The sequence below is a fragment of the Dipteris shenzhenensis genome, chromosome 22, assembly GCF_047967505.1.
Source record: "Dipteris shenzhenensis isolate YYH24624 ecotype China chromosome 22, Dip_SZ_1.0, whole genome shotgun sequence".
Taxonomy (NCBI): Eukaryota; Viridiplantae; Streptophyta; class Polypodiopsida; order Gleicheniales; family Dipteridaceae; genus Dipteris; species Dipteris shenzhenensis.
The window spans coordinates 41,618,210-41,680,564 of record NC_141617.1 but is presented as its reverse complement, the minus strand read 5'-3'; the positions used below and the strand labels follow the sequence as shown (position 1 = coordinate 41,680,564).

At 43.1% G+C, this 62,355-nt stretch overlaps 1 protein-coding gene across 3 annotated transcripts; it reads left to right on the top strand.

Annotated features, from left to right (window-relative positions):
* The first annotated feature begins 2,232 nt into the window (after positions 1 to 2,232).
* On the top strand, positions 2,233 to 55,570 carry RSH1 (RELA/SPOT homolog 1). Of its 3 annotated transcripts, XM_087393155.1 has the most exons (25): positions 2,233 to 2,375; positions 2,709 to 2,839; positions 15,280 to 15,453; positions 34,361 to 34,426; positions 36,698 to 36,790; positions 37,077 to 37,208; positions 37,293 to 37,394; positions 38,215 to 38,292; positions 38,545 to 38,616; positions 47,064 to 47,171; positions 47,358 to 47,455; positions 49,014 to 49,074; positions 49,190 to 49,252; positions 49,389 to 49,445; positions 49,545 to 49,646; positions 49,728 to 49,874; positions 49,986 to 50,117; positions 50,266 to 50,352; positions 50,452 to 50,523; positions 53,497 to 53,583; positions 53,716 to 54,223; positions 54,402 to 54,463; positions 54,827 to 54,895; positions 54,978 to 55,103; positions 55,211 to 55,570. In XM_087393155.1, exons 1-24 carry the CDS (start codon positions 2,351 to 2,353, stop codon positions 55,074 to 55,076), a joined length of 2,625 nt encoding a protein of 874 aa, XP_087249281.1. In that variant the 5' UTR covers positions 2,233 to 2,350; the 3' UTR covers positions 55,077 to 55,103; positions 55,211 to 55,570. The 3 variants fall into 3 exon arrangements, with proteins under 3 accessions (XP_087249281.1, XP_087249282.1, XP_087249280.1); XM_087393156.1 differs by having other exon boundaries at positions 53,716 to 53,815; positions 54,978 to 55,570; XM_087393154.1 differs by having other exon boundaries at positions 54,978 to 55,570.
* Positions 55,571 to 62,355: the final 6,785 nt, after the last annotated feature.

The window sequence follows — 62,355 nt, the reverse complement described above, 5'->3', positions numbered from 1 at the left end:
TCTCACTACATTATTTGCATAGAGATAAAAAAGGGTGGGATTGGCCTCAATGCAATACCTACATGGATCTAAAATTTATCGCCCATAATCTGTTTTTTATATATGTGTGCATTGAGAAAGTGAATAACATGTATGTTGAGTCATGCACCATACTTACATGTTCTAATTTTGGTTTACCCATAGGTACATGGGAAGTTCCAATGTTGGTAATTTAGTAAGGAATGAACATCACAAAAGGGATGATATTATGATAACATGAATGTATCGGGGAAAAAATCCCGTGTGCTAGTTTGAGATAAGCTAGCCAATGCAATGCAATATAGAAGAGATAATGATAACAAAGGCATTGCATCTACACACACTATACACTGTGTTATAAGTGATGGAAAGTGAATGCACGTTAGGCACATGTGCTACAACCCTCTACACACACTATACACCGTGCTATAAGTGATGGAAAGATGAATGCACTTTAGGCACATGTGCTACAACACTCCTCCTCATGAATTGTGGGCTGATTGAAACTAAGAAGTCGTGTAGAATGAAAGGCACAACTCATGAGTAAAGTATGTGTACTAGAAATTGGAATTTACCGTTATACACTGTCGATTCTCTCCCTTTCTACGTCTCCAACATCCTTACTTTTTTTTATTGAAAAGCTTATTCTCCATTCTTTCTTTGTAAAAATATTTATATAGTCATTCTCCATCTTCCTCGACCCCTTCTTTCATTTATGGTAGATGAAAAAAGTACTTTGGGATATTCTTTGTCATTTTGGGATCTAGCTTTTAACCTTCAATTCTTAATTCCTTGTCCTTTCAACTTACGCATTCTAAGGTTCTTATTTATTGATGTTTCCACCTTTGAAGTGTATGCCAAAGAATGCTCTACCATGCACTTTTTGTTGACGTTTCCACATTCACAATGTATTTATGTTATACTAGGCATGGGAAAGCTGTCTTTGATGGTTCAATTTAAAGAGAACCCTCATATCATCTTGTTGAAGATACAATTAAAAATTGAGTAGCTCATCCTATCTTAGCATACAAATAGATATGAAAGGGATTGAGCATTAGTGAATGGAAGTGTGACGAGGGTATGGTAAGGGATGAGGATTTTCTGCTAGAAAGATACTCATATAGGTCGAAGTTGATTAAGTTGTCAACACTAAACACTGAAAGAACTCCCTTGTATATCAAAAGGCTTCCCTTAAAACACATGGAAGGAAGTGATTGGATAAGTGAGCTGACAAAGATTTGAAAAAAGGGTAAGACTCTACATTGAGGTTCTTCTTTGAAATTGGCTACTATGCCATGATTGAAAATGTAATAAGAGGTGACGATGGTACATAGCAGGTCACTCATGCACTTTTAAAGTCCCAATGAAGATTTGGTTAAAATTTGAACGAGCAGGGGTGGTTGGTAGAAAAGGGTGAGAGTACTAGTTATGGGGCGGGTTAGCACGAATGCATGCAGTCGGCCTAGAGAGGGTGAGCAGTGTACGTGTGAGATAAGCTAGGTAATTGTGATAGAGCAAAGGATGGCTAGAGTTATGTTGGACCTCTGGTGAATGCAGTTGGGCCAGTGCATGCGGTGGGAGTGCGGTGCGGAGCACGAGACGACAAAGGAGCGTGTCGGGGGGGAACACAAAAGGCAATCGACTAGGACAAAGGAAAAAGAAAGGGGGGAAAAAAAAAAGGGAGAGGGGGGAGGGGATATTCAGGGGGATCCGACGTGGAGGGGTGACGTGGAGTTTCGGAAAAAGGAGAAAATGGGGGAAAAAAGAAAAAAGAGAGGTACTAAGGATATCCGAGCCTTTCTTCTTCCATTCTCAAACAAAAAGCTTGCAATCGCCATAGCCATAGCCACACCCTCAATCCCTCCATCCCCTCCATTCTTCCTGCCATTTTTCCTCCTCCCCTCCCCCCATCGCGCCCCCCCCTCCACCGCCTCCCTCCCTTCCCCCTCTTTCCAACGACCTCTCTCACTCCCGATTCTCTCCAGCACAGCTCCAGCTCTCTGCGGATCCTTTCCCAACCCTCCTTTCTCGCCTTCTTGAACCGTCCCCTCCCTCATCCTCTCCCCTTTCCGTAGCTTCGGAACGCTCCCCCTGCAGCCACTTATCCCCTCCTCGCAGCTTCGGATTGTCTCTCTTCCAGGGCATTGCTTCCATGTTCGGTCCATTTTTGTGGAGATTTTGATCGCACGGATTCAGCTTGCATGCCAGCGAGTATATGCGCGCCCGAGCAATGTGGATTAGCAATAGCTGTGGCTGCCGTTTCTGCTCCTATCGTCCTATTCCTCCCGATCTTTGAAGTCCGTTTGCAACGCTCGGGCCTCTGTCTTGCGGCATGGCATGCACAAATTTGTTTCCAGGTGAGTATGAGTATTTTGACTCATTTATCTCAGTAGTCGTTTTATCTCCAAATTTTGAAGTATGAAATGAACCTTCGTTCCCGTTCTGGATAGAATAGCCTGATGATGTTAGATTCCCTTAACGCTTTGAGTTATTCGATTCTGCACGATCGTCGCTTTGATAGAAAGTATCGCACTATGGCTGTTTGTTTGAATTATGGTGAAGACATTGCTTCGGTTCAAACTTTCAAGATCTTATTCCCATGGCTGTTTGTAGCTCGATCATCTCTCATATTGAGTTTTATGTACCTTGGAACCGTCAATTGACCCTGAATTTATTCTAAATTGATCCAGAGTGTACCTTTTTGTCCTGTGCGGGAAAGGCACCTCGAGTCCTTAGCGGCTGTCACGCAAGCACGACTGAACCCCAATGTCTTTTGGATGATCAAAGGTGGAAGAGAGGTTCTGGCTCTTTTCGTTCCTGGGTATGTAACACTTGGCAGTTGAGTTTGCTGTTATTTCACTAGATATACAATACGAGTTATAGGAGATCTTATGAGGGGTACCAAATCACGTACACCTCTAACCTGGGGATCAATTGATGATATCTTACTGGTTATCACGAAAGGGTTTGGGCTCTTACATGGGCTATATTGCATTTGGTCATGTTTCCTTTCGTGTTTTAAATGCTATGTGTGAACTGAGAGCGAATGTCTCTATGCGGGAACTGAGAGCGAATGTCTCCTCAAAGTCAATGCCATGTTGCTGGGCATAGTCTTTCACAACAAGGTGGGCTTTCTAGCGGTCAACACTGATATCAGCTTTCCACTTAATTTGTAGTGTCTATGGCACGCTTGCCTATTGACAAGTCACACAACTCCCATGTGCCATTTGAATGAATGGAATCAAGTTCATCTTTCATTGCATCCATCCATCCTTATGACAGAGAAGTTCCTCATTGTAGGCACTAGCAATCAAAGTGACATGAAGGAAATTGGCATCCATTTGTTTTTGACCAGCTCTAGTGCGGGCAGCCTAGGGCTCAGCTTGCTTGTTGGCTTGTAGAGTATCCAAGAGCCACCTGAACTCATTTTTGCTGTCTGATAATAGCCCGTTCCTTTGTAACTACATGTTCAATAGCATGATCATCATGTGGTTGCAAATCAGGCTGAACAATGGGCAACAGGAGGTGGCTGTGAGCTGCTAGAAGCATTTGGAGTCGGACCCTGTAGAGTGTCTGTAACCCAAACTAGATAATATTTGCAATTCACTTCGGCACCGTGGGACAGTCGCAATCAACGCGGGACTCTTCTGAAGCAAATTGCGGTACCCGGGGCAAGGATACCTGGTGTTGGAAATCTCGTACACTTCTCGAGATACGTATTGGAGCTGTGGAAACTGCATCGCCAATAAGATAGAGTGCTGGGAGAGAAGGATAAGGAGCAAAACACAGCACTAGGGCCCAGAAATAAGGGCTAGACCCCCCGAAGGTCTTTATTGCAATAGAATAATCTTTGTACAACTGGCTCTTGAAAGAGCATAGAAATGAGTACAATTTTGAATGAATTCGGGAGGCTAGAGGACTTTCTTTTATAGACGAGGCCTAGCAAAAAGCTAGGGGCTTGCTTTCTAAAAGCTACTTTTACAAAAAGCCAAGCTTTTAGTCTTTTTCCTTCTAAATCTAGTGCTCTGGAGCTTTTGGGTGCCTATTTAGTCTGTGGACCCTCTTTTAAAGAGCCCCCCCCCCCCCCCCCCCCCCCCCCTTTGTTCTTGTTTGAGTCTTGTGGGACCTGCTTTTTATGCTTTTCTCCTCAATCTTGGGTCTTTTTTGCACTCTCTTGGGTCCTCACATTGCACAAAAAAATTCCAACACTTTAACCCATTAGAGGTTAGCGAAATGCATGCATTCCTAGTTCTTGGACTATTTCTAGTCCCTTGTGGGTGTCCCCACAGCTCTCTTTTTACCAATGCAAGGCAAAAGTAAAAAAAACTTATTCTTGGTTAACCAACTTCACCATTCTTTGACCGAAGTCAATTCTAATCAAGTTTACCCTTTATTTTCTTAGGAGAAGTCCCAAATGGTGACATCCCCTCTGCTTCTAAACAAATTGTCCTCAACTGAAAAGCTTCTTGATACAACTGTAGAACTTAAGGACACTCTGAGAAGAATTCCTCATCTACCCGATTGGCATCAAGTGTCGAATAATTCTTAAACTTGACAAGGTATCTACGAATAACCTTGCCTTTGGGTCCTTTCTTCTCTGTATGATATTCTGGTTGGAGGATCTCCTCCATCTCTTCCACGTTAAGTGGCTCTTCTTGAACTTGTTTCTGTGGGTTTTGGTCTTTGATACTTCTTTAGAAGACTCACATGAAAAGCGTTGTGAATCTTCCAAGTCTTGGGCAGGTCTAGTCGAAAAGCAACTTCATTTATGGCCTTACTAACTCTGAATGGTCCATAATACCTGTGAGACAACTTTGGGTGTACTTTCTCTTTTCCTTTCATCTTTTCGGGTCGTGCTTTTTCAAACTTTAGTAAGACCTAGTCTTGTTCTTGGAGATTCATCTCCCTCCGGTGCTTGTTTGTTGCCTTCTTTTGCTTTTGTTGAGATCTTTCAATTGCTGTCCATACTTGAGAGAAAGTTGTGTCTTAAGTCTCCGAAATATTGGTCGGCTGCAAATATCTCATCCTTTGTTCTGAGGATAGGTGGTAGAATCACCTTTCCATAATTAACTTCGAATGGGGCTTTTCCTGTGGAGCTATGAACAGTGTTATTGTATGCAAATTCCATGAGAGGAAGATATTTTTCCCATTCGACCTTCTGCTCGGATGTATATCACTTGAGAAGATCCTATACTGTGGAATTGGCATTCTCACCTTGTCCGTCAGACTAAGGATGAAAAGTCCAGGTTCGTCCCCATATTATCAAATAATGCTCTCCAGAATAAACTAGTCATCTTGGGGTCTCGATCACTAACAATCGACTTAGGCATCCCATGGGCTTGAAGATTTGTGCCAAAAACAGTCTAGCCATGTGGTTTGCCATTATAATTTTTCTTACTGGAATGAAATGGGCCTGCTTGTTGAACCTGTCAATGATGGTCCATATCCCATCATTCCCGTATCTGGATCTAGGAAGATCAAAGATGAAATCCATGGCGATGCTTTCCCATGTCCCCTGTGGTCTGGGCAGCGGCGTGAGGAGTCCTGGGGTCTTGTGCCTATCATACTTTACCTTTTGCCTCGTAAGACATTCAGTTACAAACTTGTGAATGTCTTTCCACATCCCTAGCCAAAAGAAATCTCTCTCAATGGCCTGTGTAGTAGACAGAATACACATTTTTCTTGGTCAAGTCATGTAAGGGGGCTGCTATATCAGGAAAGTGTCGGATGAAATGTCTGTAATAGGAACAAAGCCCAAGAAAGCTGCGTACTTTATGTATCGAGGTGAGCTTTGGCCATTCTTGTATAGCTTTAATCTTGGTTGGATCCATCCGAATCCCTTCCTTGGAAATAATGTGTCCAAGATAATGAATCTCGTCAAGAAGTAGCATTCTTAAAGACTTTCAATACTTGAACATGGCTCACCATAGGATTACAACTCCTTTTGACTTTGGCTGTAATATTGACGTCATGTCCACGATGCCGAAGTGTCACCATCTTCTCTCGATAATCATAGATTGGCTGAGCTTGATAATGCCATGCCTGTCTGAAAATGACACCCACATCAGTCAATGGACCTCCGAGAGATCCAAATGATCCAAGTACCCCTATAAATGAACTCTCAGTTTGCTCCCAATCGGAAACAAGTGAAGAACTTGAAATTGTCATGACAAGAGAAATCACTAATCCGTGATTAGTATACATTAAAACATTATTATATATTATACGCCAATGGTGTAACATGTATTTGTATTTATGATGGACATCGACCGATTTGTTGGATCATCTGAGTAGATAGGACTAGTCGAGTTGGAGCCGTTGCTTGAGACGGCATCGAATTTCGACATGTGTCACTTATTCTATTAATAATAATGTGAGCCCACATGTCTAGGTCCTAGGGGCAATAGGAAGGGAAGGGTGCATTAAGGTGCATTGAATGGTAGATTCATGGGTCATAGGCTAAGGGTAGGTGTAAATGGGAAGATGGAACTTGAGTGATCTCAAGGGACATTAATGAAAGGGTATCACCCTTTCATTGTGAATCTCACGTAGCATTCTTCATTCATCTGGCATTCATCCGCCGTCTCTCACACACCTTGCACATAGGTCGAAATAGAAACAAGTACTTTCACGAGGGCGCTCTTCCTCATTGGAGGGCCAATTGGCATTCAAATTCTGCATGCATTGCACACATTTGGAGTCTCGAAAAGTCTGGTTCTTCACATTTGGTATTAGAGCAGTGACGATCCATGACCGGGGTAGCAAGAGCGCACACGGGACAGAGGGCGGGAGCGCATGAGAAGATTGCGTGGAAGAGAGCCGCGGAAGGAAGGCTGCACGGAAGGCACAAGAAGAGAGAGTAGCGCAAAGGTTGCGCGCGAGCGGAGGGGCAGGCAAAAGGAAGGGCGCGGGATACCGAACGGCAGTTTGCAGGTTCTTGCGCGCAACAACCCCTTGGTTGGCGTGTGTGCAAACTGAAGTCCGATGCGACAGCCCAGAAGAGGTTTGCCCACAGAAGGTTGCCAGCAAGGGTGCGTGTTTTGGAGGAAAATATTTATGATTCATGCAAATCTTGGGATTTGGAGGTCCTGAGGCAAGGGATTTCTCTGAATTTTCTGGTCTTTGGACGGAGAACGGAGTGTCCTAACGGGGTGACCTCCCCCCATTGCAAATAGACCCTTAAAACCCTTAAATCGTGAGGAAAAGAGACCCCCCCCGTTCTCCCCAACAGAAAGTTGGAGCGGAACAAGATTTTACAGGGTGATCCACCCACCAAGTACCCCCTATAACGATATCTACAGCTCCAATCCACTAGTTTACAGCAGAAATAGAAGAAGAAAAGCCTAAAAGAGAAGGAAGAAGAAGTGGTTTTTCGACACAAGCGAAGCGGGAGTCGGATAAGTACCACCAACTCTATAATACTTGACTTTTGCTGTAAAATAAACCCCTTTTCTGAAATTACAGCAAGTCATTTTCTCTCTTGTATTACTAAAAGGAAAGAATGGAAGGAGAAGGGATATTTAATAATGAACTTGTCCTTTTTCCTCCACTACCAGAAGGAGATAGGGAGAGAATACGATCACCTCCTCCTGAAGAGGATAATGTAGATGAGAGTTACACACATATTGAGTATGATAACCCACGTATAGAATTACCTTCATCTCTCCTTCAAGAATCTCTTGATAGGGAGTTTTCTTTCAGAAATAAAGGGAGAAACGAGTTCATCCAAGAGCAAGGATCCCGTACACATGGATTATAATCCAAGTGCAAGAGGGAGAGAGGAGTTTCCCGTTGATAAGCTGGTTTCTCAGCTTAGCCATATGATTGAATAGTCCATTATGAGAAAATTAGGGACTAAGAGAGTGCTGAATTTTGGGGATGAAGATTTAAGTACCCCCTCAAAGAGAGCTAAATTCCAACCCCGAGAGAGAATAGAATTCCCAAAGTATGATGGAGCAAGAGAGGCGGATAAAATTCTCAATTGGATTCGCCATTTTGAGCTATATTTTGAGTAATTCGATAATGAGAGTAACGCTGAATTTACAGCTAGGTTCTGGAAACTCTCTTTAGAGTTACCTGAGAAGAGTGAGGATGATAAAAGGAAGAAGTATTTAGCAGCACTAACCCCGAAAGTGAGGTATGAGGTTGAAATGTTCAACTCATCGACCTTGAAAGACCTGACTAAATTGGCTGAGATTGCTGAGAGGAAATTGAATTCTCGTAAACGCTTCAACAAAGAAAAGGAGAAAGCTATTGTACAAAATGTTAACAGCCAATTACGTCTTTAATGGATACCATTTCCTTCCATGACTGATGATGAGAAGAAAATCTAATTAAGGATGGTAAATGTTTCGGATGTAAGAACCATAAGCTAGGGCATCCATGGCATAAATGTCCTACTGTGTTAGCCAAAATTGCCAAAACCAATTCTGTAAAAGGAAAAGGCAAGGCATCCAAGCAGGAGGGTGAGGCTTCTACCTCCTCATCCCAAGACTCTACGGTGAACATAGAACCAAGAGTAAATGCTATCCTATCCATTCAGCGAACACTGGTGTATGGACGTGTGAACTGAATAGAGAGTAGGCATATTCATTGTAGAGTATGGATAGAGAATAAATAATTTTCTCCTCCATGTAGAGCGTCTTATAAGATGAACATGGTTGAAATAGAAGAGTTGAAAAAAAAAGAGATCGATGATCTATAGTTTTTATAGATTAAGAAGCTCTTTATCGCAATATCATCTATAGCCAAGGTCCATCTAGTTCAATAACACATTTGGGGTGAGAGAACATCTTTTGAATACTGACCAGTTTGTTCATAATATGTTTCAGCTTATTGAGCAGGTTATTACAAAGAGATTTCAGCAGCTTGGTATTCAGAAGAGAGTTCTGAGTATGAAGAGATATTGAAGAGGCATTGCAGTGGTACTTCTGCTTTTTGAATATTCAGCATCAAGAGGAACCGGAACTTGAAGATGAGATTTAAGTCCTGACTCAGAAGAGATCGTGTACTACTAGGAGAAGACTATTTGTAGATTATGAAGAGGAGATGCAAATGCATTAAGTAAAAGAGAAAAACGTACGTAAGAGAAAGAGACAAGAGAGGATCCAGAAGAGCCATTCAAGTAGGAGAGAGTGTCATGACAAGAGAAATCACTAATCCGTGATTAGTAGACATTAAACATTATTATATATTATACACCAATGGTGTAGCATGTATTTGTATTTATGATGGACACTGACTGATTTGTTATGGCGGTGGATCATCTAAGTAGATAGGACTAGTCGAGCTGGAGCCGCTGCTTCATACGGCATCGAATTTCGATATGTCACTTATTCTATTAATAAAAATGTGCACACACGTGTCTAGGTCCTAGGGGCAATAGGAAGGGAAGGGTGCATTAAGGTGCATTGAATGGTAGATGCATGGGTCATAGGCTAAGGGTAGGTGTAAATGGGAAGATGGAACTTGAGTGATCTCAAGGGACATTAATGAAAGGGTATCGACCTTTCATTGTGAATCTCACGTAGCATTCTTCATTCACCTAGCATTCATCTGCCTTCTCTCACACACCTTGCATGTAGGTCGAAATAGAAACAAGTACTCTCACGAGGGCGCTCTTCCCCATTGAGGGCCAATTGGCATTCGAATTCTGCATGCATTGCACACATTTGCATTCTCGAAAAGTTAAGTTCTTCACAGAAATCTTTTGGAGCACTCCTTTCAAGATCTGCATCAGGTACTATACTGAGTGATGAAGCTAATTCGGGGGAAATAATGTTGTGAGTGGAACCTGCATAAAAAAGAAAGAGGGCTCGTTTGCCACCAATGTTATGCCAAGCCTTTAGACGATTGTGGGGTGGATTATTTCCTTCACATCCTCATTTACTTGTGCTCTCCCTTTTTTAGCCTCTTGTTTTGTTGGGCTGTTCCTTTAATTTTCGGGATGGACAATCCAAATATTTATGAGCACCATCACATTGGATGCATAAACGCTCTTTCCTATATTCTTGCACTCTCCTTGTCAATCTGTTTGCGTGGAGTAGCTGAATTCCTTTGCTGTCTGTATTTGTTACCTCTTCTAGAGTTAGGATTTTGTTTATTACTTGGAAAGAATCTTGGTGTATTCGGCTAAAACCTCTCTCTCTCTCTCTCTCTCTCTCTCTCTCTCTCTCTCTCTCTTCATGTGCCAAATCTACCTTCACCATTCCTCTTTCCTCAATTCCATTTGCCAAAGTAATTATTTTCTTCAAATTTGTAACATCAAAACAAGTGATCTCTTGTTGCATGACCTTTGACAACCCACGTAGATACTTTCGGGACTGTTCTTGCTGAGTTACAAAGTGAAATGTTCGCACTTTCCGCAAAGTAGTCCACAAGCTATTTGTGTAATCCCTCATTGACTCTTCTATCCTTTGTTTGAAATTACCCCATTCCATGGACATATCTCTTTCAAAATCAGGAGAGAAAAAGTGCTCTTTTTATCTGAGTTTTGAATCCATCCCAAGTGTTTAAAACCATACCTTGCAACGTGAGTGCTTAATGCCATAAGGCTGCTGAACCTTCAAGTAGAACAGTGGTGAAATTCAGTTTCGCCCTTTCAGTGGACTCCACTCATGCAAAGTACATGTGTAGGCTTTGCAACCATTCACCTAGAGTTTTTGGATTAGGATCCCCATTACAATTCATCGTATGAACATGCTTCTATCCTAATTAGTTTCAGTCCACTTGTCTTGAACGCCTGGGTTGATCATCAAATTCCCTTGAAGTATCCGTATCCTTGGATGGCATCAATCTATAGTTCCTCCCATGAAGCTTTTCTTTCTTATGTACAATGGTACCTCTCTTTTCCCATTTCTCTTGATCATAATCCATGTGCTCTTCATGTTCATCAAAATCCATATCATCATTCTCCCTCTTTTCCTGTAAAATATGCTCAATTCCTGTGAAACTTTCCAGTTTTTGTTTTCGGAGGGCTTTCCCTTCTTTTGCTCTTTTCCTTCGAGCTGAGTTTTGTTCTTGGCAGCCTGTCTTGGATTTCCTCTATTATTTGACGTTCCCAATGTTTTTGAGAGCATTGAACCCATCGTGGAAAACTTCTGGTTTGGATCAGCTACAATATCAACCTTGAAGGACTCAAAAATCTCACACACCTTCATTTTCTTGCTCTGAGACTGGCACCTCATCATCACTACTGCTTCCCCATGGGCAATTGCTCTTCAACATCCGATCCAACCAACCAGCTTCATCTTGTCCAAGCACTGGACTGATCTCTTCTCCTTCGTGGGCATGGACCTTTTAGAGGTAAGAGATGGCCTCTTTGAACCCTTGGCACTGCGATTGCGAGTATTCACCGTGGCTACAAGGAAACAAGGACTTTAACACTCCCTTCTTCGCACTAACACAACAGAGTTAATCCTATGATGACTTAGGGCTACAGTTTCAAGTTTAATCAAATATATCAACAGAAGAAACTTGATCTCTGATACCTGCAGAGCCGTGCTTATGTGAAAGCGTGTTTTCGAGGATGTATTTAATTAGAACAAGAACTTTATGACCAAGAACTGCAAGTTAATAACTCCACACATCATTCATCACACACAGTCTTAAAAATGCAAATAATTATAAGAAAACACACAAAAAGTGAGTGAGGATCAGCCCTTGCGAGAGCTCACGCAATTGGCACATTTTTTTTTCCGGATAATGCTGAATTTCAATATGATAGTATTCCAGAATTTAGGATTGAACCTCTAGACTCTTAGGAGAACATAAATCTAAAAATCACTCCTTTATGAAATATAGGAGGGAGTTATAGTGCTAGTGTCTATAGAATAACAACAAATGATGTATGTGTAGCCAAACTTGATGATATCCTTGGAATCTCTGTCAGATGCCAAAAATTGAGCCAAAAGAGCAGGCTGAAATCGACGTCCTCATGCTTTCTTCATCCTCCTATCACGTAGTCATTGTTACAATCAACTCCCACGCATGGTTGACACGTATGATCACGCTCGATGCGTACTGTTTGATATTAGTGCTGTATTAAACGAACTAAAAAATCTTAGGTGTACGTCCGATGGTACGTTCGATACCCCAAAAAAAAGACAGAGATTTTAGAGTTTGGGAGTAGGTACTTGTACAAGCTTTAAAACTTGTACAAAAATGTTATATAGGTGCTTGATGGAGATAAAGAGGGAGAGAGATGGAAATGCTTGATGCAGCTTGAGCCTTGTCACTTGTTGGAGATGGAGAGGGGAGAGTCAAGACTCACAGTCGAGAGGTAGATGCTTAGTGTGAGATCATAGTGAGGATAGAGGGGGTTTATATGGAACCTTGCCATCTGGGAGGCCCAAAATCAGTTTGGCAGAACCACCACCAAAAACAAAACGAGCCATCTAAAACAAACGAACGCCAAACCCCCAAAAAAATAAAAAGTAAAAATAAAAATTCGAACATAACGTACGGATCGAACGGTACGGTACGGGACAATATGGAACGTACGGGATGTTCCGTACGTCGAACAAGGGCAACCATGTTCCCATGTAGAGTTAGGAACTCAAACCCTCCTGCTTCATGGAAAGCATCTTGGCTAAATATACTCAACTTATTAATCTCACAAGACTGATAGAATAGCCCAAGAGCTCACACTGTGTGTGTGTGTGGGGTGTGGAATCACAAACTTCTTAAACTTATGTGCATAGGATAGATGTGCAGACTCATCAATAGACAATAAACCAGCCAGATACAGAAAAGGCTGTTATTGAGTGTGCACACACCATTAGATGGTCTGGTATGGATCTTGAGCCTAGACTCTTACCTTCTACATGCCAGATCACGGATGATGTGTCCTTGGGAACTAGTTTTGGTGGGGTATGGGACGCTAGAGCTATAGGCATGGGTGATCTCTGGCCCACATGCTTGGGGGTCGCTGGGAGGTGAGTTGGCTGCTGATTTCCATTGTTTTTTGCTGATTGTGTTTGGACTGTGTTGTGGGATAGATCCTAGAGGAGATGCTAAAGAACCAGTCCCTATCTGGTCCCTAATTGGGTCTTCCAGGCAAGCCTTCTAGTAGACCATAGGCGGCCCTTAAGTGGGCAGTCATGCGGCAGTCCCCCAATGAATGTGGGCTGCATCAATGCATCAATCCCCAAAATAAATCCAAGAAGGACATCAAGGTGTCAAGCCGTGTTGCACTCATTCAGCGGCTTCAGGGTGACGCACTGACCCTTACTCCTGATACATCATTCATATATGCGTCCCTTTTTGTTTTTTTGGGGTCAGGCAAATAAATTTGACGTTTGCAACTGTGTGGAATTTGTGAGAAGTGCAGCGGAAATGAACGGGAGTGAAGAGAGAGAGCGCCAACCTCAGACACACCAAACAAGAAAGGAGAGAGATGAGAGAAACTGCAAGTGATCTCAGGCCAAGAGCCCACCAACTGCTTGGGGAAAACCTCTGTTATAGATGCTCAACACTGCTCCACAATGACATGACAAACAAGGAGTGAGGGGGGGCCTATATGTAGCCCCTCACACTTGTTGCCTTTCAATGGCTTGCTTGTGGATAGGGAGAACGAGGGCTCAGTGAGCTTTTAATAGAGGTAGAGGGGCGGTCTGATCCCTCCTTCCTTGCTGGCTGATTCTCAGTATGGACTGGCAGAGCAGCATGTGACTTACCTATATAACTGGCTGACCTGCTCGATGGCTGAGTAGTACATGGCCTATAGAAGGTGCATTCATCCCGTTTTTTGGTCCTGTCCAGCCCATATTTGAATATGTTATGCTGCCTACATGGCAATCCATGCAGACCCTAGATCTGCTCCCACCCTTCTCAGATCTGCCCACGTGGCACCTCTTCCTTGTGCCCACATGGCTGCCTCATGAAGTCCAATCATGTTGCAGGTGTTCTGGATTTTCCCTCCTCATATAGGGCCTCATAGTTGGGGCAGTGACCCTTCTGACTCAACAGGGCAGATACTTGGTGAAAGGAAGAGCACACATCTGCACAGATTTCAGCAGTAGGGAGCTGTGAAAGAGAAAGCCGGAGCAAAGAGTGGGTAGGACAGGATAGAAACTCAAGGATGTGACAGAGTGTACTCTGCAACTTTGGAACGGGAAGGATGAGGTGGCCAAATCGTGGAGTAGGAAGATGTGGAGAATTTAAGTGGAGGAGGGATTTTCTTGAGCATGATCTTTGTGGGCTCTCAGACACAATGAGAGCAAGTGTGAGTGCACTTTCATGACCACAATACAGAGGCGCTCCATAGAAAGTAATCTAATGCTCTTATGGCCATGCCTCAAGTGCAAAAAGTCTCCATAAGGATCGACTTAAAAGATTGAATATTCTTCTTACCAAACATCATCAGAGGCAAGAAGAACTGTATGTAGGCAACACAATAATAGCCTCAGAGCAAAATAACATATTGAAATCTTTTGATGTTTGTAATTGCGTGCTCCCTCTTTGGGAACTCATTCTTGTAATATAAACAAACATAGATTTCACTTGAAAAAAAAAGCGAGTGCACTTTCATGGCTGGAATTTTTCTGTGATGTGGCCATACGGCCCACCCATTTTGTAATGAATCCAGATATAAACTCTTGCGATAAAGCCATGGACTCTGACCTGGCTAGGAATTTAATACTCTACTTCCTGGTGCACATATCAGGTGATCTTAGCTACCTGATGTTTTGTCTGAGGCTGCAGTCTTATATATGTATATATATGTATCTCGGTCCTTGTATCTCAGGTCCACTCTGGAGTTGGCTTCACAATCTTAAGCTGAGTCTAATGAGCCTATGCTTATGTTTCACTGCAAATGGTTGCTGGGATGTAGCCTTGTTTACCAGTCTCTCAACGCATGATTGAGATCCATGAACGTCTACCAAACTACAGCATACAATTAAATGAAATGAAATGCAAGTACAAATGAAATAGATAAAGAGAAAAACAACTTATCAAAGAGAAACTCCTGACTACTTTTGGCCTTGCTTTAGCCATGTTTTAATTGTAAAAGAATTGACTTCTTTAGCATTTGCACAAATGGAGTTCTAGAGTTTATTGGGTCAGCAGATCCATGGATGCTAAATTAGGCTACTTCAGAGTCCAGAGTCTTCTTGATGAACAGTATTTATCGCTTGACACTGCAAAACCTACAATTTCAGTATATCTTCTTTTGGATTTATGCATTTATGCACTTTTTGGCCATCAGCGAGATGGCTTGTTTTTTTGCTGCACGTTTATGACATGATTTGTATGTTGCAGACTGGCTGGAGCTTGAAAACATTTGATGATATACTTAGAGGACAGGTAGTCATTTCCCGTGGCTCAACAATGCGTAAAAAACAGAAGCAGAAATTAGAAGCACCGAGGTGCGATTTTAATGAGGAGGTGCCCAGATCGTTGTCAGGAATAGTCACTGAAGCAACTTTGTGGGAGGTATTTGATGATATTTTTATCACTGATCTTAACGACATCATTTTCATAAAGAGAGGCTTTGGATGATGTGCAAGTCTGGCTGCAACATGTGGAATATTAAGCTTCGACTGAATGCTAGCATTTTAAACATCTTTGGTAAAAATATGTTTGCTAGCTTTGGTCATCGCCTTTGGCCCTCCGTGCTTGTTGGAAAAATGATGAGTATACTAAATGGATACTCTTTGTCTAGTTTTTTACCGTCACTTTTTTTTTTTCATACTAGTTTGGGAAGGTAAGCAAGAATGGAAGATAATATATGTGTGCTTATGCTGGGCTGGAAAGACGGGTGCGTATGTTTCCTGAAAGGTCATGAACTTCAGAGGGTGTTTAATATTTGGCACTGCTGGTTTTCTCACTATACAAACTTGACTTATCTCAGCAATCAAGCTTGCTTGCTGCATTGGTTTGTCTCTTTTTTCTAACACGAAAAAGGAACTTCTATTAATGCTTGACAAAACCCCCTGAAAAGGGCCAACGTGTTTCCTGAGCTCCTAGCATACTGCCTAGAGAGTCTCTGGAACAGGGGGTAACAACCACAATTGTGGACTATACAACCAACAGATGCCTCTCTCCGTGAGAACATAGAAGGAGCCTGCAGGCCATGCCTTGCACAAACGTCGGCAGTCGCTCTAGACCCTGGAGTCTCACGCTCCCATCTAGCTCATAGAATATAGATGATATCCTGCTAGATGGCGAATAAAGTGGCCACCGGAGTAGTCTGTTGGTCTCCCATCACCCTGCCACAGCGGGTGACCTAGATATCCCAAGCAATGACATGCTATCCTTTGCCAATGGTGTAGGGCATACCCGTCTTGGAGGAAAGGCAGTGAGGGATCGTCTCCCTCACTCAGTCTGTACAGCAGTGGCATCTGCCGCCACCCTCATTTGCTCCAAACAGGGGCCAATGGGTAAGCCCCCATGTGCTACCATCCAAAAGAGATAAGAAATCTTTCGTGGTCGCAGGTTGGACCAATGGCATGACCAAAACCGGGGAATGATCTCTCTCGGGACCTCCTGCTCGACCGAATGTTGCTCCCTCGAGGGAGTCCATGCTACTGTCTCCAACTGCAAGCGGCAATTGATAGGGGTCGTGTAAGGAAAGAAAGCCACCTCCTCTGCCTTGTTAGAGTGCTCTACTCGAGCTGGATCCCATTGAATGTCTCAAGAGGACGCCCTCCCATAACCAGAGGTGCCAGTGTGCTCCCTGCCTATCCGAGACAGCCATATTCGGGTCAATGGTCTAGTTCTTGCCCAACCGGCCCACAATCCTAATCCTCTGCCACGTAAGCCCGTCCAAAGCCGCCTCGTCCCACTGATCACTCTGTCTCTGCTAACAAAAGGCCTCCCTCCCCTACTCTGGAATTTGCACTGGAAGCTGATGACGTCAGTGGGGATGTCATAGTAGCTAGTCCCTGCTATGTGTGATGGAGTTTATGGTTTTCAACCTTACGAGTGACTATCATGAGATTGAAATGGCACTATGCTGTGTTTTTAAAGGATGAGTTTGGGCATGTTCCTGGACTCATCTAGGTATATCTCCATTGGAAGCGGCATAGAGTCTGCTCGAGGAATTGTACCTTGAGGGGCAATCCTGTCCGCGAAAATTGCCCCAACCAAAAGTGTTGAGTCCAGGTGCTTGAGGAACTATACCTTGAGAGGCACTCCCGTCTGCGAAAACTGCCCCGACCAACAGTGCATAGTCTAGGTTTTACTCAGCCCCTCCCACTAGGAGTCCGGAATCGTTGCATCTATCTCTGCTGCCTTGGCCCCCGCTCCTTTGACGTGCGGAAGTGCTTGATCTCTATCCTCCTCCTCCATAAGAAGCTGCCTGCAAGTCCCAAAGAAGTGCGCAGGGCCACTATCCCATTGTGCCCCAACTGATATGCGTCCGCTGCCCGAGCATGCACCCCTCTGGATCTCGAACCTACGGGTGCCATAGAAACGGCTGCCCATCAAACTACTCCTTGCAATTGGGGTCGGCTCTGACAAGACCAAGCGACAAGCGCTTCCAAACTCTAGACATGCTTCTCATCAGGGCAGCCCTTCCTTGTAAGAGGCGTAGGCAAGAAAATCCATTTGAAAGACGATTGCCAGTGACAACCTGAACGGGGGGTGTTTTTGAGTAGCCAACGTTGCATCAAGAGCTGTGAGCCTGGAGTGAGACATGGCACTATTAGCTTGCCCAGGAGGGCTGTACTATTCATTACTTGATTTGTGGAAATGTGAAAGATGCCTATAGGCCAAGCCTTGCAAAAATTATCATTTCTTGGTTGTCTTCTTGGAATTCACTATAATTTGCTCCCAAATGGCACGCAAGGTGTAGATGATATCAAGTTAAAGATTGATGAGGAGAGTAGTCGAACGACCTTGCTGTGTGTCCATCATGAGGCTACAATGTACAATCCAAATGTTCCAATCGGCGATGCTGGTCAATATCTCTAGACATTGCTCTCCGATGGGATAGCAAATGTAGCCTTTTGCTCTAACTAGCTCTCATGGCTTCCCTATGCTGAAGACCACGTGCAGGCCACTAATACCGCTCAATGATCCTACGCTTCTATACTCGGTTGTAATTTTCAACTTATGAATTGTATGCATGCGTGCATGTATGTACACACACTTTTGTGTGATATATACACACACGTGTGTGTGTGTGTACACACATACATTTATGCATGCATGCTATGTATGTACACACACACACACACACACACACACACACACACGTGTGTGTACACATATACATACATTCATATACACACACACACACACACACACACACACACACACATATATGTCTATATATATGCATGTGTGTGTATGTATGTGTTCATTTGTGTGTGTGTAGTGTGTGTGGTGTGTGTGTGTTGAGAGTGTGAGAGAGAGATCCCGTGCTAGCCCTTGTGCTCCCATGTTGCAGTTGCTTGTTTCTCCCTTAGTTTGATGCCTGTTTTGTGTCCGTACATTCTGTCAAAAAATTCGTTTTTTTTTTTTTCATATTGTCAAAAATCCGTATGATTTTGTCTGTACAGCTAGGAAAAATCCGTACAGTTTTGTTCGTACAGTCGGGGAAATCCATACAGTTTTGTTGCCAGAATTTTTTTCGTACTGTCAAAAATCCGTACGATTTTGTCCGTACAGCCAAGAAAAATCCGTACAATTTTGTACCTGCTGTGCTTTCCTTCTTGTAAAGCATTGCTGCTTCCAAGCCTTTTCCTTAACTCGAATGGCAGATTATTTCTATGAGAAAACCTTTCACAAAGACAAGTCGGTTTCTAATAAGAAACAAAAACAAGTGATGGATTTAGATGATTCCCTTCATGACTTTGCTGAGGCTCAGCTTGTTTATGAGGTTATGCATGAAGGGTTTGAAGACACCCGCAAAGGTTGGAAAGATCCACTTCCCACCACTGGCATTATGGTGGAAGTGGATGATATATTTGATCCAGTTAAGGAGTATGCAAAGCATGCCATTATAATTTTCTTCCCAGGATGGATGCCTGCTGTAGTAGATGTTGGGAATTGGTTGACTCGAACCCTGGGTGGTTCTTATGTCAAAAAAGTTCATTATGCAGCGAGGGGCTTTTTTGAGATCATCATGGCTGAATAGCAGCACCGTCAGGTTTTGATGGAGCACTCTCCTCTCTTCTATGGCCAGCAGATGGTCCATGTCCTGCCCTGGTTTCCCACCCGGGATTATCAGGCATTGATTCGGCATCGTTGCCCTGTTTGGGTAGAAGTTGTGGATTTTCCTCAATGCTCGTCTTCTCTTCTACCTAAAATTGCAGCTTCCCTCAGTAAGGTGGTATGTCCACCGCGACCCAATGGAAATTCGAATTGCTTCTGCATTTTGTGGGATACGCAGCGAGGGGCTTTTTTGAGATCATCATGGCTGATGAGGAGCACCGTTAGGTTTTGCTGGAGCACTCTCCTCTCTTCTATGGCCAGCAGATGGTCCATGTCCTACCCTGGTTTCCCACCCGGGATTATCAGGCATTGATTCGGCATCGTTGCCCTGTTTGGGTAGAAGTTGTGGATTTTCCTCAATGCTCGTCTTCTCTTCTACCTAAAATTGCAGCTTCTCTTGGTAAGGTGGTATGTCCACCGCGACCCAATGGAAATTCGAATCGCTTCTGCATTTTGTGGGATACGGATCATCCCACTCCAGCTTCATATTCAGTTACTGTGAATAATGTTTCCATGGGGAGTGCCTTTTACAAGCTCAAGTGGGGGCTGTTTGTAGGTGCTTGCTTTGAATGCAAGCAATTTGGGCACATGGCTTCACAATGCCCTTCCCGAGCTCCACGGATGCCAGTGCAACATCCGTGGTTCAGCCTAACGGGCTGTCTACCCAAAATTCAGCCTTGAATAAGAATGCAAATGCCTCTTCTGTGGTAAAAAACAAAGCGATCAAACATTTTTTCTCTGTTCAAGACAAAGGCAAAGCCCCGGCTTTCTCAAATGGTAATGCTTCTTTTCCTGTGCCTTTGTCCTCTCCACCTCAGGGGAAGGGGGAAAAGAATTTGACTGATGGATGGCAAACTCCTCGCAAAGTGATCTCCCCCAGGCGACCTTTGCCTTCTCGGACTTGGAGTGGTGCATCCTCTCTTGGGAAAACACCTGCTGAAAACTCTGGTGTTGGCTTGACCTGGGCTGCTGTGACTGCAAATCGGACCTTGTTTCTTGAAGAAGAAGTTGTTGCACTTTTGTTCTCTCCTCAGGCTGATGCTTCATCCCAGGGCAGAGGCCCGGACATTGAGGTGGAAATGCAGACGTAGACAGCCCGTTAGTTGTTGTACATACCTGTCCCATAACTGTAAATATGCTTGATCATCTGAAGTGTGTTACTCTCAATGTACAGGGAATGTGTGATGGTCGCAAATGGAAACTGGTCTGGATGTATATCAGGCAATTGCAGCCTGATATAGTTGCTTTGCAAGAGCATAATCAGCATATGTATGCTGGTCAAATAGGCCATTTTGCTGGTTATGATATCTTCTATGCTGGAGAGCAGTCCTTTTTTGGTGTGGCTTTTTTGGTAAAGCACGACCTTCAACTTGTTGTGGCTCTCAATGATCGCCATGGTAGATGGATTATTGTTCAATGCCTTGTTCAAGGGGAAATTCTTGAATTTGCATCGGTTTATGCCCCCCAATCTTCTCGTGATAGAGCTTTGATCTGGGCTGCCATGCATACTTATCCATGGCCACAACATGCCTTCATTTGTGATGACTTTAATAATGCCCCTCAATCGGGTGACAACACCTCAGGCCACACTCATATGTTGGCTTTTGAAACACAGGCATGGTCTGATTTTTTGCTTCAGTTGCGCTTGGTTGATCTCTGGAAGGAATTACAGCCCATGCTTCCGGGCTATACCTTTCAGCATAATGCTCAATCTTCTTACTGGGCACGCTTGGACAGATGGTATCAGATTGATCCACAGCATTGTGATGCCTTTACTTGTCAAATTTGGGTTGATCATGCTTTCACACATTCGGATCATGCTCCTCTTTGGTTGAGGCTTTCCTTACAGATTGCCTTGCCGAAGGCTTTTGCTGATTAATAATAGTTATCTGGAGCATGCTGACTTTAAAGCCTTGGTCTTTGATGCTATTCAGCCTCTCTCTCGTCAGATACGCATTGGTTTGGATTATGCCTGGCAGGCTTTTGTTGCTCAGATGCAAGCAGTTATTCGAGATTATGGCAAATCTTATATGCAAGCTACAAGGGAGACTGTAGCACATGCCAAATTTACTTGTCAGAGTTTGACTGACCTTGCTCATCTTCGCCCTTTGTCTTCAGAGGAAAGCATGCTCTTATGTCAGGCTTAATTCTCTCTTCAATCCAATGATCAGAGAAAGCTTGCTAAATGGGAAACTTGATCCAGACAACGGGCATTTTTGGATAAAGACTGCTGTCAACATCTCGTTCAGAGCTTGCTGATTTATGTGTGCAGCACTTCTTCACTCATTTTGGGCATTTGGATACTCTTTCTCCTCGGGTCATGTCTGCACGTCAGCTTCTTTTGCAGCATATTCATCCAATTCTGTCTGATGCTCAGGCTTTGGAACTTGAACATCCCTTCACTGAAAGGGAATTGTCTGATGCACTGAGATCCTGTGGTAGATGGAAATCTCCAGGATGGGATGGTCTCACTGTTGAATTTTTTCTTGCATTCTGGGATCTTCTTAAATTCACCTTGCTGCTTGTGTCATGGAAAAAGGGTCTTCTTAAGCTGATTTCAAAAAAGCAGCTATGTGATTCACTTGGTGATTGGAGGCCAATCACGCTCATGCCAATCATTTACAAGATCATTGCCAAAATGGTGGTTGATCAGATTAAAGGTTATTTGCATGATGGGTTGCATCCCTCCCAATATGGCTTTGTTCTACGTTGCCATATCATAGATAACATTGCCAATGCTTATATTGGGATTGAATATGCCAAATACACGCAGCAGGATGTTCTACTCTTGCAGGTAGATATTGCAAAAGACTTTGACACAGTTCAATGGGATTTCATCTCGCAAACTATGTGAGCTTTGGGGTTTGGACCAAAAATGCAGTAGGTTATTTACTGGCTTTACAGAGATAGCAATGCGGCTTGCATTCTTTCTGGGGATATCTCTGATGAGTGGACTCTTCGTTGTTCGGTCCGCCACGGATGCCCTCTCAGTGCTTTACTGTATGCCATTGCTACTCATTCTATGCTGCAATATATTGATCATCTTGTGGCTACAGGATCACTTCATGGCTTGGAATTGGATGCTAATCGCAGCATGGTTGCTCAAGCTTATGCTGATGACTCTTTCTTTACCCTGAAGAATACGCCCCATGATCTTGGTGCCTTGATGCAGGCCCTCTCTGTTTATGGTTTGGCAGCTGGTCTTCATGTTAATTTTCAGAAGTCTCCCTTTGCATTCTAAAGATTGGCATAGTCTATTATGGCCTGGGGATATCATTCCACCCACTCAGTTTGTTTGTCATCTTGGTTACCCTTTGGGGTGGGAACTCACTCGCCGACAACAAACTGATTGGGTTTTGGCTAAGCTTCAGAAAAAGATTGATTATTGGAAACTGGCAACCTGGCCATTGCACGTTCGTCTTCGAATAGTGTAGTCCATCCTTGTGGCATATATTCAATTTTACTTGCCATTGATCATGTTCACTAAGGCAGATCTTACATCTTTCATGTCTGTCTTTATGGAAATCTTATGGCAATCCAAACATGGTAGAAAAAGTCTCAAGCTGCTTTCGATGCATCACATTTGTTCTCGCAAGATGCATGGTGGATTGAACATCACGGATATTCATGTGCATATTCTTGGCCACAGGGGGAAAATGTTGCTGCAATTTTTGCAAGGGGATCAGCCTTGGGCTCTTATGATTAGGACTCTGGTTACTCATATTAGTATTTCTGCATTTGGTCATTGGCAACTCGTGAAGGTGTGGTGAGTGTGGGAGCAAGGTACAAGATTCAAGAGTGATAAGCCGTCACGTCAACTGTACTAGAGAAAAGAAAGTACAAGGTACTTGAAAGGTAGACCTTAGGACTAAGTGTCCTAGGTGTCACATAGGACTAAATGTCCTATGTGGCATAAAAGGCACTAAAACACTAGAGTGCCTATAACTATGCCTACAAGGCACATACCAGGGTCCATAGGGCATCACTAGAACCGGGAGAAAATGACCTACAAACCCCCCTCCATGGTATGGGCTGAAGTATTCTGGAAACGTCTCAAAATACCTGGTATTTTCTCGTCATGGTGGCACATGTTCATCCAAAAGGATATAGCCACCTATGAATGCACAAGGTATGTCAGATCATGTAACAAAGGGAACCAAGTGTAAAGCCTGTCGGAAGACTTCGAACTTGGGACGAGAAAGTGCCTTTGTAAACATATCTGCTATGTTGTCCTCTGTGGGAAGGTAGGACAACTCTATGTCTCCTGCTGACAATCACTCTCGAACATAATGATAGTGAACTTCAATGTGCTTGGTACGCGCATGAAACACTGGGTTACGCGCAATGGCCAAAGTACTCTGGCTGTAAGTGTAGACCATAGTGGAGGATGTCTGGCGAATACCAAGATCTGTAAGTAACTGTCGAAGCCAAACACACTCTACTGTAGCAGTGAAGGCTGCCTTGTACTCAGCCTCACAGCTAGATGTGGCAACTGTTGGTTGCTTCTTGTTGAGCCAAGAGATACATGAACTGCCAAGCAGAAAACAATTGCCGGTATGTGACACTCTGGTGTCGATACAACCTGCCTAGTCACTATCCGTGTAAGCATGCATGGTAAGTGAATCCTGATCACCATAGAAGAGGGCTAAATCCTGAGTGCCTTTGAGATATCTGAAGACTCTCTTCACTGCCTGCCAATGCTGTGAACTGGGCATGTGCATGAACCTGCTGAGATGAGATACTGCATACTGTAAGTCAGGTTTCGTGTGACATAAGTAAATGAGACATCCAACAGCCTGCTGGTAAAGGGTGATATCACATGGTGGGCTCCCATCATCAGCTGAAAATTTGAAGCCAGGGTCCACTGGAGTAGAGATTGGCTTGCAATCCTCGAACTGAACGATCAAGGAGCTGTCCAATATACTTGGACTGTGACATCATGATACCCCCCTCAACATGAGCAAACTGAATGCCCAAATAATAGTGTAGCTGTCCCATGTCTGACATTTCAAAAGCTTGCTGCAAATCAGCCTTGAAAGCTGCAATATGCTGAGTATTTGGGCCCGTGATTAGCATATCATCCACATATAGAATCAGCACTAAAAAATCAGATTCACTCCCACGGACATAAAGAGTGGGTTCTGTGGGGCTATTCTGAAAACCAAGGGATAGTAAGTGTGCATGAATTTTGGCATACCATGCCTTGGGTGCCTGCTTCAAACCCTAAAGGGCTTTTCTAAGCCGGCATACCTTGTTTTCAGAATTAACAACCTCAAAGCTAGGAGGTTGTGTCACATAAACTTCTTCCTGCAGATCCCCATGAAGAAAAGCAGTCTTGATGTCAAGCTAGTGCACTTGCCAATGGTGATGGGCTGCAATGGCAATGACACATCTAGTAGTAGTAATCGTGGATGTGGGAGCAAATGTCTCCTCAAAGTCAATGCCTTGTTGTTGGGCATACCCTTTTGCAACAAGACGGGCTTTGTGTTGATCTATACTGCCATCAGATATCCTTTTTAATTTGTAGACCCACCGGGTACCAATGGCATGCTTGCCGGGAGGGTGATCTACTAATTTCCATGTGTCATTTTTGGCAATGGATTGTAACTCAGCTCTCATTGCATACATCCACTCTTTGCTGTCAAAAGCATCTTTATGGCACAAAGGCTCCTCATTGCAAGCTGTAGCAAGGAGTGCAAACTCAAGAAAGTGACCATGCATCTGTCTATTCCCTGATCTTGTCCGGGCAGCAAAAGGTTGATCAAGCCATCTGGGAACATGCCTTTGCTGTCTATTGACAGCTCTTTCTTCAATCACGGCATCATGAATAGTGGGATCATTTTGTGCTGGAAGAGAAACCTGCAAATCAGCGTGGGGTATTGGCTGATCATTGCTTGTTGGAGGGCCTACAAGAGGCTCATGTTGCTGGTCAAAGTCCCCCTCTAAGGAAGGCAGAGGTAACCAAGAGTCAAAGGCATCAAACATGTCGACTTCTGGCTTAGCTTTGCAGTCCACAAGAGGAGAAGCCGAATGTTCAGCAAAGATTACATCTCTACTGACAATAATCTTCCGAGTATTTGGTTGGTATAACCTATACCCTCTGCTCTCCTGGCTGTAACCAATAAATATGCATTTGATTGCCTTGTCATCAAGCTTATGTCTCAGTTGAAATGGTACATGAACATATGCAAGAGACCCAAAAACTCTCATGTGTGAAAGTGAAGGCTTCCTACCTTTCCATGCTTCATAAGGTGTAACAGTCTTCAATGCCCTTGTAGGTGATCTATTCAGCACATAGTTGGCACACATCATTGCATCAAGCCAAAATTTATTGGGCAAGGACTTGGCGTTAAGCATGCATTTGGCCATCTCCATAGTGGACCTGTTCTTCCTTTCAGGAACAGGATTATGTTGAGGAGTGTAAGGAGTAGTGCATGAGTGAACAATGCCCCGTGAAGACAAAAATGCATCAAACCCCTTTGACATGTACTCTCCTTCCCTATGTGTGTTGAGGGTGACAAGCTTGCATCCTGATTCATTCTCAACCATATTCAGCCACCTCTGAAAGCATGAGAACACTTCAGATTTGGCTTTTAAAGCATATACCCAGCAATATTTTGTGAAGTCATCAATGAGAGTCATGAAATATTTGTACCCCCCAATGGCATTTGTCCTCATTGGGCCACAGACATCACTGTGCATTAGCTGCAATTTCCTTTGTGAGAGTTTTGGACAATTCTTTTGAAAAGGAAACCGATGCATTTTACCCAAAGACAACCCTCACACACATGTTTGGAAAGTGTGTGAATTTGAGGTACATCATTTGCCATGTCCTGTGAATGTAACTTGGCAAGAGCTCTATAATTGAGATGACCCATTCTCTCATGCCAAAGATGAGTTTCAGCAAGCTGTAAATCTGAAATAGCAAATGCTTCAATAGAGAGTGCCGCCGAGTGATCATCAAGATGATAAAGTCCCTTTTTCAAAGTGCGAGTGAGAACTATGGCATTGTCATCACGAAGATCATATACTAGGCATCTGTATCCATTAAAAATCACTCTGAAACCTGAAGTGGCAATTGCTGAAATTGAAATCAAGTTGACTTCTATTCCAGGCACGAAAAGAACATTAGTAAGAGTGACAGGATGGCTTGAAATGGATGTGAGATGCACATCTCCAATTCCTTTTACAGCATAGGAGGCATTGTTAGCACATGTGACAGTTCCCCCACGAGGTGAAACAACTATCTGCAAGATGTGACGTGCTTGGAAGCACCACTATCAAAATACCAAGACTGAGCATCATTAGCAGTAAACAATGCATCAACTTGGGAGGGATCAAAGGAGCAATGGACAGCCCATGCCCAATCATCCTGGAGAGCATGTGCATGTGAGGCATTTGCTAGCTCGTGGGATTCAATTGCATGTGAGGCATTAACTGTCAATCCTGCTTTCTTTTTCTCCGAAGCAATGCGCTTCCTGCATTAGAAATTTCATGCCCAGGCTTGCGACAATAGTTACATCTTTTCTTCTTTGACTTATCTGTTGTATCTTTAGATGCATTGGAGGAATTGCCACTGTTAGGCCCATATTTAGGCTTGCTCATAGGCTTGGAAGCCTTGCCTCTTCCCGTCTGCTGTGAAGCAAATGCATGATCAGGAATAATAGCTTGTCTATTAGCTCGACTTTGCTCTTCTTGCAAAAGCAAAGTGACTAGTTGATCAAAAGAGTAGTGGTTTGGATTACCCATGGCCACTAATCGAAGGGTTGTAGCAAACCCTTGATATGTATCTGGCAGTCCATTCAATGTGGTACTGACAAGCTGAGAATTTGGCACCACCTCATCAATATTGGCAAGTTGTTCCATGAGGTCCTTGACCTTTGTTAGGTATGCATCCATAGAGTCACGCTCATTCATACTGACTTCTTGCAATTGCCTTCTTAAATATGCAACACGTGCCTCATTGCGAATCTGATAAAGAGAAGCCAATTTGTCCCAAGCAACCTTTGCTGTCTTGCAAGACCGGATGTGTGGAATAATGATTCTCTTGCATGATAAAGCAATACAAGAATGTGCATTTGCATCTCTTGCATCCCATCTTGATTGTTCCTGAGTTGGAGGAGCAGCAGCAAGGGTATTAGAGGATAAGGCATCAGGAGGAGTACCCTCTGCAGAGGGACCAGAAATAGGGGCAGCCACTATAGCATTGGCTGGCCTTAGATCAATCCCAGAAACAATATTCCAAAAGTGCCTCGCAACAAGAATGTGTTTCATGAGATAAGACCACATCGGATAGTTGGTGCCATCCAACTTATCATCTTCATGAAGAATGCCAAATAGATCATGATTGTTACCAGCCATTGCAAATAGTACAAGTAAAAATGCACTGACCAAGTGACCAAAGGATAGCCTCAAGGCTTTAAACTGCAAAAATATGTCTTACTGTCCCAAATACCTGTGAGCCAACAACAGATATTTCTAGGAGGCTGCACTGGGCCTCAAGGCAACATGGTGCCTTTTCTTGCTCAGATGATAAAATAGAGAGAGCAAATAGACTGAAAATATGTGCAGCAAGGTATAGGAACAGAGTTACCAGCTGAAATTGAGCTCCCAACACAAAAGCCCCAAATTTGGTTGGCCTGAGTGATGACGTGGCACAATGTGGCAGTCCTGAACCTGAATTTGACTGAAAACTTCACTTTTTGGAAGGATTTCAGTTGTCAACCTTGTCCAAAGTGTTGTATTGACAAGTTGAAGGTCCAAATGTCAAAAGCCCTAAATTTCCCTGTTGGAAATTAGGGTTTGACAGTCAAATACTGTCAGAAAACAGTAAAAGACAGCAAATGTTGCTTGTAAATCAGCTTCTGGTTCCCTGAACTGAATGCTGAGACCCAAAAGACCTCTGTAGGTAGAATATGACAGATCACGGAGCTGCTGCAGCAAGTTGAAGTGCAAAAGGCAGCTGGAGCAGAGCTGGAACAGCCCTCAAACACCTCGAAATGTGTGCGTGGCTGCAAATGTCTCCTGTGGAGGGCTCTGGACAGGTCGCGACAGCAGGACACCTCCTGCAGATGGCTCTGGAGAGGTCGTGGGAGCTGGGCGCTTGGATCTGAGGCTGGTTGAAGTGATCTGCAGCACAAAAATGGTGACAGATGGCCACGGGTGCCGTAGGAGACCTCGAAAAGGCTGCAGCAGGACCTAGAAGCAGTCGCCTCAGCTGGGAAGCAGCGATGAGGCAGGTTATGGCGACAAAAAGGCTCTGGAAGCCTTGGACAGCAGCTGAAGAGCCTCGAACAGGCTGGAAATGTGACGACCAGCAAGGCAGCAGGCTCCCAATGAGCAATGGAGGACTCGGGGAGGCTGAGGAGAGCTGGAAGACAAATGCAAGACCCGCTCTGATACCACTGAAGGTGTGGTGAGTGTGATAAGCCGTCACGTCAACTGTACTAGAGAAAAGAAAGTACAAGGTACTTGAAAGGTAGACCCTAGGACTAAGTGTCCTAGATGTCACATAGGACTAAATGTCCTATGTGGCATAAAAGGCACTAAAACACTAGAGTCCTATAACTATGCCTACAAGGCACATACCAGGGCCCATAGGGCATCACTAGAACCGCGAGAAGATGACCTACAACTCGATCATGGGATTTCTTTTTTGGCTGCACTGATGGCACTTTGCTTGGCTGCCCTTTTGTCTCCCGCTTGCTTCTTGACTGGAAGCATGTTCTTTCTGATCTGGAATGGAATGGACGGCAATCTTTGCTTGGGAATTCTTTGAGAGCTGAAAGCATTCACTGGTCGAAAGTCTTTCAGCCTCCCTTGGCTTTACAGGAACCTCGACGTTCCTACTTTGTCTTGTTTAAAGGCATCACCTCGGTTGCTGATGCTATAGATGATGATGGTACTGTGCTTTCCTTTTCTCTAGTAGCCACTACATATGGATTGGGCTCTCATTATCGTCCTTTGTGGTGACAAATTACTTCTATGTTTTCGCCTTTTGTTCCGATTCCTCCTTTGGAACTCTAGGACCGGCTGGAAGATTAAACTTTGACTTCTCTAGGGTCCTCTTCTCGTCCTTTGAGGCTATCTCAGATTACTGTACTTGCATTGTATAAAATCCTTTTGCCTCAACCTTGGGTTTCAGAGAGAGGTGATTCTATTTGGCGAATGCATCGCCCAGCCAAGTGGTGGAGGTGGAGGAAAAGATTACAGCAACTTTGGGCCTATAAAGTACCGCTTCGGCAACAAGTTTTATTTTGGCGAGTTCTTTTGGGAGTGTTTCCATCTGGACAGCTATTAGCTCATCGACACATTGCTCCTGCACTTTGCCACATATGTTCTGCTTCTTCGGAGACTGTGCCTCACTTGTTTTGGCATTGTCCGTGCTCTCGTGAGTTTTTTGACTTGCTTCGACAACGCCTGTGAGCGAGATTCCCATATGTTCCGTTTGGGAAGTTCTTCTGGCTATTTGGGTTTCATCCATCCAGACCGGAGTTTCATCTTTTCTTCGTTTGGGTTCGCTACTGGGCACTATGAACTTTATGGACATATAGGAATTGTAAAGTCTTTGGTGGTCCTACTTTCTCTCTGTTTGGCTTTTTTAGGCGTTCTCTGCAGCAATCTTTCTTTGATTGCTTTGAGATCCGCTGCATAGATCATGAGGTCTTTATGGCATATACTGAAATTTTCAGTTGATGTAATTATAGCACCTTATTCTGAGGTTGCTACTCATATAATATAATCAAACAAAGATTTCACAAAAAAAAAAGTGTGTATGTATGTATGTATATGTCTATATATATGTGTGTGTGTGTGTGTCTATACATACATACATACATACATACATACATATATGTATGTATATTATGTATATATATAGATATATGCATATATATCTACACACACACACATACATATATATACACACACATACATATATGTGTGTGTGTGTACATATATATTTATATATATGTATATATATACACATATACATATACATATACATATACATATACATATACATATACATACAAACATATACATATACATATACATATACATATACATACACATACATACACATACACATATACATAGACATATACATATACATATACATATACATACACTTTTTTTGGGGGGGGGGTGAAGATTGTGATGCATTATATTTCACAGTAGGAGATCTCACTATATGACAAGTATACATTATAGACTATGTAATGTGCCTGCAGACAATCAAAGAAAGATTATTGCAGAGAGTGATGGAAGAAAGGGAAAAGTGAAAAAATAGGATCACCAAAGACTCTATGATTCCTATCCTTTTCTAGAGTCCAAAGTGCCCAGTAATGAACACACATGAAAAACAACTCAAACCCTTCTCTGCGTGGGTGAATCTCAAAAAGCAAGAAATACTTCCCAAAGGTAGCAGTGGGAAATCTAGTTTTGAAATGGTGCCGAAGAAGATCCAAGAAAACACGAGTTTGTGGACAATGCCAAAGGAGATGAGGCACAGATTCCTGTGGAGCCATGCATCTGTGGCAAACAGTCGGAGTTATATGTCTGTGTGCAAAGAGCTGCCAGACGGAAGAACCCCGAGCATCACCTGCCACAAAAAAACCTACTATCGAAGAGGAACTTTGGATCTCCAAAGCTGCCGCAATCTCTTCCTCCACCACTTTGTTGGGTGATTCATGCGCCAGAGTTGATTTGCCTTATTAGAAACCCAAGGTGGGGCCGAAAAAACTTCACAAGAGGAAGGTATTGTAATGTGAGATAACCTCAAAGGACGGGCCGATGAATTTGGGGAATGAATAGTCCAATCTTCAAGCCTATCTTGAAGCTCAAGTGAGGGTATCGGTAGAAAAGACTGAAGCATGTGACTAATGTTTTGTCACAGAGGGCGTTAATGCATCCCCAAACCATATTGTCTGGCAGCCAAAGGAAAATATATCATGGTACCATCATCATTTATCACATCAGCCGCATAGTGGACTCCTTTGAAACTAATAAAGTAGGCATGTCTAGGTTATCTGTAAAGCCAATGGATGGTCAAAGGCCTTTGACCAAGAGCGGACTCCTTTGAAACTAATAAAGTAGGCACGTCTAGGTTATCTGTAAAGCCAATGGATGGTCAAAGGCCTTTGACCAATGTATACTTTGAGCCCTTAGAATTGCCTTGCAAAGAGTCAGCCATGCCATTTCAAGTGGGAAAGGATATACTTCCAATCAAAAAACATTATGAGGACAGCCTTTGATCTTGCCATCAATATAGCCAAGTAGAAAATCCCACCGAGTTGGCTGCTAGTAATCAAAAGTAGAGGTGGTGATTCATGAAAGCAAATAGCGCATCATGGCAGCCCAAGGTTGATCACCTTGCCCTTATGAGCAAGGATATGCATGTGAATGTTGAGATTATTTAAACCCCCATGCATCTTTGGCGAACCAAGACGTTGCACTGAAAGCAATCTCAAACTTTTCCGGCCATGTTTGGACCGCCAAAAAATTTCCATAATGGCTGACATAAAGCATGTAAGATCTCCCTTGCCAAACATGATCAAACTTCAAAGGCAGGTAAAACTGTGTGTACGCCACCAAAATAGATTGGACTATTCTTAGGTGAACATGCAATGGCCAATTTGCCAATTTCCAGTATTCAAGTTTTTTCTTTGGAGCTTAATTGTCATTGTACAGCTAGTAAATAACATTTTGCATTTTTATGCCACAACCCAAAGCATGCACGGTTTGTGAAATGAAATCCCATTGCATTGTGTCAAAAGCCTTGGCAATATCAACTTGTAGCAGTAAAACATCTTGCTCTGTGTATTTTGCATATTCTATCCCAATCTGCCTCAATTGTCATTGAAGCCAACAGTTGGCTGAAGATCATGCTTCACAAAAAAAACTACACCTGAGAAAAGTGCTCTCCCGCATAGAAAATATGATACCCAGCAAAATGACCTTGGCATTCCGCATACATATGCTGATATTGTTCTTGTAAAGCCACTATATCTAGCTGCAACTTATTGAGATACACCCAAATAAGTTTCCATTTCCTTACATCGCATAAACCCTGTACATTAAGTGTCAAACATTTGAGATGCGATATCATATTTACAGTTTATGTACAGCTGATAGGAAATGTAGATCAAGTCTGCATATCCACCTCAAGATTTGGGCCTCTACCCTGAGGTGACACAATAGCCTGTGGAGAAGACAGCAAACCAGCAATTTCTCCTTCAGGAAAAAGAGTGCGGCTTGCTGTTATGGCAGCCCATGTGATGCCATTTCCTGAATTCTCTTCAAGAGTATGACATACCATTCCATGACGTACCATTGCATGTGCAAGGAGGTAGAGGTCTCCCATTTGAGCTTGTAAAAAGCACTCCCTATAGCAACAGAGTAAGGTTCAGCTGTGGGACTATCCATATCCCACAAAATGCAATACCTATTGGAATTTCCATTTGGCTTGGGTGGACACACCAACTTGCCTAAAGCTTGATAATCCTGGGTAGGCGACCATGGTAGGACATGCACCATATGCTGTCCATAAAAGAGTGGAGAGTGCTCCGGCAGCATTTGTTTATGTTGCTCATCCACCATTATGATTTCAAAAAATCCTTTTGCTGCATAATGTACCTTACGAACAAAACAGCCACCCAATGTTCTTGTCAACCAGTTACCCACATCTGCAGCAACTGGCATACCACACACACACACACACACACACACACACACACACATATGTATGTACGTATGCATGTATGTATGAAGTCTATAGTAGGAAACATAAATTTTGAATTAGAATATATGCTTCATACTTTTATGCATTGTATGCCATTGTCTTGGGATGTATTGTTGGATATTCTGCATTTTTAGCATCACTTGAACATACCATATATATGTGGGACATATTTACATGTTTTTGGCACCACAAAGTACAAACATGTGTTTCAAAGCTTCTCCTTTTTTTTTTGGGGGAAACATTTGAAACGTTTTTTGTTTTTATTTTCGAAAAGTTTCTGGTGGTTATGTATAATGTGCCGGCCATTGTAATTGCTCCTCCTATTGAAGGGGATGCCGGCACCATAGTTGTGTAGCTCTAGGAGGCCCATTACTGCACCCAGCTGATATGTGTCATGTATCCAAGCATGACGCCTTGGACTTCTATGTAGGATTTTGGCCCAACCTGCTTGTCATGTGCACACTAGGGACAGGCAGGCAGATATGGGCTCGAGTGCTATCCATGGGAACATGGGTCAGCAAGATTGTTTTTCTACTTTCTTGGCGTGTGCGTGCTTTTCTTGGCTTTGCTTGGTGGACACTCTTCCTTGAGGCTATATAGGCAGGGCCAGGGCCATAGTTGCACACACCCAGCCAGGGAGGTGCAGAGCATGGATTTACTAGTGCAAGCTTTCACCAGACGGTATGGAACGCCAAGGGTGAGGTATGGCTTGCAGGGCTGGCAATTCCCACGAGGTTAACTTGTGCTCGGGGGGGGATGCTCGGATTCTACGGGTTCAAGACCCGTGAGCATCATGGTTGGGTGGCGAGTTGCCTGCATAGAATTTTGGTGTTGTACACCTGGGTGACGATAGGGTTAGATCCAGCGAGGTCGTGTCACTGCTTGATCACGTCTAGAGCCAAGTGAAGTATCGTGTGCTCCACCACCCATAGTTGGGTTTCGAGTGTGAGCCATGGAGCTTGCTAAAGCTGATCACTATTATTTAGTTTATACAAACAGGAGCTTGGAGTAGCATATGGGAAATGACTGCGAGATAAATATAAAGCTGCCATGCAACCTCCTGTATATTAGAGACTAGAGAGCATATTTCCTTGGTGCTTTCTGAAATTAAAGAATACCATACCTGAGGTGGCATGTGGGACACAGATATGCAATAGTATGGTTTAACAGTCTAGTTCAGATTGTAGAGCACTTAACTACTAGCTATTTTTCAAGTCGCGGGATTCTTTGCATCACACTATTCCTTCCTATATGAAACTGAGTGGGGGTGTTACTCTGGTGCAAAATTTTGCCTGGTTTTTATCAAGTGTTCTACAATGGTTTTGCTGGCTATTCTATGAGTAAATAACGTTTATTTGATCCTTGACATCGTTGGAATTGTTTTATCTCAGGTCAGAAAATGGATTATAACAGCTGCTTATTTCTGGATGTTGCATGCAGGATTTGAAACCAACCATTTCTTATTTGTCTGCTGAACAACTTGAAAGAGTCCAGGATGCCCTAAAGGTATTGTTATGTCTGAAATTCTTATTTACTAAAGATCAGAATCCGGTTGAGTGATGCTTGGAAATTTACCCCAACAGGACCTTGCGTACATACTTTATGGCTTTTGTTCAAACCTTGTTAAAGACTGCAACACTGAATTTAGCAATGTTGCTTTTTTACTCCAAGCAATTGTTGATCATCTTTCTTTCTTTTTCAAGAAGACAATGAAGTAACTATGAGGTGTGGTTGAATGACAGAAATCAGCAGAAGACAAAGCATGCTGCAGGCTAAAAAAATGCAGAGTTGACCTTTTAATCCAAAAGTCAATGTGTTGATTTGCACAAAAGACAACGAATTGACTTTTCGTAGCCTTTTTGAACAACCAGGTTGACGGTAGCATGTTGGCAGTCGGCTGGTCTGTTACACACAAACATGTGCTCAATGTTGTGGGCACACGTGTGAAAGCTAGGATTGGGTTGCATACCCTACACACCTCCCGACAAGGAATTGAATTTTTGGTCAATGTTGCCTTTTTGAACGACCTGGTCAATGGTAGCAATGTTGGCAATCGGCTGGTCTGTTACGCACAAACATGTGCTCAATGTTGTGGGCACGTGTGTGAAAGCTGAGGCAGGATTGGGTTGCATACCCCCCTCCCCCCCCCATCTCGCATCAATGCACTGTGCATTACACTCTAAGCAAAATGGTGTGGCTGAATGTGGAGATGGCCAGGTGCATGGTTAAAGTAAAGGGGCTGTCACACAATTATGGATGGAAACAATTATGTGTGCCAATCATGTGCTGAACTGCTGTCCCAAGGGTCTAAATGCATTGAATGTGCCAAGGGGCAAATGATTCAATGTTATCCCAAGAGAGGGGTAAATGATGCATTTAGGAGGTACCTTAGAATGAAGACATGTGGCATACTAGATCCATCTAGGGAATTGGGGCTCGTTGGGATTTGGCAAGCAGGAGCTTTCACGTAACGTAATCATCTTGAGAGCTTGCTACCATCGAGGTTGGCTGGGAGGATAATCTGTGTGCCTATGCCCGTGATTGGTGTGAAATATTAGGCGTTAAGAGATTTGTACGTATCAATTAGACCCTTGGCTCTCATCAGGACAGCAGTATAGGGAACAGAATACAGGAGAAGCTTGGGCCTCACCATTGGCTGCACATCAGGGTAGCAAGGAGGGCAAGTCTTCTAGGCATACTATACCTCACAAGTAGCTGTATGGAAGGATAGCTTGGAGGTGTGTTTGTCGGCACAAGTGCCAAGTCTACAAATCTCAGGGAGCAGCACACTTGCTCAGGGATCTAGAAGTGCCACGGAGGTAGTGGTATGGATAGAGGACCACGGTTTGGTGGGACTCTGGACCTCTTTTGTATTGTGTCCGGTTGTGGACGGAAATATATTTTGTTGGTTTTATATCTCTGGAGCACTGTCTATCTACTAGTCTGCACATACGCACATGGTTGTTTAAGTACACATAAGTAAAGATTCCATAGTTAGACACTTCCGTGTGCATTCCTGGGACGTTCTATCAGGCTTTCGCTGTGGGATACCTTCTGTAGGGGTTCATTAACAGATCCATTGGTGTGATTGTTGCCAATGTCCACTTGTGCGGGTGTGTCCCTTAGAAGCCACTGTCGTAGCAGGATCTTCCAAGGCTTGGAGCCTGGAGAAGCTTGTAGCTCTGCCTCGGGAGAATCATTATCATCGAGACGACCTTGGCCCGAATATTCCGTGTGCTCTTAGAGCCTGCCCATAGAGAATTGTGTTCCAAGCACCTCAGCTGCCTCATGCATCCCTTGTGAAAGCACAACATGAGGGGATTAACCAAGCTGTTGCCAAAAAGGCCTCTTTCACCACCCACGCTGTCTCTATCAGGAGAGCTTGGCCAAGCTACAATATGGGAGCTTGCTCTCTAACATTGGGGTAATCGGTTGCTTTATTGAAATATCCAGACCCACCTGATAACCTAGGTATCTCGCTGTGTGTCCTTGGGGATTCACCGGATGCTAAGGTCAATGCCTCATGATTGGAGCTTGTGCTAAAACCACTAACGTCATACTAATCAATACCCTTCAGTCTTTCTCTAGGGATGTTAGAGTCTTTACTAATCAAGGGACTCAGCTGTACTGGAGCAACTTAATTTATGTTTCTGTACTCGTGTTAAATTTTCATTATGCATTGGAGCTCTGTTTCTTTTCTTTTAAGCTTTGCTGTGTGCTCAGAGCAATGTCTATCTTTCCTCACCTTTTGTTGTTTATTTTTTCCTGATTTTGCAGCTAGCTTTTGAAGCCCATGAAGGTCAAAAGCGGAAAAGTGGTGAACCTTTCATCATACATCCTGTAGAAGTTGCACGTATTCTAGGGGAGCTTGTACGTCTTGCACTTTGGAAGATTTACATTTATAGTTGGTGTGGACTTTTTGTGTCTTTAAATATGATATTTCAATTTATTATACTTGAAGCATTCAGTGTATGTGGTCACACTCTATGTTGGGTTTCTATTTAGAAAAAAATGAGAACTTTGGCTTGCGCCTTCAGACAGAAAGGATAATCAATTTCCAGTGAGGATAATCAATTTCCAGTGACTCTGGATGCTAGCTAGAGTAATGGAGGGAACTCCTTCCAGAAGAAGACATCATCTGTTCACGTGATTGCAGGAACTAGACTGGGAAACATTGGCAGCGGGCTTATTACATGATACAGTTGAGGATACAGATGTGGTTACTTTTGAGAGGATAGAGGAGCAGTTTGGTCCTGCTGTGCGCCGTATTGTAGAAGGGGAAACCAAGGTAAAATCGATCTTCAATTGGAAGGGTATTGCCTGACTATTATATGGTTAAAGATTGAATCTGTAAATGGTATATTGTTTGTAGGTCTCAAAGCTGGGGAAACTGCAGTGTGCAAGCTCAGAGGTGGTGTCGCATGATGTCAAAGCAGATGACCTCAGGCAAATGTTCCTTGCAATGACTGAGGAGGTATGTTGAGTTGTTTTCCTGACAAATGCCATCACATTGCGATTATAGTTTCTACTATGTGTGTCTGCAAAATGGTTGTGGCCCCAGTAAGATTTTCAGGGCCTCACGCCCTAGTCCTGGCATCTCATGGATTAGTCGATGGTAGATTTGCAAATGATGTTTGGATGCTGAAGTTGTTACTTTGGCAGGGTGCCACAGAGGTAGTACATATTGTCATGTACATGGCATGCACTAGTTTCTAGCATTCATAAGAAGCATGTCATTTATGCATTCATGATGCATGATAAAGTTTGTGGTTTGAATTTTTGAGATGGGATTCTCATAAAGTGAAACTGCCACTTCAATGTATTATTATGAATCCTCCCTGGCTTCCAGGACCTTCTCCCTCTCCCTAGTCTTGGAAGGAATGCATATGCATTTTCTCACATGCATGCACGGTCATGCCTGGTGTAACCAGAAAACGCGTTTCGGGCAGTAGAAACGTGAAGAAACATTTCTGCCCGAAACGTTTCTAAGAAACATGCGAAACGTGGATGTTTTTTTGAAAAATTTTAATATAAAAAATACACTATTTTTATTAATAATTTATATAAAATACACTAATTTGACCACGTTTCTAGGTGTTTCGCCTGTCAGAACCTAGAAACGTTTTTTGTGACACTGGTCATGCCACACACATTTGACATCTATTTCTTCCACTGTGCAGCTCAATTCTATTTTCAGACCACTGCTTGGATATAATATTTTCTGAATTTTGCAGCAGAGAGCCCTTTGTATGGATCCCAAGCATACTTTGTGACATAAATTGTCTCTGGTTTAGGTACGCGTTATTATCGTAAAGCTGGCAGATAGGCTGCACAACATGCGGACATTGATGCACATGCCCCCTCACAAACAGGTATCTGCTGAAGTCTTATTGGATGGAGGATACATGAAGATTCGGATGAAGGATACATGAAGATTCAAGGCATGGCTTAGAAGCTTTAAGCCACATGTCTAAAGGCATATGTGGAGACATATGTTTTCTTCTTTTGGTGATTTGGTATTGTGTTTGCATCTTCTAAACACAATGGTTGCTGAACTGTTGTAATGATTTCTTGTTGTAAGGTATTTTCTTCTTGGTGACCTTTTTTTGCTATCAATTGTGCAGCGCTATATAGCAATGGAGACCCTTAGAGTGTTTGCACCATTGGCAAAGCTGTTGGGAATGTATAAAATAAAGGTAATGCACTGTTTCATTTCTGTCTGTAGCCTTTGCAATACTAGGGCCTTCTAGTCTTGGGAAAAAATTGCGTACATGTGAATCATTTAATGATTGAACTAAAGGGACTTAAATTCTTTGTCCCTATGCATGATAACTATATGCAGAGCTATAGTATGGGCATTGTCTGGACTATCGTGAGATTGAAACTTATGGTTTTCAATCTTATGAGTGACTATCGTGAGATTGAAACTGCACTATGTTGTGTTTTTAGAGGATGAGTTTGGGAATGTTCTTGGATTCATCTAGGTATATGCTTCTGCCGTATTAACAGACATGCAAATTTCACCTTGTGAAGTTTTCGTCCAAGTTGCGGCCTGCTAGTATTGCGATAATTCTTTCTATCTTAAATGGTGCATTGCCCTATCAGCTAGATTTAGATTTAGATGCTCGTTTGGGAGAGACTAAAATGAAATCGTCTAAAACTTCACAAGCAGTTGTAGCTTGAATGAAGAGATTTGGACTACTTTTTGATTAGCCTTCTCCTTTAGTGCTAGCCTTCGTCATGGCTGAGTTTGCCCTTCATCTCCGGAGTGCCGACAGAAACTCAGTACGAAGACTTTGTACTATGGTCTACACCCACTGTTGGTCGCTGATGACGTCAGTGGGGATGTCATAGTAGCTAGTCCCTGCTATGCGTGATGGAGTTTATGGTTTTCAATCTTATGAGTGACTATCGTGAGATTGAAACTGCACTATGTTGTGTTTTTAGAGGATGAGTTTGGGAATGTTCCTGGATTCATCTAGGTATATTGTCTGAACATCTACCTCCACACTTCATAATTTTTAGAAGATATGTTTGCTCGCATTTGTGTTAAGTGGTGTGTTGCCTATCAGCTAGATTATCTAATCATTTTTTTTTCTTAGAGGCTTGTTTGGGAAAGACTAAAATGAAATTGTATTGTAGTTTGAATGAAGAGAATGTAGACTACTTTTTGACTGGACTTCTCCTTTACTGCTAGCCTTTGTCATGGCTGGGTCTGCCCTTCTTCACCTCTGGATTGTCTATAGAAACTCTGTATGAACACCTTTTTGTATAAATGGATTCTCAAGTATGTGTGGGTGTGTAGAGCTGTATGTGCGAGAGCATATGTTTATACTATGGTCTAGACCCACCATTGGACGCTGATGACATCGGTGGGGATAGTAGCTAGTCTGTGCTATGTGTGATGGAGGTTATGGTTTTCAACCTTATGAGTGACTATCATGAGATTGAAACTGCACTATGTGTTGTGTTTTTAGAGGATGAGTTTGGGCATGTTCCTGGATTTATTATAATTTATACGTTTGCTCGCATCTGTGTGGTCTGAAAAGTGACGATTTTTAATTGGACATCAGAAAGAATTTCCAGCATTTTAGGTTATGTAGTATGGCCATGCTTGCTTGTGAGATGAAGAGCTGGAGTTCTTTTCAAAAAAGAAAAAGAAAAAGGAATGTTCTTATTGCAGTCTTAATATTTTAATAATGGGTGTCGTCATGGTAGACACAATTTGGCAAAATTCTTGGTTAGGATTTTAATCTCAAAAGCCATTTGCCATTGTATTCACCTCCATACCTAGCTTTTGTAGGTTTCTCTGCTTCTTTCTGATGTGTCTTGAAACCCAGCAAACTTTGTTTTTTAAACCCTGTTCAAAGGGTGTAACTCTGACCCATGAAAATTTCTTTGCTATCAAGAGATAATAAATATATTGCTTGTGATCTGAGAAAGAACAAATCATATCCACATCGGGTAGTTTGGCTGGCTTTAGGGGCAAGTATGGGCTGCCAACAGCCAGCCTCCATATGGTGCAGAGGGGGCCAGATCTGGGCCACGTCTGCCATCTAGAGCAGCTCAGTGGCAGATTTCTTTTCCAGCATAATCAGGGGGAAATGAGAGGAGGGGGGTGGTAGACTGCCTCCCCACTGTATAACTGGGTCTTCCTGCCCTCATTCCTCATCCCACCCTAACTGCACCAAGGGCATGCATGAGAGGCCCTGAATGTCCTGCTTAGTAGAGAATCCTTCACGTCTTGCTTAGTATATAATCCTTCATGTCCTGCTTAGTAGAGAATCCTTCACGTCCTGCTTAGTAAAGAATCCTTCACTTTTCGATAAGTAGAATGGAGATGGTCATAGGCTTGTGATGGAGTTGTCTTCTTTCCCATCTCATCATGAAGTGAATAGGTAGTTCTTGTTTTGGCAAGTGTAACATCATGAATTTTTTATCAATAATCTTTGCCAATGCAAGGTGAAATGGTCTACAAAAGTTAGTAATGATGTTGTATGCCCCTCCTATGGATATCTATTTAGATGGTTAGGCTTAGGATCATTTCATGGTTACAGTGTACTTGCGGAAGACTTCATGCTGCTCTTGTGTGCTTTGCTTAGTAGGATAGTCATCAGGTAGTTTGGCGCTATGACGCTGCAATGAGGATACCTTGACGAGGCAAGAGGTCGTGGGTTGTGTATCCAATCTCCTACAAATTTAGTACCTCTAGCTTGGCATCTCACATCTTGCAATTGCATTCCGTGTGGACGGGGCCCTCGTTTGTTTGTTGTTGTCGGGGCCCTCGTTTGTCTAGCCACACGAGTCTGTTATTTCTTATGACCCCCAATACAAAGAGCGCAACACATCATTGGTCTGGTAGATCATCACTCCTATTTCATGTTCAGGAACCGCTAGTCAAGTAGTGACACTAGCCTCGGATCCCATAGTACATGGGGAATCTCATTAGTCCTTAGTCTCTACCTCTTACACATTGCTTAACGTGCATAGCTTGAAACCTTAGTGTGAGGGCGGGAGGGAGGGAGGGAGACGTATTAATGTCCGTGGGAGACCTTGCTGGCCTATGGGACAAAGTGCTGGAAAAAAATAGACTCATACAAGCCTCAATGGGCTAGAAAAAGCAAAGGGTGCACTAGGGCCCTTGCTGTATACTAATGTATGCTAGCAAAATCATAATCATAACCAGTCAAGAACAAGCTGGATCAAGTCGATCTCAGAGCTGGGACTTAGAAACCAAAGCCCGGCACAGTGATGGCTCTCTCGTGAGCTGTGAAAATATCTCATATCTGCGTCTGTTGAGCCGTCTCGTGCTATGGCGGGGGGCGCGGTCTCCTCGATCTTTGAACTCTCTGGGCTATGTCCAGGGTGACTCCTAGTCTCTGTCGGTACCCCTGTCGCCCCTGAGGAAAGCTGTGATAGGTCGGACCTCAATAGAATGTGCTCTGGTCACTCTTTGTCTCGCGCGTGATCTCTGCGTCCCTCTCTTAGTGGCATCGTGTCGGCTCTCTCTATGGTCTAGGTTGCCCTCACATTAGCTAGCTCCTCCTCTACTCCACTGTGTCTTGGAGTTGACTCATATGTATAGAAGTCTGTGACATGTCGCTGTGCCAGGTCAGCTCCATGTCCTTTGGTCTAGCCGCCTCTTGCTGCTCTTTGATCCTACGCAGGAGTGTCTCCCTGTGCCGGCGCATCTCCATCAGATAAAACCCAATACAGACTTGGTCATGGAAATGGATCAATCGTGATAAAGGACCGAAGCCACTCCTTTCTAGGTATAGACAGTGTTAGCGTCCCCATATCTCATAATAGGTTGGGCAAATATAGAGAAAATGCTCCTCTGTCTCAATCGCCCCAGCGTACATAGCATGCAAATCCTCTGCTCTCTGGGTGTACTTGCAGCTCTCCCTATCTCAATCCTCAGCTGATGGGACGAAATGTGCATCTGTCCAATGGCAATCCTCAGTGTATGTGAGACTCCTCTGTCCTTGAGGTACTGGGGTTTGATGATGAATCCCTCCTCTGACACTTTCAAGACGCTATAGAACTGGATTTTGGTAGGGAACTCTAGTCCCCTCCCCAAGTTCGAGATGCGTGGAGCTGGAGATCTAACCGTATGATACAGTTGATCTCATTCGGGGGATAGACTCAGGAGACGCGTCCATGCCGTACTGAAAGAGAGGAAGTCCGTCCATTTGGATACCGTGCTTGGCAAGCCAGGTGGATATACGTGCATACCATGTGTCTGCCCCGCTCTCTGCTAGTTGTTTGGATGACTTCAGGGCCAGCCTTGGAAGTCTCCAGTAAGGTAAGTCCCAAACTGTGTGGATGAAAGTCACTGTCTGGAAGATGGCATCAATCTGGAGAGGTGTCATGGCAAACTCTGCTTGTACTATCTTATGTAGGACTAAGGGTTTATACTGAATCATCCTGATTCCCATGATCACTTGTATCTCCTCAAATTTCCTCCACTCTGTCTTCGGGAGATAGAAGGGTGTTGCATGCATGGCAGTTGGCCGCACTAGCGTATCGAAAAGCCAACCCTTCGTTGGTGGATCCTAGAAGTGTGCCTGGAAGCACTGTCGCTCTAGTCGAGCCAAAGCACTTCGTCCCCGTGTGAGTCGTGCTTGGGTTGCATGGGTTATCGTGAAGAGGAGGACTGCTCTCAAATACATGTAGGACTGTACTATCTCGATTGGCTCGCCACGATAAGTGAAGTTGAGTCGGCGGAGCACTGCCCGTAAGGTGTTGAAGACCAGAATCTTGGTCTTCCCAAGGTTGACTGTCATGTCTCTCTCTCTCTCTCTCTCTCTCTCTCTCTCTCTCTCTGCAAAACACCTCTAGGGCCTCCATACGTCTCTGCAACCCTTCCGTTGAAGATGATATAAGGACTATGTCATCAGCATATAGCAATATCTGTATCATGAGGTCTGCCACCAGTAATGATCCCTCGCCTCCTAGGTGGTCGATGAAGGACATGATCTTATCGATGTAAAGTCCGAAGAGAGTCGATGAAAGGGAGGGGCATGACAACGGTTTATAGTTGATCACGATTGACGGGAGTATTTTGTCCCTCTTGGGAGGCCTCTGTACAGCTAGTCGTGTGGAAGGACGAGAGGACCCTTGATCGTGCTGGGATCCCTCATCGTGCTGAGATTCCAGGTCATGCTATGAGATTCAGATGGTGGGGATTACGTTGCTAGGATGGCAACCCTCCTTCACCCCGATTGTGCTCTCGTAGACCACCTTGGGCACGAACTCTCACTCTTACTTACTCATATAGGCTTAGTTCAGCGTCTTTGGAATCTGCATCTCCTGTAGTCTCTTAATCATGCGGGAACGTGGGATTGTCGCAGAGTGAAGATGTGATCTAGTGTAGAGCTCTGCCTCTTGAATCCTGCCTACCCTAGTGCCCGTTGTCCCCATGCCTCTGTATGACTATTGATCTCCCTCTCTATCCATAAATCTTAGCCAATGTGTGGCCAATCATGAGGGTGCAGTAGTTCCCAGTGTCACGTGGGGTCTCCTGCCTTGTGTATCGGTACAATAGTAGTGGTGCTCCAAGCCGGTGGGAAGCCATGGCATAATGCAGGGTGCAAGAATCGGGGCTAAGACCTCTTGCCCATGTGTGGAATGCTCGTAGCTCAGTCCGTAGGCCCTTATGGTCCTGAGCCCTCCGATTGTGTAGCCGGCGGAGCGCAGCCCGTACATTGTGTGTGGTAAATAAGTGATAGGTAGTGAGCTTAGGCATAGAGGACATGTCCGGTGGTGCCTACATCAGGACATCATATAAGGAGCATGCATAAGTGTGCCACACTCCCGGATCAGTGATGGGAATGGGTGGCTTCACTTCTGAAAGAAGTCCCCATCCAGTGGTCGGGTCCCCGTCTCGAAATGATATGATAATCTCATGTGAGGAAGGCCAGTCTCTTGTGGCGTGTTAGCCGCTTCGGAAGATCTGGTGAGCCCCAACTGACCTAGAGCTTGCTCTCGTGTGAGGTGGGCTCGTGCTTCTCTGCACTCGTCGTCAAACCAAGGGTTTTGAGGCATCTTTCCATCTTGGGCCCGTGGATCGGGTCGCAGTGAAGGATTTGGTGGTGGTGTCCTGTACTACTAAAGCAAGTACGTCCGAGGCGTGGGCAAGGTCTATATTATCTTCTAGAAAAGTAGGAAGCTATGTGGCTAAGTGACTCACGTATATGGGTTGAGAGCCCGATCAAAGTGAATCTGGGTACGAGCAAGCGTGGCAGGAACTCTCTTTGTGACTGGCATGGTAACTGAAATATGGAAGGCCAGACAGCTCTGAATGGAGGAGGGTTACTGTGAGATCATGTATCCGCGAAGCAAAAGCTAAAGGGCCCAGTAGGTAGTCCACTGTGCTCTTCCCAACGCCATGTGGGAAACAAGTCAACCCTCCAGATGATGGCAATCTCTGAAGGCCATTGTAGATGATGAGATCATGGACTGCTCCCAACTCAAGTAAAAATCGTCCGTATGCTGTCACATTATTCAGGGCATCTACAGAATGTGTTAGGATCCGGAGCTCTGTTGCATCTAGCTCCAAAACCATGTGGGGATCTCTCTCGTATGCAAAGTCTAGTAGGCCTACTTGTCTATCTCCTGTCCTTGCATTAAGTCCCCCAGAAGGAGGGTGTCTCCTTGTCTGGAGAGCTCTATGATGTCATCATGTATCGTCTCAAATGAGATGTGTCCCTCTATAGTGAGATCATGAGCATATGATGACGTGTCTAGGGGGAAGTAGCATACTACAATGAAGACCGGTCGGGCATCTGGCAGCTGGACTCGTATCCACATATGACGTGCATGCTCCTCTTTTCATACCACAAAGACAAATGTCTCACGTGTGTTTGAAGAGGAGAGCCACTCATCCAGAGCCTCGCACCTCAATCCCTCTCCTTAGTTCTCTGACTCCTTGGTGTAACCTATCACTGTGGGCAACCCTCTCTCTGGGCTCTTATGTGTCTCGGTGTAGAAAACAATGTCTCTATCTGTATATGTCTTTGAAAAGCCGCTTGGATCGGACCAGAGATTGCCATTACAGCTCCATATAGCCATATTGAATTTGCCCTGTGTCTCTGTCTCAGAGGCCCGACACCGTCATGCACTATGTGTATCTCCTCCACCTCTTTCTACCCTTTCTCGAATGTTTCAGCCCAGACTGGAGCCCCCTTGAATTTGGGGTCTTCTGCCGTTGTGTGCGAAGTTCGACCCCCCCCCCCCCCCTTCCCCATTCCCGCCTCCCCAAAAAAGAAAAAGAGAAAGGGAAAAACCTATTTGCTGTGTAGGCGATGTGAGCTGCTGGTGGCACCGACATGTGTGCTGCTCGCGATGATGACCTGTAGAATGCAGCTGCCCCGTGCTGGCGTTGGAGCGTGCTTGTCCCGCTGTCTTTGGAGCGCCCTGTCCCGCGCTAAGGTTGAGGCTGTCTGCGACTCGAAACGGGGGCCGGAGGGGGAGAGGGAGAGAGAAAGAAAGAAAGAAAGTCATATTAACGTCCTCGGTAGGCCTCACGGGCCTATGGGACAAAGTGCAAAATGTCAAAATGACCTACAACATCTGGATAGACCAGAGAGTCGAGTCAGTCCACATGGCATCTCAGCTCGAAATTATTATAGCATAACTACTACATTCCAAATACTACCCTGAAATCGGTCTGAATAACATCAGTTTAAGACTGAGCGAGAGGGAGGGAGAGAGAGAGAGAGAGAGAGAGAGAGAGAGAGAGAGAGAGAGAGAGAGAGCTGCTGGTGGCACCGACCTGTGTGCTGCCGCGAGACGACGACTTGTAGAAGGCAGCCCCCCCGTGCTGTCTTTGGAGCGCCCTGTCCCGTGCTAGCCTTGAGGCTGTCTACGACTCAAAACGAGAGAGAGAGAGAGAGAGAGAGAGAGAGAGAGAGAGAGAGAGAGAGTTTTTTACTTCGTAGGAACAATCCCAAGACGCACAATTAGGCGTATCCGAAGTCGACCACAAAGGATCGAACACACACACACAACGACACGAACCAGAGCCTCAACCACCAAGACCCACGCGGGTTTTAAAAACTTGATGGGGAAGGATGGTTTATATACGGAGAGAGAGAGTTTTTTACTTCGTAGGAACAATCCCAAGACGAGAGAGAGAGAGAGAGAGAGAGAGAGAGAGAGAGAGAGAGGGAGGGAGGGAGTACTTATTTTCAGGGCTGCTAAATGTTGTCCACAATCTAAGTTATCGTGTATACACTAGTGAGGTTATTGGCATTTATGAGGCATGTTGTGGCATGCACACACAAACATCATCAAGGAGGTTTTGAGTGACCCTCCTGAATTGTGTGTGTGAGAGAGAGAGAGAGAGAGAGAGAGAGAGAGAGAGATAGAGAGAGAGAGAGAGATTACTTATTTTCATGGCTGCCAAATGGTGTCCACAATCTAAGTTATCGTGTATACACTATTGAGGCTACTGGCATGTATGAGGCTCATGGTGGCATGCACACACAAACATCATCAAGGAGGTTTTGAGTGACCTTCCTGAAATTTTTATTTAGCCTACATGTATATGTGTTTGAAGACGTTCCAGGAATATTCTTTAGTAGTAACGATTCTTCGATACAGGGGGAAATTCACTGTTCATCTCCTTTTTTGGCTGTAGTCAGAGCTGGAGGATTTGTCATTTATGTACGCACATCCGGAGGACTATGTTCATTTGAAGAAAAGGGTTGACGAGGTCTATAACGAGCATGAAGAAGAAGCTCTGGAGGTAAGATGGTTCATGTTTGCTGGTTTTATGCTGTCTTTGCTATCAAGGAGAATGGATTATATAAGTTGGATATCAAGGTAGTCACAGTGTCAGTACTCAGAAGCTGTAATTAAAATGGTTTGGATACTCTTCTTTTTGAGATAGTAAACACAGTTTCTCAAAGCAGCAAGATTTGTTATTACACAGGCCAGAAGGTTTTTGCTGGAACGAATTGCCGATGATCAATTTCTTAGTTTCATGGCTGTGGATGTAAAAGTGCAGGCGTTATGCAAGGAATTATACAGGTATTCTTATGTTTTAAAAGTACAGGTACCTGTAAGATATGGTTTTACCTGGTCAAAGTATTGATTCAAAATCTTACACACATGGATGATAGCATGTGCAGGCATTTGAGTATGTGTATGCACCTTGTTTATTTCTGTTCTTGTCTTTCTAAACAGCACAATTTATATCTTTACCTAGTGGTCTGTTGTCGATGCTTCCATTGCTATGTGTGGACTACACTTACCCCCCATGAAAAAATTCATGTTCCTGGTGTTTCGGCGTAAACATTGATATTTCCCAAATCAGTTTTCAATTTCTGCCTGTTACGACTTCTTGGTTGCCTTGCTTACTCTTATCAGTCAATTCCTATACTCTTCTGCTAGCATAAACTATTTCACCTTTTTCTAGGACATGAGACTACACAACTGACCATGTGCAACCTCCTCACGTCAACAGCCTGGCCAAAGATCTGGTCAATGTAAGAGCCAGGGTATCATGAGGCCTTGCATCAGAGCATCAGCCAACTGTGCTGCAAACTAAGCATCCATAGAAGCCCTGGGCAGGGGAACACGCTGGGACCAGGCACAACTGGGAGGGAAGCCCATGAAAGGATGGGCACGGCTGAGCATCAACCACGTATTTGCTTCCAACTAGGAAGCCACATGCATTCTTAATCGGGAGGTTAACCAACTCTGTTTGATTGGCTGACTGAAAGTGAGTGAAATTGTTTGCCAAGCAGCACTCGAATATAGCTAGCCAATAATAGTGGGGGGCAGTTTACAGTTTGGTGGTGTCTGTACTTGCATCCTGTATACAGGAGATCCAGAAGCCCCAGGCTTAGGTCAGAGTGCAGCTGAGATGGAGCAGTATGATGGTGCAGATGGCAGGAGCATGAACCTGAGTCAGACAAGAAGCCAAGAGATGGGTCCTGCATCAGAGCATTGTGATTACTAGCAAAGAACCAAAAAGGTTGCCGACTAAACAATCATGCTAGCGTTGTGAGGCTGACTGACAGCTGGCCAACTGGCCAATTGACAGCTGGCCAACTGGCCAACTGGAATGCTTGGCTGGAAAATTTATTTCATAACAGGTGAGAGCATGCCGCAGTTCCGGTCTCTCATCTTCCAAGGTATCTAACAGTCCAGAAACAAAGGCAAGAGGAGAGCTGTTAGGTTAGATATTTTTGGATGTGTAGGTAACCCAGGGTTCAGACAGACGTTATGAGAGAGGAGGTCTTGATGTACATGCAAATTTTGCTGGTGACAAGGATGTGATTAACCAATTATGGTATTATTGCTGTTCTTTTTTGCAAATGTGAGGCTATACATTATATGTACATTGTATGCTTCCTATAGCGATAAGATCTCTTGGGACATTTCTGACAAAGGTGGCTTGATTATGTAGTTTTGTCACATATTGAGAGCTTCCAAGGAACTTACTCTTGTTGAACTTGGACATATTTTCTGTTTTTCAACTTCGGAGACAGTCTTACTATTTTGTCTGTTTTTAAACTTACGACACAGTCTTGTATTGATTTATTTAAGTTCTTGTTTTAAGGAGTGCATTGGTTTCTTTCAGTATTTACAAGAAGCTTTTGGAGACTAAGGGGTCCATAAATGAAATTCGAGATGTTGCTCAGGTTTTTGGATTTCCTCTTTATTTTTGCCAGATTTTAGTTGGCTTGGAAGATGCACTAATGCATGGGTACTTCGTATCGTGTACACTATAATAACCATTTTCTGTGGTTTTAACAGCTCCGGATTATTCTCAAGGCAAAGCCACGAGCAAGGTTGAGGCCCTTGGGCAATTCAGGGCAGGTATTTTTTAAACATGAGCTGTTCTTGTAGATCTCCAGCACTTCTTAGGCTCCTTTCCGTTCTTAAAAGTCAATCCATCTGGATGGAGTCTGATTATTTATGTTTCTAAGGTGTTTACCTGAATTGGAGTGTACAGGTCTGCTACCATGTGCTTGGATTAATTCATCAGATGTGGTCTCCAGTTCCACAAGCGGTATGAAAACCACAATAAGTAAACTTTTATGCATTCCTCTGAATACTCTGGTCTTTTAGGGGGAAAGAATGGGTAAATGTTTGGGCTTCTTTTCTGCAGATGAAAGACTATATTGCTACCCCAAAACCAAATGGATATCAGAGCCTTCATACCAAAGTTCTTCCATTTTTATATGAGAATACTTTTCGCCTTGAGATTCAGGTATTCTTGTGCCTTGTTATCCATAGGCTTTTGGACATGTCTCTTGATGTGCTGTCCTCTTAAAGGATTTATATTTGGTAGATTCGGACAGAGGATATGAATATCTTGGCTGAGCGAGGAATTGCAGCACATTACAATGGGAGAGGTAGTTGCAGGGTCTTGCCAAGTGAGGCTGGTTTCCTGAAGGGTTCCAGCAACTTCATGAATAATGTTGACCTTGCACGCAGGGTAGGCTACCTGATTTATAATTTGATGGCTTCCGTTTGGCATCTTAGTCAAATGTATCAGTCATTATCGTCCTTTAAGATCCATTGACATAATCAGTTCTTTCCATTCCAGGTTAGCTGGCTCAATGCCATCCGGGAATGGCAAGAAGAATTTGTGGGCAATATGACCGCTCGGGAATTTGTTGACACTGTTACTGGGGATCTTCTTGGAAGCCGTGTTTTTGTCTTCACACCAAAGGGAGAGGTATATGAATGTGAGGGCTTATTTTTCTTAGATACATGAAGCAAGTGAATTTGGTCATGTCTGAATAGAATGCTACCTCAATGACCAATGACACCAGCAGATCGGGCAAATATTACAACAAAAGTCTTTTCTTCTGATTTGCCCGCAGATTAAGAACCTGCCTAAAGGTGCAACAGTCATTGATTATGCATACCAAATCCATACAGAGTTGGGCAATAAGATGGTAGCTGCAAAGGTCAGATATTCACGCTTGTACGAGTTTTCTCACGACATAATTTTTAGGCAGCAGGATACCGATTCTTTGGAAGCTACTCACTGCTCTAACTTGCTGCAGGTAAATGGAAATCTGGTTTCTCCAGCCCACGTTTTGGCAAACGCTGAAGTGGTTGAAGTTATAACCTATGATGTAAGTTCTTTCAAGGATCTATTGATAGCATGGAGAATGTTGCAAGTGAATATTACCTAGCATTTTGGCCCCCCTCTCTAGGGGCAATCACTACATCTGTTGTGCACTATCACACCTCCATCCTGAAACAGTTTCTTATTTTCAATGCTTTATCTTCAGCTACTAATTTGAAAATCTAAGCCTCTTGCCTTTCCTCTTTAGGAAGAAGAGTAAAATTATAGCCCTTATGCCAAAATGTGAGGCATTTTGAAGCTCACCTTGGACAGCCTCAAATTGAATGTACAACCTTGAGCTCTAGATGAATGGTCTTTTGTGTCCTTGAAAATATGATAGACCTGGTTGTGTTGCTGCATGCAGATGTCGCCTCCTGCTTTTTCTCTTTAGAAAGAAGAAAAATTATGGCGCTTATGCTTTTAGAAGATATGAGGCATTTTGAAGCTCACCTTTGAATTGCCTCAAATTAAATGTACAACCTTGAGCTCTAGATGTTCTATGTCTTTGAAGACTTGGGTGTGTTGTTAGATGGAGATGCCAAAGTGTTCAAGTCACATTAAATTTGTACCAAATTTGACGGAGAACATTAGGCCATTCGTTAGAAGAGGAAATATCACTGTAGCTTCGACCATTATTTTTCTCATAGAAAAGGCAATCTCACGTTCTTTTCAACTCCAAGGATATTAATACAACACAGCAAAACAATGCAACTTTGTTTGGCAAAACCTTGGCATCAAAGGGTAGTGTTGAACTTGCATAGAACAAGGAACAGCCCTGAATTAAAGATCCAGCAAAAGAAATCGAAATGTCTCCCTTGAACATGAGGCATAAACGCATATATTCCGAGAACCTGACTAGGGGTTGGAGAGGATTCTGACACTAAACTAGAACCACAATAGAATGTTTCACTAAAGGTTGTATAGCTAAGGAATTGTAAAACAGAAATGGTGAGGTCCATCTGGAACTCCAGTTTTTGGGAGTAAGAGAATAAAATTGAGTTGAAACGATGATCTACTCATGCAAAAGGAACAAGGAGAGTGAAGGAAGTGTTGGGTGCGTGGAGAAATGGAGTGGAATGGAATGCAAGAAGGCAAACAACAAACCGAAGCAAAACGAAGTGCTTGCAAATGGATAATGAGAAAGTACGTACTAAGAGGTGGCCAATATAGGCCCCTAATTCAACCATAGGGGTTGACCAAAGAAGTCAACCTAAGGGTTGACTGATCTTAGGTTGACTGATCCTACAAGGCACATACCATGGGTAAGTGCTAAGTAGGCAACCTGGGCCTCATTGCGAATTTGGTAAAGACTGGCCAAAATATCCCATGCATCCTTGGCTGTCTTGCATGACCGAATGTGAGGTATGACCTCCCTCTTGCTATTCATAGCAATCACTGCATGTGCCTATGCAACTCTATGATCTGAATTAATCTGTTTGGGTGTTGGAGGGTCTGCGGTAGGCACTGTGAGAGTAGTGGTAGATGAACTAGAAGTGGTTGTAGTGGCAGTAGTGTCTGTGGTGCAGAGACAGGTCTAGTCTCTGATCCATTTACAATACCTCAAAAGTTGTGTGATACCTAAAATTGGCGCACCAAGTACGACCACATGGGGTAGTTGGTACCATCAAGCTTGTCTTCATGGGCAAGCATTCCAAGACACTGATGGTGAGCCATTACAAAAGAGAATCCCCAAAAGAAAATGACCTGCAAATGTCAAAGCCTCAAGGCTACAATGCAATGAGTTGGCTGCGCCAAAGCTGAATGCAAATCTGCAACTGCCAACCCAAAAATGACAGCAAAAGCTTTGCAAATGTAATAGCCAAGTAGGTTGCTCAAACATCAAGTAAAATGCACAATCTGTCCCAAAAAATGACCTGCAAAAGAAATGTATGTCCAATCAGAGGACACCCTGCAAATAGCTGTCCTGCAAATGACCAGCCGAAATCAAAGGGCAAATGTCTGCAAATCTGTCCAAGGTAAATCTGAGTACAATGTGCCCACAAATGGTGGCTAAATGTTGCTGCAAAGCAACTTCTGGGGCACGAGAGCCAAGTGGAGTGCACAGGAGGCAAAAGCCCAGGAAAATAAAAGGGCAGATGCAAATCAAACCCAAATTTGGCTGTATCAAGAAAAAGTCATTGCAAATAACAGCAAATGTGGCAAAAGCCCCAAATTTTGAGAGGGCAATATGCCAAAAGAGGGCAAATTTGAAAAGCCCCAAATTGTGCTGCAACCTACAAATGTGACTCAATGTGCTGCAATTTCAAGCCAATGTCAATGCTTCTGCACGGGATGTCTGCATAAATCCCCAAAATCTGCCAAAATCAGCTGCTAAGTATAAAAAATGTTTGCAATTTCACTGAAAGTGAGTGTAAAAGCCCCTGCAAATCTGCCAAAAGCCATGTCCTACTACATGTCTTTCTTATTTGTTTAAAGTCATCGTTGCTCATCATGAATTCATAATATTTATTCCATTGTATTTTTTTAAAGTCGTCGATAATTTTTAAAGTATTATATTTGAAATGAGCTCTCCTTTTGAGCAACTTTCTGTAACTATGGGAGAATGACGTACTTTCCTAAATTTGAGCTCATCACTGTCAGCTTTGTGTCACCATTTGTAATGAGCTATCATTGTCTCTATAGTGCAAATTTAACAAAGATTTGGCAATATTCTGCTGTATAATGGGAAATTCAATCTTTTAAAGGCTACCTTCTTCATAGAGGAGATTTGAATGTATGAGCTAGCTCAATCATCAAAAGCTCTGTATTTTGCCTTTTAAATGAATGCTGTACTTGCAAGTCCTATCAACATGCCCTGCATTTTGAGCATGAGCTTGTTCTCTACTAATAACTTGCAGCCATCACATTGTGTGTTCAAAAAATCCCCATTATGCTTATCCACTCGTACCTCGCATTAATAGCTCTTAATTCTAGCTATTTAATTACTGACCAATGTTTCCTGGACTCTGGTCTATTCCAGGGTCTGTCCATGAAGTCAGTTTTTCATCGACACAAACAGTGGTTGCAGTATGCCAGAACACGCAGTGCCCGTCATAAGATCACAAAGGTGTAGGTCACTGATTCACAGAAAGTGCTACTTGTGAATGATCTGCTTCAGAATGAAATGTGGTATGAAAGAATGCTAGGACAAATCTTGTTCTGGACATCATGCTCACTTTTTGTTTTCCTCTTTTTGCAGTTTCTGAGAGACCAAGCTGCTTTGTCTGCAGATGAAATGACTGCAGAGAGTGTGAAGAACTTTGTATATGAGTTGGAAGAAAACGACAAGAAACTACAGGGTGATTGGACAACCGCATTAGTGTCAGAGAGTAGTTCCACCTTAGGTTTTTCTTATCCTAACATGGGTAAAAATAAATATCTGAAATCTTTGGGGTCACCTTCATCAGTTAGTTTTGGGGATATTTTCATGAGAGCAGACCAAGTCAACTCTAGCATCGTCCCACAAGTAAATGGAAAGCACAGCAAGAAAGCTGAAGAGATAGCAGTGAAGTTGCCCGGATATCCAAGTTTGATAAGCAATGGTGCACGTGGCATGCTGGCAAAACCTGCAACGCTTAGTCTTCTTTCCATGCATAGTGAAGTCCTTGCAAGTCTTGAAAAGTGGCAAGTTGGGAGAGTAGCATTATGGCATGGATTGGAAAACAAATCTATTCAATGGTTTAGTGTGCTTTGTGTCGATCGCAAAAGTAAGTTATTGTGTGGTATTAGATCTTTGCATACTGCATCTACAGTGATGATGTCTTTTTAATTTGAAGAGTCATTGACTAATGCTGCATTTGAAGCTGTGATTCACCAAAGGTGCCACAAAAATAGCTGAATTTTGCTTGGATGTTTTGGGGAAATTAATTCAAAGTACCATTTCAGGCATGCTTGCAGAAGTGACAGCAGTGCTTGGTGCAGCTGGCATCATGATATGCGCATGTATGGTGAGTACTTTTGTTTTGAAGTACTTTGACGGATTTTGGAATGTGCTAAAGATGTGTACTTAGGGTGGCTTTCCACAGAGCCATAACGGGCCTAAAGGTGTGCTATTTTTAAGATACCTATTCTACAACTACTTTGCAAAGACACTTCAGGACAATGGCTGAGAACAGTCTTAGGCAAAGACAGTATAGGTCAATAAAAAGTCACTGTGGAGAATGTACTAAACGTGGTGAATTAGGAGACTTTAGGATGCGTTAGGGCTTAGTGGAAAACCACCCTTATTATCATTATTATACCTATATAACGTAATGTCTTCTATGCACTTCATAATTCAATCAAATTGTGCCTTGCATTTTTTAATTCAGGCTGAAACTGATCGGAGCAGAGGACTCGGAACGATGTTATTTCATATTGATAGCAGCACTGAAAACCTTGTATGTACTTGTGTTGTACAGCTCAATGTGTTGTGAATTTGTGAAGGTGTCCTTATCTGATGTGTGTTTTGTTGTCAATTAGACGAACGCTTGTGCAAGTGTGGGCTCCATTGAAGGAGTTATAAGCTGGTCAACTGGCTGCAGTTGGCAAAGACAGCAAGCTACAACACAATATATATAAAGTGAAGTTGAATTTCCAAATGAGAAGGTGTATGCTTTTCTGTATGCAATTTTGTCCTCTGTCACCTTTCAATCATTGTGTAACGCACTGTGTACCCTTGCTGAGGTATTGTGATCTCAATGAAAATATTTCAGCGCCAGTAGTGGTTAACTTCCACCACAGTGAAAGTAGCAGATGAATTCCTGGCGATCTGGATCATTGTAGAGCTTCCCTTTAGTGGATGTACTCCAGGTTGAGCCTGAGTGGATAGTCTGCTCGACACGTCAGATAGCAACGAGAAAGGTTTAAGGTCTATGCTTCCTGAAAAGATTGGTAGCCTTAAATTGGCGTTCCATGTGTAACATAGAGTACAGTGAAGTTCTTCTTGATGTGCATGGAAGAGAAGGTATTTTTTTTGTATATGATTTTTCTAGCATGCCTTCTAACAGGCTGCTTATCATCATATGCTGTAAGAAAGTTTCTTTAATGGTGTGAAAATAAAATATATGATTCGATGCTGCTCAAATTGGTTTTGAGCTCCTTTGATTATTGTATCGAACTATTTCATCTTATTTTTAATGTAGGCAAAGCTGATAAATAGGGAAGGTATGCGTTGGAAATTTTGCCATGCAGTGAAGAAGGTATTTCAGTATAGCATCTTGTTAGTATTGTCCTCCACTGTTAATTAGAAAGGCATGCTTGAGGCCTGGTCTAGTTATTTTGTAAAAAAGGTTCAGCCGGTGGATGACATCGATGATGATACAGTTTGTAGGCCCTGGGGATTCTGTAGTAGTTGATGCATAGCTTATCGTCTGATGGTACATGTATGGAACTGGAGCGTGGTTCTGAGGAGGTAAAGATGTGTGGGGTAGAAGAGGACCAGGAAAGCAATTAACTAAACAACTAAATTATCTGAAAATGTGTAGGTAGCAGAGGAGAATCTATGAAATAACAATGTTACTGTTTTCAAATCAAAGGAAAGATGGTAGTCCATTTTATATGTTTATTTGATTTATCACATGGTCTGGATGAGGTTTTGGATCAGATTTTTGTAAGCAGAACTGAATGTCTAGTGATTTAGGTTGCATTAGTGAAAAGTGACGTGAGGGTAGTTGTGTATTATACGTGACAATAATAAATGTGGGTTTGTGATTGAACTTCTGTATTAATTGAGGAAATTAACTGTGAACTTTTAGGGACAAATAAGCCATTCAAATGCAAAGAAGAATGAGCAGAAGGAATCAGGCTATTATTACCTAAAAGTGCATTGCCAAAATTTTTTTTTGGGGGGACGAGCATTGCCAAAAAATTTTTTTGGGGGGACGAGCATACTGTCTACATAAAAAATGGTTAATTTTGATGCTCCAAGAAAAATATCAGGGAATAGCCAAAAAGGTCAAAGTTGGTTTGTTTAGTGACATGGAATAGCTCGAATATGTAATGAACACCAAGCCTAAAATTATTGATTGGAGAATTGATGGCTGAAATCGCTAAAAGGATGGCAGAAATGTGTTACCATTTTCAAGTGAACCTCCTCTTGATAAACTTTAAAAATGATGTCGAAATGAATCGCACGACTAAAAAGTTTCAAAGGGATTTCTCTCAAAGCAAGAAAAATGTAAAGCAAGAGGTACTTCCTTTCTCATGAAGTGATAGAGTTTTGTTGGCAAGCTTTTCTCCCACACATTTAAATTGCCATGGCTTTGTTTTGGAAGCTCTCATAATTGTGTATGAAAACATAAGATCCAAAACATTAAGGGGTGTACCATGACCAAGACAGAGCTCTATGGTTAACAAAGAGAAGCACAATGGCTTGGCAAGAGAAAGCACTATGGTTTCGATATCATGTTGAGAAAAAAGAGAAATGTGGAGGGAAGATAGAGGTGGAAAGCATAACACAAGGCGGCAATAGCCTCAAAAAATGAGCATTATATTGACAAGGTGTTAGTAAGCTCAACTATTTGATGATGTTGGTATGGCTTGATATTAGTGAGCCTGATATCTAAAGAGTACATATGTAGAACCCCAACTTATGGGGTTTTGTGATGCAGATTAGGAAGGTGGACCCAATTGCAAGTGTATTATAGGATAGACATTCATAGACATTCATGTTGAATTCTCATTGTGTATTTTGGTGTAGCAATCTATGGTAGAGGTTGAGTATATTTCTTTTGCCTGACGTCCATGTGAAGTAGTTTGGCTTTAGAGGCTTTTGGAGGATCTTGGTACAGCCCAAGATAGTGTTGTATTGATCTCTTATGACCATTGCCTTGGTAAGGAATCCAAAAGGTCATGAATGATAAAAGCACATCGACATTTGCTATCATTTCATATATCAGGTGGAAGTCTAGCTAGTTCACTATTTTTGAGAATTAGGTATCATATTTACTCACAAAAACCTTGCCTAAGAAGTTTGAAAAATTCAAGAGCTATCTATCTCCGTGTGGTGTAGAGACCATCCAATGATGATGGAGTGTTAAACTATGGGTGATTGGGATGAGCATTAACCATATATATATTGTGGGACATATGTATATGTTGTGTACATGGGCTAGATGGTTAGAATTATGAACTCTAGAAAAGAACTAGCAACCTATGACCCCCCAAATTAGAGAGGGGCCACATGGGGATAGATGTTTGAAAGACTAGAACAAAAATGAGTGGTTGTTAGAGGGTAATATTAGACTATTGCTATGTCCTAGATAGTAGGCAAAAAGATCCATTGAAAGGGCAAGTAACAGGGTAGCGAAAGCCCTATACTTGGCAAAGCATAGGGCCATTGATAGGCCCAGTAGTAGATCAAGAAATGGATCGGCAATCTGTTGTCCCAAGTCATGCTTAATTTGGGCACTCCAGAGGTACAGGTGCATTATATATTGTGGGACATATGTATATGTTGTGTACATGGGCTAGATGGTTAGAATTATGAACTCTAGAAAAGACATAAGTCAGAGTGGGAATAGTGTTGGGATACACTAGCAACCTATGAGCCCCCAAATTAGAGAGGAGCCACATGGGGATAGATGTTTGAAAGACTAGAACAAAAATGAGTGGTTGTTAGAGGGTAATATTAGACTATTGCTATGTCCTAGATAGTAGGCAAAAAGATCCATTGAAAGGGCAAGTAACAGGGTAGCGAAAGCCCTATACTTGGCAAAGCATAGGGCCATTGATAGGCCCAGTAGTAGATCAAGAAATGGATCGGCAATCTGTTGTCCCAAGTCATGCTTAATTTGGGCACTCCAGAGGTACAGGTGCATTTGCAAGTAAAGGTGTGGTCGACAGTACAGTTAGGCATAGCGGCACACTGCACATGGCAAAGCTTGACTGGTCAGTACAACACATACATAGACTAGTGAGCTAGTTTGTGGATCTGGCTGACAACAACATGGATTTGATCGGCTTGATTGTCAAGCTTATAAAAGGGGGGTCTTGGTACTTACTGTGTGCCTCACAATTAGCTACTTTTAGTAGAGCAATAAGGAGGCCAAGGAGTCCAGTATATAGCAGATCTCTAGCAACGACAATATAATCCTGTCCTAAAGATCCGTTTGGAGGACACTGAAGGGCATTGCTGGTCCATGGATGTGAATGACGTAAACAACTGTTAGATAGCAAGCGAAGCCCTCTATTTGATGGAAGGTGGAGGAGAAACAAGTTGTCCACGCTGCATGCTTTGAATAAGGTATTTTGTGTACGGTTCTATATCCCTTGAGAGCATAATAAACATTCTAGTGTAGTCTACATGGTTTATTCATCTAGATGCGTCTACTTGAGTAACACTCGTGTGCACAAGATAGAGATTTGTTTTATGCAGGTGTGATTCTTGGGCATATTTTTTGTTGTTGAACGGTAAGCAACCTCCATTTGCTATTCTAACATGGTATTAGAGCCTCGAGGGAGACTCACAAGTGCATGTTGCCCAAAAGAGAGGACCTTTTGTGTGAAAGAAAGGTGACCTTAATTTAGGAATTGTGAAAACAAAGATGACCAAGATGCAAATTGGTGTGCCGTTATCAAATAGGGATTATAGAGTTTGTATCGGTTACATCTCTGGTGTTAGTTGCATTTTGTATTGACCAAGCGAGTCTACCACATGGTGATCTACCACAAATGGCCTAATTGTACTGTCAACCACATTTATACTTGCTGATTGCACCTATACCTATTGACTACCCAAATTGGCCTAATTTGAGCTTATAAATGGCCCTATGCTCTGCCTAGTATTGGTATTTTACTACCCTTGCTTGCCTCATCTATGGTCCTTTTCTCCTCTACCATCGCATAGTAGCAACCTAGTGTTGCCCTGTAACAAGAACCACTCATTCCGATTCTTGCTTGCTGTCAAATCTACCCCTAGGGGTAGCCTTCTTCTCTGCCCATGCAACTTCTCCTCGAGCCAAACTCTACTATAGATAATTATCTGCATGTTGTCCTCATTTGGGGGCTCACATGTGGGGAGGTGACTAGTATGGCCCAAGACCCCTTCTTATCAACCCATTGTGGGCCTACACCCACCCGTCAATGCAAATACTCCGTTAGCTTCCATGAAGAATATCTCAAGCATCTAGTTGTTGAACCCATAGCTCTTATCTAGATTTTAGCTCCACCAAAGTAATCCATCTTGAAACACCAGTGTAATCCGAGTAGCACTAACCGAGTAGCACTAATGGTCCATGGGAACAATAGTATTGATCAGTAGGGTTCTTGAGAAATCCTATACCAGCATTAGATTCATCATATGCCCCCCTCACAAATCATAGACATCCAAGATTTCACCAAGCGACATGCCTTAAAGGTCTGTTTTGTGTCATCACTCTGGTACCATCTGCAATTAAGAAAGCATGTGACTAATGAGATCCCAATGGCTGCTCCACATAAATCCCCATCCCCAAATGCACTCATAGAAAAAAGGGACTATCTTCTAGCAATCTCTAGACACAAGCTGAAACGGTCTCTAACCTAAGTAACCAATTGGAACCTATACACCTACTATTTTGGCTGTCTTGTCTCCACTTCAACAGGACCACCCTTTTCAGCATCCAATATCATGTAATTGGAAGCCTCCAAAACACCTATCCATGTCAGCCATTCACGCTCCTCACTGACATTTATATAAGTCGTATAGCAAGAATTGATGGCCTCTACAACAAGACTTCCCCTTTGTTCACTAGGAAAGTTTTCACAGAGCGTCCTCTCAATACCTATATGAAAAACATGGCAAACATTGTTCCCAAAACAAACTTGAAATTTACTTTCATGCATAGAGAGAATACATACCATATGGTTCCCCCATCCTATTGCTTGAAAGCAAACTAGGTACCTCTTGGAGGCACCCATATCATACTCTCTCCAAAGATACATTCTCCATGCAAGTAGTGTCAGTATCCTTAGCACAATTATCTAAGCAACCAATGCTTTCGTCCAACTTAATAGTGACTATTGGAACCTTCGGCTCTTCGGACCATTGCTTAATGGTCTTAAAAAAATGTTCTACTTGTTCTCACTGATACTTGAGTTGTGAACAAGAAAAGATTGTGTTTTTGAAACCATGTTAGCTGCCAGTACCGACTCCTATCACTCGTGCTTGGACTTATTTTTTTTGATTAGCCTTCTTCTTTTTGCAGCTCTTACATAGTGTCTAGGCTGCCCACAGTAAAAGAACTCCTTCTTCTTGCCTTCACTACTAGAAGAGTCCTTGTTGTTGTTAGATTTATCATCTTTATTTTTGTTGAGCTCACCTTTGCAAAGCTTGCTCTTTTCTCAGTCCTTACCCTTTATATAATAAATGGTGCCCTTGTCACAATAAAGGTTTTGTCCTTTTATACCAACATAGATAATTTTTAGAGACTTTGTTAATGTAGCATTCAGTGTATGAGGGCGGCAGTTTTCTTTCAAAATTCTAGCCAAAGCATACTAATCAGAACATTTGCCCTACCATTGTCTAGGATATAGGTTTTTTGTGCACCTTACCATGCATAACGTGCCATTGACTGGCACTCAATGTACAATGTGGGCAAGAAATGGTTGTGTAGGTCTCTCTCTCTCTCTCTCTCTCTCTCTCTCTCTCTCTCTCTCTCTCTCTCTCTGTGAGTAGACTCCGCTCACTCCTATGCTCTCCCGGTCTCTCTCTTTCTCTCTCATTCAGCTTGTTTCAGTGACTTTGTGGAAGCAAATACCATCGTTTAGTTAATCATTCTCTCTCTCTCTCTCGCTCTCTCTCTCTCTCTCTCTCTCCTCGTGTGTGTTTTCTTTGTGTTCTATCCACTCTAGCTTTAGCATTTCTCACTCTGCCTCTCTCTTTGTCTCTCTCTGTTCTTCCACTAGTTTGTATTGTAGGGCATGGAGCTTTCAATGCCTTCAGAAGGAAGAAACCAAGGACAACATATAGTCGCATACAAGAACGCAACGATGTCTATACATGGTTGCCCACATGAATTTGAGGTCTGTGCCAAGATTAGAAGCAATGTAACAAAGAATTATCATGCAGAGAGAAAGAGGAAGCAACGTTATAATGCTAATGTCAAGGTGATAAAATCACAGGACGATAATTCACTTGAAGGAGCCAATGAAGAGAAGCGACGAAGAATATGCAACGAGATTTCTTAGGCTTCCTTAGGCAGCGTTTGAGGTCCAAATTTCCAAGTGCTGGATTGCAGCAGAGATCTAAGGATGCTCATGGAGGTTTAGTGCCAAACATACGCAACACACTTGCTACAGAGAAAGTGCATAGAAGCTCTCAAGATTTGTTTTTTAAAAGAGCCAATATTATGATGCTAATCAATGGTACCACAATAGAAACATCTCAAACAAACATTTCTAATGCATTGAGAATGTTAAACATACAGAGGAGAAACTTTTATGCAGCTAAATCTTATTTAAAATAGGCAGAATATGGTGTATTGCCATTAACGACAACCTCATCTAGTTGGGTCAATTTGTGATCAGGTTAAGGAGGTGGTATTCTCCTTTTGGGCTGCTCATACTCGTGTGTCACCCAACCAAAAATATGTTTGTCAAACGCGACTTAGGAAAAAATCTTGGATAAGTACCCTGTGCACCTCCTTGACTAGTTTCAGGTGCTCACAATGGTCATGATTCTTTCATTCTTTGGACTGCTGCTATACCCCAACTGTCATGGTGTGGATCACTCAGGTGGTAGTTTGCAACATATCACATTTCTTTCAGTCGTTCATTACGAAGAAAATAGTTACTTACCAATGCCGCGGTGGTAGTACTAGAAAATTGGTATCATTATATGACTGTGTGGTAGTATGGACAAGTTTTACACTAGCTATGA

Excerpts from the sequence above, each read along its gene's own strand:
- RSH1 (XM_087393155.1), top strand. The coding sequence starts at position 2,351 with ATGGCATGCACAAATTTGTTTCCAG. Across the intron at positions 36,791-37,076 it reads CACGTATTCTAGGGGAGCTT|GAACTAGACTGGGAAACATT; the intron begins GTACGTCTTGCA and ends ACGTGATTGCAG. Across the intron at positions 49,446-49,544 it reads GGTCTCCAGTTCCACAAGCG|ATGAAAGACTATATTGCTAC; the intron begins GTATGAAAACCA and ends TCTTTTCTGCAG.